Here is a 72,089-nt window from a genome sequence, read left to right as displayed (position 1 = left end):
CAAGGGTAGGAGAAAAGTCAGGGTTTTTTTGTATGGTTTCATAATACAAACCATTAATTACAGACAGTATTGCTTCGCACAATACCAGAGAGGAATTTTATTATATTTCACCTGCATATTTAAAGTACTGCACCATAACAATCCTGCATGAAACCATTGTTTCTATTAGCCATGAATTATAACTTGGCAAATTTGTAAAGCAAACAATTAATGATCTTAAAAATGTCCTTTTTGTGAAAAAACACCCTACAGATAATGGGGAAGGAAATACTTTTCTTGAACCAACTGCTGTTGTAAGAGAGTCAAGCTTTCGACCCACATACAGCTCTTCTTCAGGTCAAGAAGAGCTGTGTGTGACTCGAAAGCTTGTCTCTCTCACCAACAGAAGTTGGTCCAAGAAAATATATTATTTCACCTCCCTTGTCTCTAATATCTTGGGACTGACATGGCTACAATTACACTGCATACTGCAAATAAGGGATCATTTTTGAGGCCTCCGTGACAGAAATATGAAAGCAATTAGTCTTTTTGGTTTGTTTTATATCAACTGATATAAAACTTTACTTTGAGAGTGCTTGTGCTGTGAAAAAAAAGTCCCCTTTAAATTGTGTATGTATTTACAAAGGGAATATTAGAGATTCCAGGAAATAAAATGAAGCATCACTCACAGTAAACAATTAAAACAAATATAAAAGCAAGACTCTATCAACAATTACTCTTGATAAACCTTATCTAGCTGTTGAAATTACATTTTAAAACAGTACACTTTAACGAACTACAGTACTTGAAAAAATGAATTGGTCTCTGATGGCTACAAGTATCAGTGTTAATTTTAAGGTTACTTACTATTCTTGGTTTGCTTCTTCATAACCATGCTCTTAATTCATATTGCTTGTTTGTGTTGTATTTATGTATTAAGCATATCAGTATTGAAAAATAGGTATTCACTTTGTTTTGATATTGTGTTTGTTTCTAAAGCAAATAAATAGTTCAACAGTGAGTCACCATGGTCATTTTTAAGTCGGTAACAAGTGGCGACACAATGCAGTGTAGATGCATAACTAAACCAATGCAAATATTTTTTAAAAAATATTAAAAATACGCAATTTCTTTGAGCATAGTGCCATACTAAATATCTGATTAGAACAATGAAAACAGTAATGCAGGGATCATCAGATGAAACTGACAAATCAGTTGTGTCATATCTAGGACCCCACCAAATTCATGGTCCATTTTGGTCAATTTCACAGTCACAGGATTTTAAAAATCGTAAATTTCATGATTTCATCTATTTAAATCTGAAATTTCAGGATGCTGTAATTGCAGGGGTCCTGACCCAAAAAGGAGTTGGAGGGGGAGGTTTCGAAAGGTAATTGTGGGGTGCAGGTTGTGGTACTGCTCCCCTTACTTCTGCGCTGCTGCAGGTGGTGGCACTGGCTTCAGAGCTGGGCAGTTGGACTGTTTGTTTTAAATCTGTTGCCTATTAATTTCATTGGGTGATCCCTGCTTCCTGTGTTCTGTGAAGGGGTGAATAACACTTCCCTGTTCGCCATCTCCATTCATGACTTTATAGACCTCTATCATACCCTCCCTTAGTCGTCTCTTTTCCAAGCTCAAGTGTCCCAGTCATATGGAAACTGTTCCCTACCCTTCATCATTTTTGTTGCCCTTCTCTGTACCTTTTCCAATTAAAATATAGCTTTTTAGAGATGGTGACCAGAACTGTACATCGTATTCAAAGTGTGGGCATACCATGGATGTATATAGTGGCATTATGGTATTTTCTGTCTTATCTATCCCTTTCTAATGGTTCCTAATATTTTGTTAGCTTTTTTTGACTGCTGCTGCATGTTGAGCAGATGTTTTTTTAGAAAACTATCCACAATGACTCCAAAATCTTTCTTGTGTGGTAACAGCTAATCTAGACCCCATCATTTTGTATGTGTAGTTGAGATTGTTTTTCAATGTTCATTGGTTTGCACTTATCAATATTGAATTTCATCTGCAATTTTGTTGCCTACTCACACAGTTATTTAGATCCCTTTCGCAAAAAGAAAAGGAGGACTTGTGGCACCTTCAGTCACCTTTGGACTTATCTTGAGTAATTTTGTATCATCTGCAAACATTGCCACCACACCGTTTACCACCTCTCCAGATCATTTATGAATATGTTCAGCAACACAGATTCCAGTTCAAATCCTTGAGGGACCCTGCTGCTTACCTCTCTCCTTTGTGAAAACTGACCATTTACTCCGACCCTTTGTTTCCTGTCTTTTAACTGTTACTGATACACGAGAGAACCTTCCCTCTTATCCCATGACTGTTTACTTGCTTAAAAGGCTTTGTGAAAATCTCAACTATGTCTCATAGACTTGAAGTTCAGAAAGGACCATCGTGATCATCTAGTCTGACCTCTTGCACATTTCAGGCTACAGAACCTTACCTTGAAATAGACCTCCTAACCTCTGGTTGAGCTACTGAAGTCCTCCACACATGGTTTAAAGACTTCAAATTACAGAGAATTCACCATTTACACTAGTTGAAACCAGCAAGTAACTCATGCTACAGAGGAAGATGAACCCGCCCACCCAAGGTCTCTGCTAATCTGACCCAGGGGTAAATTCCTTCATGACCCCAAATATGGTGATCAGTTAAACTCTAAGCTTGTAGGCAAGACCTGCCAGGCAGATACCTGGTAAAGAATTGTTTATAGTAACCCAGAGCCCTCCCCATTTAGTGTCCCATTTCTGGCCACTGGGGATTTTTGCTACTTGCAGTCGCCAGTGGACCAAATGCCATTCTACGTGGTCCCATCATAACATCCCCTCCATAAAATTATCAAGATCAGTCTCAAAGCCAGTTAGATTTTTTGCCCCCACTGCTCCCCTTGCAAGTCTGTTCCAGAACTTCACTCTGATGGTTAGAAACCTTCACCTAATTTCAAGCATAATTTGTTAATGGCCAGATTATATCCATTTGATCTTGTTTCCACATTGGTGTTTTACTTAAATAACTCCTCTCCCTCCCTGGTATTTATCCCTCTGATGTGTTTATAAAGAGCAATCATATCCCCCCTCAGCCTTCTTTTGGTTAGGTTAAACAAACCAAGCTCTTTGAGTCTCTTGTCATAAGGTTGTTTTTTCATTCTTCGGAGCATCATAATAGCCCTTCTCTGCCCCTGTTACAATCTGATTTCATCTTTCTTAAACATGGGAGACCAGAATTGTGCACAGTATTCCAGATGAGGGCTCACCAGTGCCTTGTATCATGGTACTAACACTTCCCTGTCTCGACTGACAATACCTCATCTGATGCATCCTGGGACTGCAATACCTTTTTTCATGGCCGCATCACACTGATGGCTTGGAGTCATCTTGTGATCAACCAAAACACCCAAGTCTTTCTCCTCCTCTGTTGCTTCAAACTGATAAGTCCTCAGCTTACAGCAAAAATTCTTGTTGTACGTCCCTAAATGCATGATCTTGCACTTTGAACTATTAAATTTCATCCCATTTCTCTTACTCCAGTTCACAAGGTCATCCTGATCTTCTTGTATGACATTCAGTTCCTCCTCCAATTTGGCTATCCCTCCCAACTTTCATCTGCAAATTTTATTAGCACATTCTCACTTTTTGTGCCATGATCCATAATAAAAATGTTAAATAAAATTGGTCCCAGGACTGATTCCTGGGGTACTCCACTAGTAACCTTCGTGCAGCCTGACAGTTCAACTTCCAGTATGACCCATTTTAGTCTCCCTTTAACCAATTCCTTATCCACCTTTCAGTTCTCATATTAATCCCCATCTTCTCCAATTTAACTAATGATTTTCAATGTGGAACTGTATCAAATGCCTTTCCGAAATCTAGGTAGATTAGATCTACTGCATTTCCTTTCTCTAAAAAAATCAGTTTTCTTCTCAAAAAAGGTCAGATTCATCTGGCACGATCTACCTTTTGTAAAAGCATGTTGTATTTTCTTCCAATTACCATTCACCTTTGTCTTTAACTACTTTCTCTTTCAAAATTTATTCCAAAACTTTGAATACAACGGAAGTCAAACTAACAGGCCAGTAGATTTCTGGATCACTTTCCCCCCTTTTCTTAAAAATAGGAACTATATTAGTAATTCTCCAGTCATAGGGTACAACCCTCCAGTTTAGAGATTTATTAAAAATCCTTGCTATTGGACTTGCAATTTTATGCCACTTCCTTTAGTATTACTGGATGGAGGATATCTAAGCAACCTGATTTAGTCCCATTAAACTATTTGAGTTTGACTTCTACCTCGGATGTGGTAATTTCTCCCTCCATATCCTCATTGCCATTAGCCACCCTGTCCCTCCCCCTCCCCTTAAACTCTTCATTAGCCTTATTAAAAACTGAGGCAAAGTATTTGTTTAGATGTTACGCCATGCCTAGATAATCTTTAATCTCCACCCCATTCTCGGTGCTTAGCGATCCACCTTCTCCTTTCCTTGTTTTCTTTTTATTGATATGTCTGTAGAACCTTTCACTATTGGTTTTAATTCCCTTTGCAAGGTCCAGCTCTGCTTGGCTTTTGGCAGTTCTCACTTTATCCTTACACTTTGTGACCCCTAAGAGGTAGCTTTCCTTGCTGATCCCTTCCATCTTCCATTCCTTCTAGGCTTCTTTCTGCTTTCTCTTAATCACCTGTTTGAAATGCTTGCTCATCCAGCTTGGTCTGTGACCCTTCCCTTATATCAAATGGATTACATTTGTCCACATTCTTGTTGACTCCCTCAAAGAATTCTAACTGATTGGTGAGGCATGATTTCCCTTTACAAAAGCCACATTGACTCTTCCCAACATATCTTGCTCTTCTGTTGGGGAAGAGTTAACATGGCTTTCAGATGCATGGATCTCAGTTTTCTTGGATTTTTTTCAGCTTGACAATTTTCATTGAGTTAGGTGTAACTAAAGTAGAAAGGAGACTTGCTTAGGTGTGACAGTCCTTCACACTAGAGCAAATTTGAAGGGGGTCCAAATTATACAAATGAAATTTACTTGGCCAATGTTTCTAATACAGATTTTCGCTGTTGAATATAAGCTTTTCCTGTCATAGCTCACTTTCTCCTACTGCATTGAAGTTCTGGGGCCAAAATCACTGATATAAATGGTTGTGTAAACCGAGCAGAAAACAAGGCATCAGTGTTGGGGTGTAACTTACATGGAAGGGTAAAGAGTGGAAGAATCAGTTCTGCAAGCTCCAAGGCCCCAATTCATCAGAACACTTAAGCATATGCTTAAATCCATTCCTATTCAACACAGCAGCCAAATGTGTTTAAATCCCATTATCTTCAGTGGGACATAAACATATGCTTACACGCTTTGCTGGATCAGGAGTGTGATTTTTAGCTCAGTACCAATGTGGACACAAGAACAAATGGATATAAACTGGCCATCAGGAAGTTTAGACCTGAAATTAGATGAAGGTTTCTAGCCATCAGAGGAGTGAAGTTCTGTAACAGCCTTCCAAGGGGAGCAGGGGGGCCAAAGACATATCTGGCTTCAAGACAAAGCTTGATAAGTTTATGGAGGTGATGGTATGATGGGATAGCCTAATTTTGGCAATTAATTGATCTTTGACTATTAGCGGTAGATATGCCCAATGGCCTGTGATGGGATGTTAGATGGGGTGGGATCTGAGTTACTACAGAGAATTCTTTCCTGGGTGTCTGGCTGGTGAGTCTTGCCCACATGCTCAGGGTTTAACTGATTGCCATATTTGGGGTCGGAAAGGAATTTTCCTCCAGGGCAGATTGGCAGAGGCCCTGAGGGTTGTTCACCTTCCTCTGCAGGGCACAGGTCACTTGCTGGAGGATTCTCTGCACCTTCAAGTCTTTAAACCATGATTTGAGGATTTCAGTAGCTGAGACATAGGTTAGGGGGTTGTTACAGGAGTGGGTGGGTGAGATTCTGTGGCCTGCCTTGTGCAGAGTAGACGATCATAATGGTCCCTTCTGACCTTAAAGTCTATGACTCTATGATTTTTGAATTGGGGCCTAAATCCAGCTCAGAAACATACCTTTAGATAGCTGGGGAGGTGGCTCGGGGGAATGCTAACCTGCGTTCATCTCCGCTGCTTGGCCCACATATACAGCAGAAAATAGTTAGCTGACTAAGTCTAAAGCTTATTACTAATTAAATCAAAGCTGTAGCTCTGACTCTTCTTCTTCTATAGTATTACTCCTATTAAAACCTATATTCAACTTGTTAAAATGAAATTTTCCATATTCAAAAAATACTTTCAAATGTTCCAGTTGTAGTATATTAACACCATCCCCCCCCCCCCCCAAAAAAAACCCTACTGTAGGTATTGAATTACTTTTTATTAGATTTTTTACATATTATTTTTCAATGTGAGATATACAGCTGAAAATATATGGACAGCCCATGTGAATGACAATTCATTTCCCATCTATTGGCTCACTCGAGTACTGGATGATTGCATTCAGTAGCATCAGGCCCTAGGGTCAGGTTGTTAGCCTTCTGGAAAAAAAAATTGTCTGTTGATTCTCCCCCTCCCCCTCAATCTGTTTACATTTGCATTGCATTTTTCTTTTGATGACAGCCTTTCACCGAGAGTATTTTTCTTTTCTTTGAAAACACCCTGGTCTTGTAGGCTTGAAATGATCCACTTTTATGGAAATGAAATATCATAATTTTTAATCATTCTGAGTTGCCTCTGGGGACTGTCTTATGAAAGAGCATGCAAGGTACAGCGAGGATAACAAAAAAGCAATTATAAAGTAATGGATTATATTTTTAAGGGATGAAACTTAGACCTCTAATGTTCACTTGGTCTACATTTTTGACACTTTGGACTCCATTTCCTAAAAGCATTCTCTCAATGAGGGTGAGGACTCACAGTTCCATCCTCAGCAGTAAGTATGACTGCTAATCAGCTGTAAATTAGTTCTATTCATTAGCACACATTAGAAAGTCCTCATTATGTAAAATATAACCTTTATAAAAAGGCTACCCTGCTTAGGGAACTTTAACTTGACCAGCAAAAGCTAACTGCTATGGACTCTATCCTGCAACGTGCTGAACAAATCTCTCCTGGGAGGTGCTAGAAACATTCCACTCCAAGGCCAAGATTTTCAAAAGTGACTAATGATCTTTAGGTGCCTGTGAAAGTTCTTGGGGTATCCAGGACTGTGAAACATCTTGCTACTCCTGCCTCCAGCATGAGGGAATCTTGCGTGTGCTTAACTGGGTGTCAGCTGCCTGACACCACCAGTATGTTAGCCATTCTCACACTCTCCTCAGGGCTATACCAGCCCTTGCTTTGCTCTTCAGGTTAACAAGAGGTGCACCCCAGTCTCTGAGCCCCTTTGAGGCATTCCCCTGTAGTGTCTAGCTCCTTATCTAGTGCATGCTTACAGAAATACTGGGTCTGCTGTCTCCAAAGGAACAGTGCACACTCCAACTTGTATGATTCAATTCAGGATAAGCATCAACTTAATATCACAGCACTTAGAGATATTTATAGTGGAAACCATTACAGGTTTATAATACAAGATTCGAGTGATAGTGAATAACAATACTGGGAACAAAAGGTTACTGTGAGCTGGTGTCAGTGCAACAGTGCCCCATCTGCCCAGGTGGAGTATTGCACCTGAGTCCACTCCGCCTGGTGGGTCTGACAGTCAAGTTCTGGTGTCTAGAGGTATGAAACCCCCCTCTGTTCTTAAGTCCCTCAGGAGATTGGTAGGAGAACCCAGGCCCACTCTTTCCTCTGGGTTCCAGCTCAGAGACCTTAAGCAAGACCAGCTGAATCAGGATTCGACAACTCCGGCCATGCCCTAAGCTTGTTCCTGCTTTCCCTTGGTTTCTGTAGGCTCTTCAGCCTGCTGGTCTAGTCATATCCTCCTGTCTCTGAGCAGTTTTTCAGCAGCTTGCTGGCAGGAGTTCACTTCTCCAGCCAGCTCACTCTTCTGCTAGCTGCTCTGCCTCTCTGTTTCCTAGTCCTTTTCCTCCCCTCCCAGCTGCTGGGAGGCTGCCAATCAACATTGGCTGGAAGTGCCTGCTTTAACCCTTGATTGCTGGTCCAGCATGGGGTACATACACCCCTGAAAGTTACATATAAAACAAAATCATAACACACTTCCCAGAATCTAAATTTGTCTTAACAGGTTAACCTCTTATCTAAAGAAGTTTTAACTCACCCAATGTCTGTTTCAGTGTTTCAACCAAGGTTGGTTGAAATCCTGTTTTCATGAACATAAACACAATGCCTAGTAAATTCCTGGTGCAGGATCAGGGAATGTCTTCTTTGCCTTTTACTTATGGTCCCCAAAGTTCATCATCTGTACTCAGACATCAAAACCACCCAGGGCTTGTTTTTACTGTGTGCTCCTTCCCTGTTGACTTCACATCTTTCCGTTGACTTCATAGCTAAATGGGTATCCATTGTGTTAGCCTGCAATGCTTAATTTACCTCCATCAGAGAACAAAGTAAATAAACATCTCTTATCTGACAAAGAGCTTTTTCTGTTGGTGATTCACACCTTGATACAAATCTAAGAATGTATTTTTAGTATATATACACATCACTCCTTTCATAGTGTCTGTACGTACATTTCACAATGATATTAATGACCACAGTGTGACCCCAGCTTTCATTTAAGATGTCACATGCCTTCCGTTGTTGAACCAAAATGTACACATCAGAATCAGGACATTCCTGTAACCCGCTTGCCAGTTGGCATTAAGAGGTTCTTGGGTCACGGTGCCCAATCTGAGACACCTTAAAAGGGCCTGATCATCACAAAGTGCTGAGCAATTACCCCCTGAAAATCAGGCCCCTTTAAATTTTCTCAAGTTGGTCACTCAAAGTGAGGCACCCAAAAATCACAGGTCACTTTTTAAAACTTGGACAAGTGACCTAACTTTTTTATGCATCACTCAATGTGCTACAGTATTAGAGTCCATCTATGTGTCATGAAGCTACTCTGCTTTGAGAGAAGGGATTATAGCCCAGATTTTCTAAGGAGTGCTTATTTTATTGTTTCTTACAATGTGCTAATCGTGATGGCATCCGAATGTCTTCCAGGGAGTAGTTAAGCAATCTGACAAACATCTGTAATGAGATTCCTTCCACATTCCTCTCCCTAGAGGGGAAAGTGGTGTGGGTTTTCTGTTTGTTTTCAAATGTGGGGTTTTATTAGTGAAGGGCAAGTCCCCCACCCACCCCCCGATTCCATTTTGAACTTAGACTGGAAAGCTCAGCATTTAAATCCATATTTAGGCCCCTAAACAAACTTATTCTGATTTTGAGTTGAAGAGTACCCACATCTCCTACTAGCTTCAAGGGAAGTTTCTGTTATTCAACACAGTTGAATTCAGGCCATTTTTATTTCTTTAGGTTTCTAGCCTTAAATACAGAAAATATTAGCCTATATGCATAGTGCTGGGATTCATATTCAGTCAGCATGTTTCACTGGTAGCCTTGACACAGGACATGTTTGGCGAATGTGTCTGTTTTGAACTATAATTGCTACTTATTATAGTTTTTGTATAGATTACAAAGAGTTGTTTCAATTCCGTAGTTTTGTAAATTCATTGTACTTATTTATGCAAAGACCTCCAACACTTTACAAACACTGATTTAAGAATTGAGGTAAGGAAGACCATAATATTCATTTTATAAATAAAATAGACTAACTCAGGCACAAAAAAGATTATGACTTCCCAATATTACACAGTGAGTCAGTAGCAGAGCAAGAATAACATCCCAGGCCTCTGCTCTTTAGCTGCTAGATCACACTCCTGTCTTTTCTGGTTAAAGTAATTGAGATGGCCTTATGAAGGTACAACTCCTCTTCAATAACTGACCTTATTTTTTTCCCCTACTTCTCTGTCTGAAAAGTAAGAATTTCAGCTTGATTCAGTTTAGCTCCATATGCTTAAATGACCTGGACTTTGATCTGTGGCATGTAAACTGTCTTAGTGACGGATAACCATATCATGAGAGTTTCTAAGCATACCAATCCATTAAAAGTATCTTTCACCTATAATGAGAACAGATATTAACATTTATAAATGAAAATTCTTGCAGCTCAACCGTTCTCTGAATGCAATAACATTTTCGTTGGAATGACATGCAATAACTGTGAGTGATACTGAAATCTGTAGCATTGTGGAATATTAATCTGCCAATAAGAAATGTTTAGGAAATGCCTACTGCATATAGTAGCAGTAAGATTTTAAAAAGGAAAGAAAATGCTCTTCCTGTGACAAATAGCTTACCAGTCTGCCCACGTTAATGCACATGTGAAAAGGTCAGCAATTGAAACACCAGTATTCCACAGACAGGGATGGACCCTTAACCAAATATGAAAAGCAGGAATGATTCAAACATTACTATTTAATGTGTTACTTGCCGCTGTGTTTGGAGTAGTGATATCTGGGTTTAGAGGAAAGTTACAATAAAATCTTACTCTCTGAAGAGATCTAATTAATTTACACAAACAAGGGAGAATATCTTCTAGGAGCTGGAGAGAGAACTAATTTTCAGTTCCAGAGAAATTTCAACTCCCCTAACAAAATATCAGTGATGTCTCCAGAATAGCTCTTATTGCCCTCAGGAGCAAAGCACATTGTGACCTTACAATTTCTGTGGGATACTCATTTTCTCCTGGATGTCGCGTACCTACACTGGCAGCATCTTTGGGCCAGATTCAGAAAAACTTGTCAATTGGCTGTACTGTCACTAGTATCTTAGACAAATTGATATTTTTAGAAGTCTATATAGATTTCTACATAGGCTGGACAAGGCTGGTATTTTGTCACATGGTCAGTGGGGAGCCACAAATACAGTGATTTCTCAAGCTTGCCTCTGGAGTTGATACAAAACTCAATGTGCTCGATCATTAGCAACTGATAAAATGTTCTGTAAGATATAGTGCAGTGCTTCAGTTTGAGAATTTCTCTACCCCCACCTTTTCCTTGAATTGACAATTTGAATCGCCAGTTGCTGTTACATGATCATAGAATCATAGGACTGGAAGGGACCTTGCGAGGTCATCTAGTCCAGTCCCCTGCACTCATGGCAGCACTAAGTATTATCTAGACCATCTCTGACAGGTGTTTGTCTAAACCTGCTCTTAAAAATCTCCAATGATGGAGATTCCACAACCTCCCTGGGCAATTTGTTCCAGTGCTTAACCACCCTGACAGGAAGTTTTTCCTGATGTCCAACCTACACCTCACTTGCTGCAATTTAAGCCCATTGCTTCTTGTCCTATCCTCAGAGGTTAAGAAAAACAAATTTTCTCCCTCCTCCTTGTAATATCATTTTACCTACTTGAAAACTGTTATTATGTCCCGTGTCAGTCTTTTCTCCTCCAGATTAAACAAACCCAATTTTTTTCAATCTTCCCTCATAGGTCATGTTTTCTAGACCTTTAATCATTTTTGTCGCTCTTCTCTGGACTCGCTCCAATTTGTCCACATCCTTCCTGAAACGTGGTGCCCACAACTAGACACAATACTCCAGTTGAGGCCTAATCAATGCGGAATAGAGTGGAAGAATTACTTCTCATGTCTTGCTTACAACACTCCTGCTAATACATGCCAGAATGATGTTTGCTTTTTCTTCCAGCAGTGTTACACTGTTGACTCATATTTAGCTTATGATCCACAATGATCCCCAGATCCCTTTCCTCAGTACTCCTTTCTAGGCAGTCATTTTCCATTGTGTATGTGTGCAAGTGATTGTTCCTTCCTAAATGGAGTACTTTGAATGTGTCCTTATTGAATTTAATCCTATTTACTTCAGACCATTTCTCAAGTTTGTCCAGATCATTTTGAATTTTAATCCTATTCTCCAAAGCACTTGCAACCCCTCCCAGCTTGGTATCACCTGCAAACTTACCAGTGCACTCTCTATACCATTATCTAAATAATTGATGAAGATTGAACAGAACCAGACCCAGAACTGATTCCTGCAGGACCCCACTCATTATGTCCTTCCAACATGACTGTGAACCACTTATAACTACTCTCTGGGAATGGTTTTCCAACCAGTTTTGCACCCATCTTATAGTAGCTCCATCTAAGTTGCATGTCCCTAGTTTGTTTATGAGAAGGTCATGTGAGACAGTATCAAAAGCTTTACTAAAGTCAAGATATACCTCGTCTACTGCTTCCCCCACTATCCACAAGGCTTGTTACCCTGTCAAAGAAAGCTATCAGGTTGGTATGGCACGATTTGTTCTTGACAAATCTATGCTGTCGGTTATTTATCACCTTATTATCTTCTAGGTGTTTGCAAATTGATTGCTTAATTATTTGCTCCATTATCTTTCCTGGTACAGAAGTTAAGACAATTGATCTGTAATTCCTTGGGTTGTCCTTATTTCCCTTTTTATAGATAGGCACTATATTTGCCCTTTTCCAGTCTTCTGGAATCTCTCCCATCATCCATGACTTTTCAAAGATAATCGCTAATGGCTCATATATCTCCTCGGCCAGCTCCTTGAGTATTCTAGGATGCATTTCATCAGGCCCTGGGGACTTGAAGACATCTCATTTGTCTAAGTATTTTTTAACTTGCGCTTTTCCTATTTTAGCCTCTTCTGGTCCTATCTTATTTTCAGTGGTATTCACTTTGTTAGACGTCCAATCACCACCAATTTTCTTGGTGAAAACTGAAACAAAGAAGTAATTACGCACCTCTGCCATTTCCACATTTTCTGTTACTGTTTTTCCCCCTATGGTTGAGTAATGGGCCTACCCTATCCTTGGTCTTCCTCTTGCTTTTAATGTATTTGTAGAAAGTTTTCTTGTTACCCTTTATGTCTCTAGCTAGTTTGATCTTGTTTTGTGCCTTGGCCTTTCTAATTTTGTCCCTACATCCCTGTGTTATTTGTTCATATAGAGGCAGGATGGCTTCTGTTATGTACATCTAGTCAGGAAGTTGCAACCATTTATTGTGGATGCAGGCCTTGCTACTGTAGTCCACTCTACCTGGGCTATACCTTAAATAAGTTCAAAGAAAAAAGGAGAAATTTAAGTGCTGGTCTTAACCTAAAATACCCTAAATGGAACCTACCTACTTTAAATCTCTCTCTTTTCCTGCACCATCTTCGATCATAGCTGTGGTCTGCAGAGGAACTTGAGTTGGAGCTCCCTCAGTTTGAAAGAGAGGGAGCTGCTGTGTCAGGGTTCCCTCCCCACTCTGAACTCTAGGGTACAGACGTGGGGACCCGCATGAAATACCCCCTAAGCTTATTTCTACCGGCTTAGGTTAAAAAAATTCCCCAAGGCACAAATCTCTATTTGTCCTTGGACTGAGGTATGCTGCCACCACCAAGTGATTTTTCAAATAACCAGGGAAAAGGACCACTTGGAGTTCCTCTTCCCCCAGCAATCCCCCCAAGCCCTTACACCCCCTTTCCTGGGCAGGCTTGAGAATAATATCCTAACCAACTGGTTACAACATCGTTTCTCAAACTGTGTTCCGTGGAACACTGGTGTTCCGCACGATGTGAATAGGTGTTCTGTGAAAGAATCGTAATTAAAAAAAAGGGTCTTGCACTTGATTTTTGTACTACTTCATACGTGCTTTCCAGTTAGAAATGGTTAGTTTAAGTTATTTTAAATTTGTATTTTTGCTTTGTTTTATAAAACAAAATATATTTGAGCATAAATAACACAATTTTTTATTTGAAAATGACTACAAAATAATATTAGAAGTGTTCCGGAAATATATACCAGGTGTTCCATGGCCAAAAAAGTTTGGGAAATGCTCGGTTACAAAATGATCAAAGACCCAAACCCCTGGGTCTTGGAACAATGGACAAATCAATCAGGTTCTTAAAAGAAAGATTTTATTTAAAAAAAAAAAAAAGAAAGGTAAAAATCATCTCTGTAAAATCAGGATGGAAAATACTTTATAGGATATTCAGATTCAAAACACAGAGGATTCCCCTCTGGGCAAAACCTTAAAGTAACAGAAAACAGGAATAAACCTCCCTCTTAGCACAGGGAAAATTCACATTAGAAAAAACAGGAATAAACCTCCCTCTTAGCACAGGGAAAATTCACAAGCAAAACAAAAGATAAACTAATCTGTGTTGCCTGGCTTACCTTGCAATATTGGAGACTTGGGTTAGGATAGGTTGGAGAAGGTAGATTTCTGTCTGGATTTCAGTCCCGAGAGAATAGCTGCAGAAACAAAGAACCCAAAACAAACCCTCTTCCACCCCCCGAGATTTGAAAGTATCTTTTGTCCCCATTAAGAAAAGGAGGACTTGTGGCACCTTAGAGACTAACCAATTTATTAGAGCATAAGCTTTCGTGAGCTACAGCTCACTTCTTCAGATGCATATCGTGGAAACTGCAGCAGGCTTTATATATACACAGAGAATATGAAACAATACCTATTCCCACCCCACTGTCCTGCTGGTAATAGCTTATCTAAAGTGATTTCCAGCACAAATCCAGGTTTTCTCACCCTCCACCCCCCCACACAAATTCACTCTCCTGCTGGTGATAGCCCATCCAAAGTGATAACTCTTTACACAATGTGCATGACAATTAAGCTGGGCTATTTCCTGCATAAATCCAGGTTCTCACATCCCCCCCACCCCCATACACACACAAACTCACTCTCCTGCTGGTAATAGCTCATCCAAACTGACCACTCTTCAAGTTAAAATCCAAGTTAAACCAGAACATCTGGGGGGGGGGTAGGAAAAAACAAGAGGAAACAGGCTACCTTGCATAATGACTTAGCCACTCCAAGTCTCTATTTAAGCCTAAATTAATAGTATCCAATTTGCAAATGAATTCCAATTCAGCAGTTTCTCGCTGGAGTCTGGATTTGAAGTTTTTTTGTTTTAAGATAGCGACCAATAGTCCCCATTGGTTCCTTTGGTCAGGTGCCAACCAGGTTATTTGAGCTTCTTAACCCCTTACAGGTAAGGAGGAATTTTAGGCTACCCTTACGGTTATGACATACTGTCAGACTGTTTTCTGTAAGGGGCCCGAGACTTTGGAAAACATTTCCTCCACACGTACTTAGTTCAAATCAACCCACATGTGTTGATTTTAGGATACAATCCAAAGCCCATCTCTGTATTAAGTTTTTAGGGAGGGTGGTGAATGCAGAGAGATGGGATATGGGCAAAGGCAAAAAACTACACCTGGAAAAGGGCTTTTTGTGATCACACTTTCTATTGAGCCCATTGCTAAAGAGCTTATGAGGGGTGATGCGTGATGATTTAATGTTTTAATAGGCAGCTAATCAATTCTTACAGATAGTTTAGAGTGTAACAGGTTAATGAGTTACTTATAACTATGGCTTAGAATGAGGGTTAGGTGACATTTTTCTTTTTTTCCCCTCCACTTGTGTTAGGGTCAGGCAAGAATCTGATCCACAAGTAGGACTCTTTAAACTAATACATATGGCAGTGCCTTTATCTGGAGGAAACTATGTTTAAATAATGAATACTAGCACACTCTCTTTCCACACTCAAGTCATCTTTCTCTGAATATACCAGCAATATGTAAACCACAACAGTCTCACCTTTACTGACCAGTTTGCCATCTGGCCTCTAGTCTGGGGAAAAAGCCCTTTTGGTGCCACCAGGAAGTATCTTTGCAACCAATGCATCCACTCCTCCTTTAGATGTTTTCTAAGTCCAAAGCTGTTCTCACACCTGGTCTCTCCACCACCAGAGCATAGTTGATGGATAACGTATTTTTAGCTCTATGCCAGCTCCAGCCCATTTAGCTGAATAATCTCTTCAGAGATTACTATAGAATTTGTGATGGTCACCACTCAGACAACCTCTGCTAAAACTCTATCTCCTCCTGGGTTTGCATTACTGTTACCAAGTACATTAAACTGTTTCACTTGCAACAAGAACAAAAATGTCTTTTGATCAGAGCTGGTCAGAAATTTTCTTATGGAATATTTTTCCATGGAAAAATCCCAATTGGTTGAAAGCAATACATTTCTGCAAAATGTTTAGTTTTGGGCAAAATTTTGCTTTGAAGAAAAATTGAACAGAGCTTGCCAATATTTCCTTTTTTTAATTTCAAAATGAATTTCCATTTCAATGTTTTATATTAGGAAATATATATTTTTTAAAGTCAACACAGGAATTAAACTTTTGAAACAAAATGTTTCAATGAACCCAAAATTATTTATTTTATTTTTGGAATTTCATTTTGTGAGAAATTTTAAAAAAAAATGTTTTGTTTAATTCCACAACAGGAAAAAAAATCATGGAATTTCCTATAACATGGAAAATCTGGTTCCCACAACTAGAGCAACTTCTGTGTTCTACGATTTGGGTCTTCTTTCAGAAGCAAAAATATAGTGTGTCCTCTGAACTAGCCTACAAGTAAGCAAATATATTATTAATGAAGAGGATAATACAATGTCTCTTGAACTTTGGGATACAATGATGAATTAGCAACAAAACCTTACTAGGACCTTTTGAACTTTTTTATTTTACTTCCCCAATTAAGCTGTCCAGGACACAGACTGCAATAACGGTGCACATCTACTCAAAATCAATGTATCCCCTGATGAAGGATAGGACTGTGCATTAACCATTTTTATTTCAGTGTGTCTGTTCTAACTTTTTATGAGAAACTTTAAAAAAAAACATCTTTGCTTGAACTCTTAAATATTTTCACAATGATCTGAGAGTGCACAAAGTGACATTTCCCACACCTTATAAAAATAAAACTCCATATTAGAAGGCACCCTATTGGCAAGAAGTGGGATTTTTGTCACTAAATCATGCTATATGCAATAGCTTATGAACATTACACAATCCACAAGAGGAATAGAGCCTGTCAACCTGCCTAAATTGGCCCTTAAACTTCAGGAACACACATATACTTGCCAATTTAATTGGCCTCTGGCACCAGGAAAGCAATGTGACTGAGGATTATGGAGAAAGTAAATAGACACGGTTTTAATTACTTCAAAAAAGCTTATCTGCTTCTTGAACATAGACTTGGTCAGAGACCTTTGAATGCATTGAGAGACATGCTGAACCCCATGCCACTGTATTGTAAGGAGAATCTGAACTGATGGCTTTCAAGGAAATACTTTGTCAAACTCTGGTAAATTGGGTATGACAGCATCAGCCCATGTTGGTGCTTTGAAAATTTAATGTAAATTCTGGAAATACTGCCTTGAGACTCCATAGTTTTTTTCAGAGAGAGAGCAGAGAGAAAGGAGAATCATGAGTTCTTTGCAGAACCAGTGGTACAATGTAGGAATAGGCTGTGAAAGACACAGGTCACTCAGCATATAGGGTTGTAGTGTAAGTAGGAGTAATTGGATGAAGCTAAGTAAATGAAAATTTAGGTGGAGTAGCATGAATTCGCCTGTGAATGTGCCCTATAAAAGGAATAATGAAATGGTGCAAATGTTGAGCTCAAAACCTATCTGGAGTTGCTTAGCTATCTGAATGCAAAGTGAGTATGGTCACAGTATGGTTCAATGGCTGCAGAGCTGCTTCACTGAGACCATGTCATTCTCAAGAACAAAGTAATTGCCTTGGCTGTCTGAATCCAGTCCCTCCCCATCAAACATATAGTGGTGAAGGGAGGGAGAATCTGCATAGTGTGGATTCTGATGGAACAAGGCTGTATCCCACTCAAAGAATGCACACACCTATACATCCCCACACCCCAAGGCCCTTTGAGCAGCAGAATGACACCAGTTCCCCTGCTGAGGGACTTCTACAGCTATGGAGGAAAGGGCTGAATTTGTTTCTTAATGTCACACACAAAGTGTTGGCAACTCCATCACTTGGAACCTGATCTAGTTCCCATTGAAGTCTCCAGTAGCCATTTAAAACTTGATTGGACAAAACAGTAGAAAAATACATTGTGGGGGAAATCCTGCATTGGCAGGGGAATGGACTAAATGACCAAGCAGATCTCTTCTATCACTAACTCCTCTGATTTTCTAAGACACTCAAGTTCCTTGTTTATAATTGACCCTTTAAAGATTGTTTGTCCTTTTTGATTTGCTTCAGTTCCAGGCACAGAAAGTGCGGTCATGTTGCAAAGGAGTGGGGGAGCTTGGGTTAGGCGTGAAAAATGCAATGATATTTTGAAATGGACTTATTTAATATCAGACTGTGAAGACAGTTTTTTTCAAGTGCTATTTTGTGACTTGTATTTTATTTCCAAGACAAATCAAAGATCTGTTTTCCTTGCTGTCATAACTAATTTATGTTTATATTTGGATAAGCATATTTATTATTTTCCTACTGATGTTAATTAAGCTTTCCGGGAATGCAGAAGAACTTTTATTAATCATCATCATTATTTTAGACTAATAACTTGCTTGTTACACGGGGAGCTTTAGGGTGTTTCCTTGTTTGAAGAGTGCTCTGCAAATTTTGTTTCATTGGCCTTTCTCACAGTCAGTCAGGTCTAATTATCAAATAAAATAATTGAGGTTACCGTCTAGAAGTCTATGCATTTCAGTAGACCAGATGCCATAGCCTGATTAGTTACAAAGATATTCTAATCACCATCTGTACCATTGTAACTTATTCTTTTTAGTACCACATCATAGAGCTTCCATATGGTTTCAGCACATGTTCATTGCTGCCTGTGGTCCTGACACCTACCACAATATGGTAGCCCAGTATATATTACAGTTAATATAATGGGCATGCGTATGTACAGTGTAAATGGATGGCTCAGATATTACTGCCTATAGTTAAGGTTGTCCAGCACTTTCCATTATAAGATCTTGTTTTCAGTTGCTTATAACTTTGCCAGACTTTGACTGGGTGAGCTGAAATTTTCCAGGCCAGGTGTCTGCCTCAGCTTGATTTAAAAAAAAATAAAAAATAAAATCAACTAAAATGGATCAGCTATTTCCAAGAATAAGGTTAGGGAAACGTGTTATTTTTCCCATATTAAAAATGTCCTACAACTGTTTCATTGAGAAGTTCTAGCAGCTCCATGGTTTGGAACAAGGACTTGAAATTTAGAAGGGGCAGTTGTCCTGGTGCCAGGCACATGTCTTTTGTAATCATTATGAAAATGTATCCAAATATGGCCAAGTTATACACTTCTGAAAAAGCTGAGTTTGCACATGACCAGGAGAGACTTGTTAGAGTTTGATAGAAGATTCCATCTGCACAAGGTGGTCCAGCCCCCTCACAGCTGCTATGTGTGACCTGACTGAAAATGTACCATCCCCTCTGCATGATGTGGAGCTGCAAAAAATGAGAGGGACTTTCCTATCAATTGCTCCTCCCGGCTCCTAGGTGTTACTAACTCAGGTAAAAAGAAAAAAAAAAAAGCAATAAAAAGCGGCAAGTCACCTCTTCACTTAGGTTAGGGGCTTAAGTTCATCCCCACATACTCCAATAGGCTTTAATTTGAACTGCTGAGTTAAGAACATGGCTTTCTTTGCAGGGTAGACACACCCACAGGCAGAGATGTCATTAGAGCATGTAGTAGCACTTCCGATTTTCTTTCTAGTTCGAGCACACTCTATTCTATTAAACCTAAATATATGGGAGAGCAATACAGCGGTGCATAGACAATCCAGGAAGTTTTTTGGAAAGCGTAGGGGACAATTTCCTGGTGCAAGTGGTGGAGGAGCCAACTAGGGGGGGAGCTTTTCTTGACCTGCTGCTCGCAAACCGGGAAGAATTAGTCGGGGAAGCAAAAGTGGATGGGAATCTGGGAGGCAGTGACCATGAGTTGGTCGAGTTCAGGATCCTGACATGGGGAAGAAAGGTAAGTAGCAGAATACAGACCCTGGACTTCAGGAAAGCAGACTTTGACTCCCTCGGGGAACGGATGGGTAGGATCCCCTGGGGGAATAACATGAAGGGGAAAGGAGTCCAGGAGAGCTGGCTGTATTCCAAGGAATCCCTATTGAGGTTACAGGGACAAACCATCCCAATGTGTCAAAAGAATAGTAAATATGGCAGGCGACCAGCTTGGCTTAACGGTGAAATCCTTGCGGATCTTAAACATAAAAAAGAAGCTTACAAGAAGTGGAAGATTGGACAAATGACCAGGGAAGAGTATAAAAATATTGCTCGGGCATGTAGGAATGAAATCAGGAGGGCCAAATCGCACCTGGAGTTGCAGCTAGCAAGAGATGTTAAGAGTAACCAGAAGGGTTTCCTCAGGTATGTTGGCAACAAGAAGAAAGCCAAGGAAAGTGTGGGCCCCTTACTGAATGAGGGAGGCAACCTAGTGACAGAGGATGTGGAAAAAGCTAATGTACTCAATGCTTTCTTTGCCTCTGTCTTCACGAACAAGGTCAGCTCCCAGACTGCTGCGCTGGGCATCACAGCATGGGGAGGAGATGACCAGCCCTCTGTGGAGAAAGAGATGGTTAGAGACTATTTAGAAAAGCTGGACGTGCACAAGTCCATGGGGCCGGATGTGCTGCATCCGAGAGTGCTAAAGGAATTGGCGGCTGTGATTGCAGAGCCATTGGCCATTATCTTTGAAAACTCATAGCCGAACGGGGGAAGTCCCGGATGACTGGAAAAAGGCTAATGTAGTGCCAATCTTTAAAAAAGGGAAGAAGGAGGATCCTGGGAACTACAGGCCAGTCAGCCTCACCTCAGTCCCCGGAAAAATCATGGAGCAGGTTCTCAAGGAATCTATCCTGAAGCACTTACACGAGAGGAAAGTGACCAGGAACAGTCAGCATGGATTCACCAACGGAAGGTCATGACTGACTAATCTAATTGCCTTCTATGATGAGATTACTGGTTCTGTGGATGAAGGGAAAGCATTGGATATATTGTTTCTTGACTTTAGCAAAGCTTTTGACATGGTCTCCCACAGTATTCTTGTCAGCAAGTTAAAGAAGTATGGGCTGGATGAATGCACTATAAGGTGGGTAGAAAGTTGGCTAGATTGTCGGGCTCAACGAGTAGTGATCAATGGCTCCATGTCTAGTTGGCAGCCGGTATCAAGTGGAGTGCCCCAAGGGTCGGTCCTGGGGATGGTTTTGTTCAATATCTTCATAAATGATCTGGAGGATGGTGTGGATTGCATTCTCAGCAAATTTGCGGATGATACTAAACTAGGAGGAGTGGTAGATACGGTGGCAGGTAGGGATAGGATACAGAGGGACCTAGACAAATTGGAGGATTGGGCCAAAAGAAATCTGATGAGGTTCAACAAGTATAAGTGCAGGGTCCTGCACTTAGGATGGAAGAATCCAATGCACCGCTACAGACTAGGTACCGAGTGGCTAGGCAGCAGTTCTGCGGAAAAGGACCTAGGGGTGACAGTGGACGAGAAGCTGGATATGAGTCAACAGTGTGCCCTTGTTGCCAAGAAGGCCAATGGCATTTTGGGATGTATAAGTAGGGGCATAGCCAGCAGATCAAGGGACGTGATCGTTCCCCTCTATTCGACATCGGTGAGGCCTCATCTGGAGTACTGTGTCCAGTTTTGGGCCCCACACTACAAGAAGGATGTGGATAAATTGGAGAGAGTCCAGTGAAGGGCAACGAAAATGATTAGGGGTCTGGAGCACATGACTTATGAGGAGAGGCTGAGGGAACTGGGATTGTTTAGTCTGCAGAAGAGAAGAATGAGGGGGGATTTGATAGCTGCTTTCAACAACCTGAGAGGTGGTTCCAAAGAGGATGGTTCTAGACTATTCTCAGTGGTAGAAGAGGACAGGACAAGGCGTAATGGTCTCAAGTTGCAGTGGGGGAGGTTTAGATTGGATATTAGGAAAAACTTTTTCACTAGGAGGGTGGTGAAACACTGGAATGCGTTACCTAGGGAGGTGGTTGAATCTCCTTCCTTAGAAGTTTTTAAGGCCAGGTGTGGCAAAGCTCTGGCTGGGATGATTTAATTGGGGATTGGTCCTGCTTTGAGCAGGGGGTTGGACTAGATGACCTCCTGAGGTCCCTTCCAACCCTGATATTCTATGATTCTATGATACTGTGATCTGTTGAAGATCTTGGATCACTATTTGTGGAAGTATTTCATTTCACATTTAAGGTTTCTACATTATTATGCTCATTAGTTTTGTGGTGGTGTTGTTTTTTTAGATGACCCAGTCTTGTAAAATGACATTCCATACATATATACTGTAATAGTTTGTTTTCTTTTTGCAATTTTAGCATCTTCTGAGAAATAAGGCTGTCTTGTTTCTTAAGATTGTATTAAAATGCTTTAAATCATTCACAATTAACCATTCAGGATTTACTCACAGAAGAACATTTATTAGATCCTGTTTTAGTTTCATTTTTCATGGTCCATAGCTATTTAGTTCTGATGTTGTTTTGTTACCTAAATACGGAAGATAGATGGAGAAAGGTGTGCTTATTTTGTAGTCTGTCCTGAGATGTTAATGAATTGGCTCAGTCTCCCACCTTGACCCAGCGCTCTAATCTTCAGCAGGACCCACTTAGATTTGGGAGGAGTTCTCCATAAAAGTCCAATAAGCCACCTTTTTGTCCTCCTTCATATCCTTTCTTAAAATTCACCTCTGCCTTACTGCTTACAAAGCACTTTACCTAGGCTAAGCAGTTGCTGAGCTGAGATACTACTTATAGTAAACATAATCATTTCAGGTTACCTTATTTCCTGTCTTTAGTCACACTATTTGTTGTCTCTTGTGACATGCTAGGACTGTAAGTGTCTTTAAACCTTTATTACATGTGTATTTGGTGACTAGTGGCCCTGTTCCACTACTGCAATGCAAATAAATAACAATAGTAATAACAAAATGAATAAAAATGGCAGAATCTGGCCAAAAATGTCTTATGAATTCTTCCTCTTATGATACAATTGTAGGAGATGTCTATGGCTTTTAGTCCTGCAATGAAGATATTATTAATAGGGGCTTAAATAACAGAACATAAAAGTTTGACAGTTTGTTGTGTTAACTAACATGGGACTCTCATAAAACTCTTCTTTTTCTATCTATGAAGTCCAAAATGTGATTTTTAAGCAGTGTGTCAAGTATCAGCCTTTTCATCTTTGCCTGTAGAAATGAGGAGAAACAAACCACTTTGACTCTAGACAGCAGGGGGTATTCTGTGTTGTGTGTTAATGTGCTGAGAAGTTACTATATCAGATAAACAGCATTGTTCTCACTGTATTCCTCAGAGATTTGGGAGAACAAAACAACGAATTTGAAGGGGTTAGATTTTTTTTTTATTCCTCTCACTTATTGCCAGGAAATTTCAGTATCGCCTTAAGGATTGCAAACAGCTGCCTATCGTTTTCCCATTAATCTCCACCAGAACTGAGGCATTTTGCCATTCTTGGAGATTATGTTTAACTTTGCTGTGGGCCTGCATAGATCAGAGAGTTCACTGCAAGTTTAGGCATTTCATATCTCCCTGAGTTCTTATTTGCTAAATAACACAATAGTGGAATTCAGACTCACAAATTACGTAACATACAAAATTTCTGTCTCCCCCCCTCCACATACTGGTAAGTTCATCCCATAAAAACAATATTAACAAAACAAATCTGTTAGAAAATAAAGCCAGAGAATCCTAAATAATGGCCTTAAAACACAAAACACACTAGTTAAAGCATCCACCGGTCAGGGACATCCTTAAGTGTGAACTTCTTTCTTTAGCTGATTTTATGTGTCTTTCTTTAATCATCCAGGAATAATCTGCCTCTAATTCAAAATATTTCTGCAGTGTTTTTATAGGTCAGAGAAAACACAATGTGTATGTCTGATTTTGCATTACAATATGGAGAGACATAGATTTTGGTATGAAATTTAGGAAACTGAGTAAGACTTGATCCTTGCTAGACTTCAATAGAAAATAAGGTGCTCAGAAGGCCTAATTCTGCTCCCTTCTCTCATTGAGAGTTAGCAACTTACTCTAGGAGAACACCCATTGGACCAGATTCCAACACCTGCAGTTGTGTTGAAAAACACCTTCCTCCATGGACAGAATCGATGAAGGCAGTGGGGTAAGGTGCTATCTGTATGAGCAAAGGTAGCAGAATCACAATGTTAAATTGTGTTCAAGTTGTTGTTCATTTGTGACAAGCTTGTGCCCTCAAGGCACCAGTCTGTGTAAGGGGTGGTGGATAGCCTCAGGCGATCACTGGAAGATCATTGACTCAGTAGATCCCTTTTTGCTTTGGCAACTGGGGCATGGACATAGATGTGGAGAAATAATTGTGACCACTTTATGGTGTGCAGAATACTCTTCCTGCATGGTGTACAGCCACCTGCAACAGCTAGTGCATAAGGGGTAGAGCCATGATTCTGTCTACTCCCCACACTTCTCCTTCTACTTGCTCCAGGGTGGGGAGGAAGAGCATCTGCAGAGCAGCCCATGTGTTCTCCCTAGCATGCAAAGCTGCAATTTGGGAACCATTAATGGAGACCATGCAAAGTGGGGGTTCCTACATCTTACCATAACCCTGCATGGCCACAAAAAGCCCAGGACACCATCTGGCCCCTAATATGAAAATCTGAATGTATTTTCCAATGGGAAAGCTCTTCTATTGCTAATTTGGGGGCAGATTTTGCCACCTTAATCACACTGAGTAGTATCTTACTCCACAAGTAGCCCCACTGAATACTTGTAGGGTAAGGTACTATGCAGTGTAAGTAAAGGTGGTAAAATATGGCCCTTAAAGCATATAAAATCCAATCAGTGTTAAATGAAAATTATATAGTCCGTCTGATACCTTTCTCATATTGAATAGTGCCTTACCCCATAAGTAGTCCCATTTGGCCCACAAAGGCACAATATTGTCCCTTGAATGTTTTTCTGCTGTTTTCTGCAGCAAATTTCCATTGAATAATATTGAGCCCATTTTAAAAAAAAAGACATGCTGCAAGACACAAGGAAGTATAAAGGGCCAGGTCTGGAATGAGTTTAAATTTATAAAGGCTGTTAACTCCTTTTTTATTTTGATGCAATTACAGATTAATGTTTAAAACAAAACATTCTAAACATTTCACATGGAAAGAGAATCAAGGTAGGAACCCATAGTTCATAACATGGTGTTTATTTATCCATCTGTATCATCTTCCTTCTCTGTTCAGAGATTAAGGCACATGCACGTGCTAAAATAGACATCCTAGAGAAACAGTTGCAGACTGCTCTTTTTGTGAGCTTTATCTGTTTCCTTTTCCTATTATTAAAATAATTAAGAATCTGTGCCAGTGATGTTCTGAATTGATGACAAATAAATGAGCTGTAGCCCACAAAAAGCTGTGTTCCACTGCCTACAAATGTTTAGGGAGACTTATGGGATTTGTATTGTATTTGTACTCATTGCTGCAAATGGCACTAATCTGATTGGGCAACGGGACAGGAATATGAGGTCATACTGGACCACTGAGATTAGTTAGGGTCCATAGAGTAGGAGAGAGGATGGAAAACACATCTTGGAAGTCAATTGAATGTGTGTCTGACTACTCTTTTAAATTATTTTTGCAATGTGGGAAAGTAATGTCTTGAGTCCCGAAGACCTGTTAGGATTCACATACACCTAACCCTAACCAATATAAGCAGTGAAAGCAGAGTTGAGGGTATGTGATGTGACTAGTGAATACACAGTTTGGAAGTCTGATGCTATTTGCAAGTTTATCTACACTTACCAGAACTTTTTGAAGTTCCCTTCCTGCAGGTCTCCTAGCTTCCTCCAATACCTGGACACCTCCCAGCATCTCACAAACTGTTCTGCCTTCTCACACCGTCCCATGCACACACAGAGTATCACTGTAACTTTCCTTCCAAATATACTGCACTGCAAGGTGGCCTACTTTGCAGCCAAAGCTTCAGCGTGCACGTCAGCTGCTATGGTGGCCTCTTTGCTGAGCTCTTCCAGCCTACCTGAATGGAAAAGTCTCCTCTCTGGTATGATGTCTAGACAATAATCAGGTTGGAGGAAAGGGGATGATACTGCTGGAGTTAGAAGTAGAGAGGATGTAGGGAGTCCAAAGAGAGGAACAGGGGTGATGTTCTCACAGATCCCTCTCATTTTCCCCCAAGAAAATTATCATCCATGTTGTGTTGAAGTGGGAAATCAATCACATTCAAATCCAGTATCCCCATCAGTAAATCCTTCAGATGAGAAAGCCATCATTGGGGCAAGCTGGTGAATAAAACTTTCTTCTTTAACTAAGTGCATACCAGTTATGTACAAATTATGACCATTTGAGCACATAGGATCAAATCCTTATCCCATTGGAGTCAATGGCTGAAGTTCCATTGACTTCAGTTGGATGAGGATTTGACAATGCAGAAAATTTAATGTTGTGTCTATTAGATAGAGTGGCCCTAATTCTCATTTACACTAAGTTCCATTCAACCTAAATACTGTTATGCCCACTTTACAGTTCCAGGCCAGGAGAGTATAAATGAGAATCAGGCCTAGTAGGTATGTGCATTTGGTTATATACCCATTTGTAGGTGTAAGGCCCATGCATAATCCCATACAGCAACTATTTATATAATAGTGACCTCAAGGATGAACACAGAAATATCTTTTGGGGGTTTTTGGATTTTTTGCTGAAGATCAGGCAATTTCAGACCCCCAGATACAGACTCTTGGAGAGTTAAGCACCTTACTCCTCCTTAACCCACAACCGAATTTAAATTAAGTGTTGGTAATGCTGTTAGAACTTTCAGATGTGCTTCTCATGTAAATACTACTTTTAACAGCAATGTCATCCTAGACATTACCTGGTATAACCATTAAGCTAAAATTGTTCTACGTTAAATCTAACTTTAACTCATAAAGTTCTGTCTATTAAAAGAAACACATTGTTTTTTTCTTTCTGTTGAAATCTATAATTTTATTAGGAGAACATTTCCCTTTTATAAACTCACTAAGCTTGGCTTCTGGTACAGTTCAGTTTCCATTTGAATTCTGACAGACTATCATCATTATATTGGAAAAAGCTCTTGCATTCATGCACCCTAGGGAATATGTTGCAACAAGCCAAGTTTACCTTGGATTTATGAATTAGAAACCTGTCAGTTCTGGTGATGTTCAGTGTAGATTTTTTTTAATAAAATATGGGTCACGCAGCAATGTAGAATTATGATTCCACTTGCAAGTGTCAATAAATGGATTGCCCCAGAGGGGAATAAAAAAAACAGCTGTTTTTCAGCTCAGGTTTAATAATACTGCTGGTGTGTGTACACGCATGCATGCACCCAGTGAGCAGTGGATAGAAAAGGTAAGCATCTCAAATTATAATCCATTATTAGTCAAATCAAGGTACCATCTCATAGATAGTAAATAACTGGTGGTGGAATCTGTGGGGCAAGTCCGTATTTATAAGTAGAATTTCATTTGACTGTGGAAAGTTCTGTACGTAGAAGACTGAGTGTTAAAGTGGTAGTGTAAAGATCCAACACTTTTTTAGGTGTCCCAATACTCTAGAGTCCTTTGAGGGGATGAATCAAGGGGCTGATGGTGATATCATTCCAAATGTAGTTAGAATGAAACAGACAGTATTGCCCTCTGATCTTAAAAGCATCCTTTTATGTAAGACGTAAGAAAAAAAAAACTTCAAATCCAGACTCCAGCGAGAAACTGCTGAATTGGAATTCATTTGCAAATTGGATACTATTAATTTAGGCTTAAATAGAGACTGGGAGTGGCTAAGTCATTATGCAAGGTAGCCTGTTTCCTCTTGTTTTTTCCTACCCCCCCCCAGATGTTCTGGTTTAACTTGGATTTAAACTTGAAGAGTGGTCAGTTTGGATGAGCTATTACCAGCAGGAAAGTGAGTTTGTGTGTGTATGGGGGTGGGGGGGATGTGAGAAAACCTGGATTTGTGCAGGAAATAGCCCAACTTGATTGTCATGCACATTGTGTAAAGAGTTGTCACTTTGGATGGGCTATCACCAGCAGGAGAGTGAATTTGTGTGGGGGGGTGGAGGGTGAGAAAACCTGGATTTGTGCTGGAAATGGCCCACCTGATGATCACTTTAGATAAGCTATTACCAGCAGGACAGTGGGGTGGGAGGAGGTATTGTTTCATATTCTCTGTGTATATATAAAGCCTGCTGCAGTTTCCACGATATGCATCTGAGGAAGTGAGCTGTAGCTCACGAAAGCTTATGCTCTAATAAATTGGTTAGTCTCTAAGGTGCCACAAGTACTCCTTTTCTTTTTGCGAATACAGACTAACACGGCTGTTACTCTAAAAAGGCACTTTTTGTTTGCTTTGGATTGTTTGTTGTTTTCCAAAGCTACTGAAGTACTACAGGCTACAGTATTTTGGGGTGAGCATAAGAGTGATTGATGAGCAGTGTAGCCCAGCATATTATATTGCATGCCATTTTAAAGTCAAGATATATACTTTGCCTAACCAGTAGGGTTTACATTTTAATTTTTAAAGGAATAATAATTAATAATAAAAGATCAGCATCTATAGCAGGTAGGCTCTTTATTTCATGCTACTCGCTACTGTGAAGGCTAAACTTTGACCAACTGCTTCCAGAGGAAAGAAATGATGGAGAGTGGCTGTCACCGATAACTGAAGATTTTTTTCAAACAAGAGGCAAAAAGAAATGTCTAGAATTTATTCCCTTGAGAAAAAGTTTGATTATTCGTACTAGAGATAAAGTAATGTCACAGGGTCACCTTTTATCTCAGAGTGAGCATAAGAGGGATGCAATGGGGGATAGATTAAAACAAAGCTGCATAATGAATCCTTCCATCTCTGTTTGTGAGCTATGTATCTACGTAACAAAATATTTTTAAATGCAGTCAAAGCAAAGCTACCAATACAGTTTACTGGATGCCTGATTAGCACATAATCACGCATTTTGTAAGCGATGAGTTACGCATCTGATTATTTAACCTTGATTATAATACAGTTCCCCCAGCACTCTCCCCAATCATCATTTTTTTTTCATTTGGGGGGGAAAAGATGAGTTATTATGAAAGCTTGCTTGAAATTAGCAAAGGGTAATTAGTTTCAAATAGATAAAACTCCATAAATGCTCCAAAATCTATGTTTGAGTAATATTCATTACAAGTTTTTTTTAAGAGAGAATTTCACCAAAAGCTTCACTCACATCTGTTCAGTTCACAGAAATCTGATGATGCCATTTAATGCCACTCACATTAAATATTAACTCTTACTTGCAGCCAAATTAAAACTAGGACTACATCTAACAAGGGCATTTTGTAAATTATTTAGAATTGTCACAGCAAACTCATATATTACATAAAAACACAGATGTATAATGAGGGAAATGGAAACAAAGATATTTCGGTATCTGATTTGAAAGGGCTTCTGTCTCTTTTTTTCTGTCACTGTGGATTTTGAAGAGAAGGCTGTATTTTATATCCAATTTCATCTTTACTATAGTCAGTGTGTTCCTTTTTTTAAAATTGTCAACTGTTTTTTATAAATGACCTGGTTTTCAAGTATGAATGATTTAAAAGACTTCAGGACTGAAAAGGATTGAAATGTACTTGCTTTTGCTTTGCTTTGCTTTCTGTTCCTGATCTCTGATAACTGCCTGATCCTACTTCCTTGCCTCTTCCTTGTCTTGGTTCTGCTAAGCCTTTCTCACATAAGTATTCCCACTTTTGTCCGTTCAGCTGCTGACGCGGAGTATGTGTTTCAGGATTGGCTCCAACAACCGTATTATCCCTGTCCAAATGAGCTGGTGACTCCCTTGCAGTGAGACTGTGCTGAGCTTTGTGGATGTAGAATGTCATGTACACCTCTGGCATGCTTTATAAGCATTAAAGCATTATCCACCAAAACGGCACCCCACAGGCAGCACCACTGAAAGCTTTCTCAAGTTGCCTTAACAATGTGCCTTAAAGTTATTGAGAATGGGTCTCCATTAGTTGTGAGAGAGGGGAGTCAGTCTGCAAGTCTATTGATACCTCAAACTCTGTTCTTACTGTCAAAAAGGGTATCAATTGGTGTGAATTACAGTGGTATTTTTAAAAGAATGGTCAAAATTAGGCCCCTATTCACTAGGAATTGGACTGAAGACTAGCAGACAGCAGTTTTCAAAGGGACCTAAGGGAGTTAAGTTCCTAAATCCAAATGACTTTCAATGAGTGTTTGGTTCCTAACTTAAATCCCTTACAGATTTGGGTGAAATTTGCAACCAAAACCTTTTTTCAGCAAAAAATTGCAGATTCGGTGACACCAAAATGTTTCAGGAATTTATGTTGATTTTTGTAACAATAAAGACATTGTTTTGGTTCCTTCCCCCCCCAAATATAAAAATATTACAAAAAAGTAAAAATTTATTTTGACCTTTTTGAAATGAAACAGTCTGATTTTTTATTTGAAACAACTTGCACTTTATACATTTCCCTTAATTTTATATTTTGTAATTAAAAAGCATTTTAAAAAATGCTCAAAACTGAAACATTTCATTTAACCCAGAATGTTTTTTTAAAACTGTTTTGGAATTGCCAGTAAACAGAAAATTCCATTATTCACCCACTCCAGCAGGTTCCTTTGAATATCTTAACTGTGCCCCATTTCACCCAAGCCACAGAATAGTCATCAGAGGGAAACCCATTACTGTTGCTTGTGAGAGTCCGCCTGGATAAATTTGAACCTGTAGCCTAGATTTAGACCCAATGTCCCATCACCAGACTTTGACCCATCCCCAGGTCTCTTCTGACAATACCTTTTTAGCCTGCTCCTTTGTCTAGTATATGCAAAACACAAGCATTCAACAACACCCATGCAGTATTACTCTGCAGTAATACAATCACCAGCAAACAATGTAGTGTTACAAAAATAAAACATTGACATGCTGTTTACCACTAAGTCCTTTAGCTCATTTTCTCCCATGGAACAATGACGATAATACGGTTTGAATTGTACCCAGGATTATAAAGCATTCGTGTCAAACTCTGAAGCTCCTTAAATGTATCTGTCACTAACTTAGTGTGAAAACTAGACCACCAAAAACAGGCTAGATAGTCCATTAAAATGTATGTAGCTTTTTTTTTTTCCAGTGGGGTTCAGAATAGAAACTCCTCACAAAGCAGCAATGGAAAATAATTCACTGCAAATTACCATTGGTTGAGCAAGCATTATTAATGGGACTTGATAACTTGTTCTAGGAACCTGGCTTGAGTGGGAGGGCGTGCAACCTGAGCTGTGGTAGCTGGAGGCATCCTGCCTCCACAATGCTAAGTAGGGCATGGGCTCAAAGTTTGCAAAAGTGGCCACTGAATTTCTGAGTGCTTCTGTTTCTGAGTTGGAGGGGCAACCGTGTTAGTCTGTGTCAGCAAAAATAATGAGAAATCCTTGTGGCACCTTAGAGACTAACACATTTATTTGGGCATAAGCTTTCTTGGGCTAAAACTCACTTCATCAGACGCGTTGAGTGAAAAATACAGTAAGCTTATGAAAAGATGGAGTTGCCTTACCAAGAGGCGGGTCAGTGCTAACAAGACCAATTCAATTAAGGTGGAAGCGTCAACTATTGAGAATAGGCCAAGAAGTTGTAAGTGTGTAAGGTGCCACAAGGATGCCTCATAATTTTTTTCTTCAGTTTCTGAGTGTTATCATAATAATCCTTGGGCCTGTTCATCAGAGATGCTAATTTACAGAGATTCTCCGGCAGCTCCAGTTGAAGTCAGTGGGATACACGAATGCTCAGTACCTCTGAAAAGCAGGCACAAGGTGACCTCAGTGGATTTACCGCTGATTTACATCAGCATGAGAGGAGCATTAGGCCTAATGTCTGTGCTGTAGTCAGTGTTTCCCTATTTTTCTAACAAAATTTAAAACAGTTCCCGAGATCAAGAATGAAATTGTGGCCCCTTTATAGTCAGTGGGAATTTTGCCATTGACGTTAGTGGAACCAGGATGTCACCCCAGATCAGCAATACAGCTTGCCCTTGATCATTGATAGGGCTACGATGTAGTCACGTGTATTTTTAGTGAAAGTCATGGAGAGGTCACAGGCAATAAACAAAAAGTCCCGGCCCGTGACTTGTCCGTGACTTTTACAAAAAATACCCCTAACTAAATCTTAGATGCTAGGGAGGGGAGCTCCCACGGCTCCTACTCCTGGGGGGGTGGGCACTCTTGGGCCCCGTCGCTGCTGCTGCGGGCGGAGGGGCAGCGCCCTGGGGCCCCACCGCCGCTGCCGGTCTGGGCAGGGGGCGGCGCCCTGGGGCCTCGTTGCCATTGATGCTCCCACGGCTGCTACTCTGGGTGGGGCTCGGGACCCTGGCTCTGCTGCTGAGGGTGGGCAGCCCAGGGCGCCACTGCTGATCCCGGACCACTGCTCATGGTGGGGTCATCCGCACCAGCTTCTCACAAAAAACAAGACACTTCTCACAAAAAATTCATTTATCTGAAAACCCAGTTTTCCATAGAAAAATAAATCTTTACTGAGTTTCCAGAAAATCTCAGGTTTCAGAGTAGCAGCCGTGTTAGTCTGTATTCGCAAAAAGAAAAGGAGTACTTGTGGCACCTTAGAGACTAACCAATTTATTTGAGCATAAGCTTTCGTGAGCTACAGCTCACTTCATCGGATGCATTCAGTGGAAAATACAGTGAGGAGATTTATATACACATGGAACATGAGAAAATGGGTGTTATCATTTCAAACACTGTAAGGAGAGTGAGCACTTAAGATGAGCTATTACCAGCAGGAGAGTGGCGGGGGGAGAAAACCTTTTGTAGTGATAATCAAGGTGGGCCGTTTCCAGCAGTTAACAGGAACCGCCGAGGAGCAGTGGGGGGTGGGGAAAATAAACATGAGGAAATAGTTTTACTTTGTGTAATGACACATCCACTCCCAGTAGTTAACAGGAACGTCTGAGGAGCAGTGGGGGATGGGGGAAATCTCAGATCATGTTAAATTAATATTTATTTCTTATTTACACATGCTTTGGCATTATCTGGTTCTAGCCAGGTCCAGCAGCAAACATGCTGAAATACACTTCTGAATGAAAGGCTATCCTGGCAGCACTTGCAATCTCAGCAGGACCAAAAATTTCATAAAGAAGGTTATTCTCCTGAATTGCCTGATTCTGCAGAGACAGGATTTTTTAGATACTTGACCAATCCAAAGTCTCAAACCATGTGAGGTTCACTCAGATGTACCCACCTTTCACTGCATGTGCATATAGTACAGCTGCTCAGAAAAGAATATGTATTTTCCAGAAAAATAAATAAAAAATGTCAAGGGAATGTAAGGGGAAAATCATTAGTTTATTAATTTTTTATGGAAAGTTTTCAGTTTTTCAATGAAAAAAAACCAAAATATTTTCAAGGAACAAAATCATTTTTTTGTTTAAAAAAAGTCACTTGTACATTTAGTAAATAGGCCACTTTTCATCAAAAAATAAAATAAATATTTCAACCAGCTATACTATCTAGCAAGAAGACACCTGGCTGTTCTGAACGTCAATGTGCTACTTGTGAGCAGCATAATGATTATGATTAAATATTTATATTACAGCAGCACTCATAAGCCTCAGTCTGGATCAGAGACCCATTGTTTCACTGCTTTAGGTACTATTCAAACACATGAGATAACATGGTCCCTGTCCAAGGAATTGCAAGCTAAAGCCCAGATCTTGCAGTGACCTGCATGCAGATGGACCCTTGTGCCTCAGTTGAGTCACTGAAGTCAACAGGGCTCTACGTGAGCACTGGATTATGCAGGAGCCCATCTAATTGCAGGATCATTGCCTAAGAAAGAAAGTGACATACAAATCTAGAATGGGATTTTCAAGGGACCTAAGGGAGTTAGGCACACAATTCCTATTGAAAAATCCATGTTAGGTGCTTACCTGTCATTTGTGCCTTTGAAAAATCTCTCCCCTAATCTATGTACATTTTTAACATACATATATACCTTTGAGCTATAGCCATAGATCCCCATGGGCTCCTTCTTGCCTTTTCATTAATACATCACAAGTCATTCAGACTGAAAGTATGGGGGTTCTCTTTCTGTACAGAAACAGCATAACTCTGGTTTGTACACTACCTACATTATATTTTTGCCAGTCTCTGTTTAGTAAGCAGAATAATTTACTTGCTCTGTTTCTATTCATCTGCTACAATATACAATATATATATATATATATATATATATATACATATACATACATATACAATATAAAAAAGTGTATCTCCTACAGATTTGGAAGAGTATGTATTAATTTGTGGACTGGGTGGATATACCCTCTGCTAGACTGCATCATTGTTATTCAGAGCAACAGTTTGTATGATACTGTGTCTAGGGGTCAAAAATATGAGAGAAGTAGATATGCTTCACAGGCCAAAACTGTAAGCCTTTCTATGCATGCAAAGCTCTCTTTGTTCTCACAGGATGAAAAAGAACTAGTTTTTGGTGTTTATATCTGATTTTTTAGATTGTTTGTTTGATAATTCCCAAATGGACTCGATCACTGGGACTGCTGCTTTACCATATGGCAGTGTTCACCCAACTCAGACTTTAGAATAATAGAATTTACAAAACATAAGAAACATGGTGAGAAATCCATCTATATTACTCTCCTCTGTTACTGAAGCTTTGCAGAAAGCACACTCTATTTTAAAGGTAGGAGAACTTAGGGTTTTGAAGGAAATTGCATTACTTTTTCTTGCTTGCTACGTAAGAATTTTTGCTCAGCTAAATTTAAATTACTATAATGTTCATTTGTGTCTTTGCAGGTAATTTAGCAATGTATATGTTATTTCAATAAATACATTAATTAGTTAAATAAAACAGGCATGTTAGTATGACTACGTTATATAGATTCCCCCACTCTTAGATAGTTGTGACTGTCAAAAGATAATTATCGGAGATGTACACAGTACTTTTCACCCTGAAAAATTTCAGTATGCTCTGTTCAATTTTTGTATAGAATTATGCTGCCCTTTTTGGCCCAAGTGGTTAGCCACGGTTCAGAGCCTTGAAGTGTTGTTTCTGTTAAGATGAGAAATGGGTGATACAAGTGAGGTATAGTCTTGCTTATTCTGCTTGCTTTGCTAATCCTGATTGTTTTTTTAAAATACGCTCTGCTCTGCTTCTCTGAACGCACTAGAAACAAACAAATGGCAAGTAGTTTCCTTGTTCAAAATCCCCAAGTCTACCACCGCAGGGAGTTGTGTGCCTGATAAGTTCTGTTTCTCTGCTTTCTCCTGAGATATGCCTACACTGCAGCTGGGAGCTGTGATTTCCAACTCCCGTAGAGAGAGACATGCTAACTCTTCTTCAGCTAGCATACTAAAAATAGCGGTGTAGCTGCAGGGGAATGGGCAGAAGCTTGGGCTAGCCCTCTGAGTGTGCACCGAGGGTGATGGAAATAATTGTACTCGGGTGGCTAGCCCAAGCTGCTGCTCATGCCACTGCAGACCCACTGCTATCTTTACTGCTCTTGCCTGTGTGTGCATATGTATGTCTACCCAAGCCAGCAATCAAATCGCCTAGTTGCTGTCTAGTTGCTGAGGGAGCTGGGATTGTTTAGCCTGCAGAAGAGAAGAATGAGGGGGGATTTGATAGCTGCTTTCAACTACCTGAAAGGGGGTTCCAAAGAGGATGGCTCTAGACTGTTCTCAATGGTAGCAGATGACAGAACGAGGAGTAATGGTCTCAAGTTGCAGTGGGGGAGGTTTAGATTGGATATTAGGAAAAACTTTTTCACTAAGAGGGTGGTGAAACACTGGAATGCGTTACCTAGGGAGGTGGTAGAATCTCCTTCCTTAGAGGTTTTTAAGGTCAGGCTTGACAAAGCCCTGGCTGGGATGATTTAACTGGGAATTGGTCCTGCTTCGAGCAGGGGGTTGGACTAGATGACCTTCTGGGGTCCCTTCCAACCCTGATATTCTATGATTCTATGATACATGTATCCTTAGGGTCATGCACACAACTCCTCTGGCTTTCTGGCTCTAACACATACACAGCCAGAAGGCAATCTCCTAGGCCCTCAGGGACTCCTCCATTAATCAGCCTGGGTTAGCTCTGGCCTATTACCACATGACCTATTACCTTGGGAGTCTGCAGCTGTTTGTACTACACAAAGGGGCTTGAATACTCATTGTGTTGAGCCTGAAGGATATTGCTTGGTACACCCATGGGCTTTAATGAGGTTGGTGATTGTCTTAGGATCTAAGACTGTCCTGATGGCAGCCTTCGCACACCATTAAAGAGCAGACTAGAGCTGGTTGAAATTTTTCTATTTGTTTTTTTTTTCTAGTTGTCAAAAAATGGGGTTTTGATTACAACGAATTTCTGTGGAAATTTTTTGTCAACACTGTCTTTTTATAATTTTTTTTTTCAAATTTATAAGGAAAATTTCACATTTTAAAAAAATGCCACAACTTTTTCTCTACCTTTTTTTCCAGTGACAAATAGTCAAAAAGTGAGGGGGGGGGAGAAACTAATTTCCACCACGTTAGTGCAGGCATTGCTGAGGAAAACACTACATATGTTAAACTACGCATACTTAAGAAAGGAAGCGAGAAAGAATGCTTTATCCAAATGGAAATTTAGAAGGAATCTGGGAAGGAAAAATATAATTATCCAAATGGCAATATGGTCAGGACACTAAAGTTAAAGTCCCTGCTCATGAGGGTAATGCCAGATATATCATGATTACATGCTCAGAACCTATCACCCCTGAAAGGCAGAACGTTTCACAGCCTTCTGGAAAATTGATTCACTACTTAACTGAGACCTTGTCTACATGAGTCAGTTGCAGGAGTTTCATCTACAATGGTTTATAAATCAATTTAGTTAAAATGATGCAAATTCCTGTGTGGACCCCCTTATTTCAGCTTCCACAATTTATTTTGTTTTAGCTTAAATTTATTCCCGGTTAACTCAAGCTCAACTAAAATAAAATGGTTTAAACCAAGCTATGAGGATTTGCATTCGTTTCACTAAATCAGTTTAAAATCACATCTTTAGGGTACGTCTACACTATAGCCACTACACCGCTGCACCTGTGCTACTGTGGTGCCATAGTGTAGATATTTCCTACATTGACAAAAGGGTTTTTTCAATCAATATAATTAATCCACTTGTCCAAGATATGATAGCTAGATTGATGGAAGAATTCTTCTGTCAACCTAGCCATGTCTACAGTGACCTCACCACAGGGCTCAGGGCATGAAATCTGCCATGGTCCTGAGCAACACAACTAGATCAAACTAATTTTTAAGTGTAGACCAGGTCTAAGTTGAACTGATGCAACTTTTTCATGTAGCCTGGCCCTGAGAGTAAATTTTGTTCTTTGTGAGAGTGTTTTTTTTTTTCTTCAAAATTGACTTGATTTCAATGGAAGCATTTAGCTCTGCAATGGAAATTTAACCATTGACTTCAGTAGACTAGAGATAAGCCAATGGTAAGCCTGTGTGAAAGTCTCCCTCCTGAATCACTAACATAAATTTAGCATCTGAGTTTTCCTTGTCTTAAAATTTAACAAGTGGACAAGAGGCGGGGGGGAGGGGAGGGGCTGGCATCATGGGCCAGTTGGAGGTGGGAGTTGAACTTCCAATAATGAATAAGAGCTGATAAGTAAGGTGGGCGTAGGTTGTGGTGAAGGGCCTTGAAAGTGAAAATAAGTAGCTGTGTTTGTACAATAAAGAGCCAGTGGAGGGATGCAAGAAGAGGGGTGACACAGTCAAAGTTATGGGAAAGGAAGGTGATCTTCGCAGCACCATTTGGAATGGATATAAATGGGGCAAAATTGCATTTGTCAGGGCCATTGAAAAGGATGTTGCAGTAATTGAGATATGAGATGAGAGCCTGGATGAGAGTTTTGGCTATGTGGCTGAATACAAAAGGCTGTATCTAAGAGATGCTATGCAGAACTAATCTCCAAGCCTGGATGTGAGGACCCAGAGAGAGGTCTGAGTTGACAATAACACCCAGGTTATGGGAATGAGTGCAAGGAAACCTGAGAAGCTCAGAACATGATGGTATGGCTTTAAGCAAATGTGGGTATCCTTCATGCCCCTAAGCTTACTTGAGTATGCAGGTCCCAGTATTTGAGTTCCTGTTCTGGACACATCCAGTTAATACCACATGCATTATTTATGGCAAGCCTTTAAAATGAGAATTTCTATTTGCTGTGTGAAAATAACATTTTCTTCCATATACTTAATCAAACAAAATAGCCAAGACAGCTATATCTGGTTTTACACCTTGTCACAAGTGCTGTTCATGGAATTCAGAATTAAAGCTAGTTTTAGAAACCAAGCTGTGCGCCGTGTATGAGGTACGTTATGCATAATGCATCTAGATAGAAATATCCTAATTAGGTCGATTTAATGAGCAGTCCTCTCAGGACATAGGAAAGGACTCACTGCAACCTTTGAAACCAAGTTCTAACATTTTACGTGAACTTTACTGCTTATTTATAATGCTGTTAGGTACTATGTGGTACAGATTTAGTCCTTTGTAAAATTAAGTATTAGACCAAAATAAGTCTTTTCACCTTTACAGTGTTATTGCCATGTGCATGAACAGAGGTCTGTCATTTGCAGACATTTATAAGATGGCTACCTATTAATCTACCCTTAAATGAGGGGTGGAAGGTGGGGAAAGATCGCAAGAAAACATTTAAGGGTAGTTTGTGATACTCCTACACACACTGAGAAATATCTTACACCTCAGGCAGTCCTGTTGATTTCAATGGGACTGCCTGAACAGTACCCTTGTAAGGATATCATAATCCTCAGGTCCTTAATTCCTGTGCCTCTATCAGGAAAGGATATGACCCCTTTTCTCATTGAATTATAACATGACTCAGGGGTTTGATCATAGGCAAATACCCTCACTTCTGCAGGTTACTAGATTTCACACTTGACCTGTGCTGAACTGGAGATAGCTCTTCTCCTTCCTAACTACTGAGGTGACTATAATAGCAGCACAAAAAGCCCTGCTATAAAAGAGAAACTACGGAAGCTGAGTAAATGCTGAAAATAAGTATTTTGCAAGTATTCACTTATTTTTTTTAATGAATTTGTTTTTGTCATGTTAATATCCCTTCTGAATCCCCTTTTCATGAGCATCCGTGTGATGTTTTCACATTTTGCCAATGTTTATGGAAAGTGAATTCTAAAATTGTATGTAGAACTGCTGCAGAAACCAAATTTGAAATTTTAATACCCTAATATTGATGCCAAATGTATTTGCATGCTCATCCAATCAAAGAATGAAAAAAAGCCATATGTCTTATTTGGCCAATCATAACAAAGCGATATAAATCAAATTTCAAAACTCAGCTGTGTACTTTCCTATTTTCGGGTGCTATATTTGGACCCAGCGGGGATTGCGATAGACACAGACACAGAGGGAGCTGATAGAAACACAGCTGGCTGCTGCAGAGACTTTAATGTTTGGGCTACAAAACAGAAACTGACCTGAAAGTGAGGCTTTTGCTAGGGAGGGCGGAATGCTCAAATATTTTAAATGAGAAGAATCACATTCCTCAACCCTATTTTAAAAAACTTTCCAAATATATATACACATTATCATTTACATGACTAACATAAAATGTTATATAACCTAACTAAAAGTTGTGGGTCCACTAATGCAGACTCTTAAATTGCAAGGGATTATTCTATTCTGGATTAGAATTAGATTGATCAGCAACTCATTAACTAAACAATTTATACATTCAAGAGCACAACTGGTGTTCACATTTTTTGGGGGGTTACATGGTGATGGAGGTGTGGCAGTGTCCCCAACTATAGGAACAGTTGATGGTAAGGAATCTATTTCATCTGATATGGAATCAACTGGATCTGGTGCCAAATTTTCTTCCACCAAGTCATCAAAATTAGGAGTTGTAATGGAAGGAGGTTCCATTCGACGAACAGAAAGCACTACCGGAATATCCCTGGACTTGGTACTTGTTGAGGCTACAGCTGGTCCATATATTATTTCCATAAAATACTATTGGATAGTTTTACAATGAACAAAACAGGCCCCATTCATTTTACAATTTCTCCAGCTATCCATTAGTTGTGAGCCCACACTAAGTCTTTGACTTTAAAAGAAAGATGACTGATCTCACAGGGATCAATTTTCATAGCCTGGGATTTGGCTTCACATGAGGCAACATGAGGCCATAGCAGGTCCCAATAGCTCCACAAAGATTGCTTCAAGAAAAGAGTTGCAGGTAACTCCTAGGTATTAGCATGTGGTGTGTTTCTGTAGACATGCAAGAAATTGTCCAGTTTCTGTTGGTGACTCAAAATAGCTCTTAAGGCGTTCTTAAATGTCTGTGCAAAGTGTTCCGCTAATCCATTTGTAGCAGGGTGTTAAGGAGCAGAATGTATGTGCTGCTGAATTCAATTTGAAACTAAGAACTTTTGAAATTCTTTTAAACAGAATTGAAGTCCATTGTCACTCACCAACTGTAAACTAAATTGGCTAAACAAGGTATGAAGATGTTCAATGGTCACGGTAGCTGTAATAGAAGTCATTCTGAAAACTTCTGGCCTTTTTGAATGGGCATCAACTATGACCAAAAACATATAACCTTCTAAAGGTCTGGCAAAGTCCTCATGAATACATGTAAGGAGTTTGAGGTCATGACCAAGGATGTAGACAAGCTGTGCCTGGATCTTGCTGAATTTGGTGACACATACTACAGCACTTAGCCTTCATCTCAATGTCTTTGTAGATCCCTGACAACCAGACAACTGCAGGCAGTGGCCTTGATCCATACAATGCCAAACTGATCTTCCTGAAGAGCTTCCAAAAAGTGATAATGAAGTAATTTTGGAATGATCACTCACATTCCCAATAAGATGTTAACTTAAGTCACTGATAACTCGGGTTAATATGACACAAATGATGTACACTTGGGTTTCTTATGATCCAACACTGTACCTTGTAGTACCAGTCCCTTCACAAGAGAAAGCACACCAGCATCAATGGTTTCTTTGATGTATGTGCTAATGATGGGTAACCTATCCATCAAACTGAGATAAAACACTGCATCCAAAGTTTCTTTGGGTTGACAGGTGCTTGTACATGGCACACCTGATAACCCATCAGCACTGACATGCTGAGTCCCTTTACAGAATAGAATAGAATAGAATAGCTATGTCCATCATTGCATTCTGTTCAGTCCTTCAGAATTTCATCCTTAGGTTTCTAGAAAAGTGCAAGTGCCGATGTGGTACCAAAAGGCAACATGCTGTAACAAAATAAGCCTTTCTGTATGTTGATTTTGAGATATTTGTGAAATGCTAGGTCAGTCTCCATTTGTAGGTTTGTATTGAGCAAATCCAATTTACTGAAACACTGTCCTGCACAAAGAGTAGCAAACAAATCTTCAGCACAAGATAGTGGATACTGGTCTACACATATAACGGATTCAATGTCATTTTGAAATCTCCACAAACTCTGATGTAGCCATCCTTTTTTATCACTGGTAGATTGGGTGCATCCCGCTCACTGTGTGAAACTGGCGAGAAGACTCCACTATTCTCTAACTGGTCCAAATCAGCTGCTACCAGAGGCTTTAGAGTATAAGCAACATCTGGGCTTGCAGTATTTTGGCGGGCTGTCAGACTTAACAGTGAGCTTCACTGACACATTGATCAACTGTCAAAGTTCTTTTGCAATATTAGGTTGGTAGGACTTTGGAAAAATGTGGCATATGGATATCTAATTAAACTTCTAGACACCTGGCTGTTGAAAATTGAGTTGGAGTCATTGATACGATCTAGCTACTTTGAGCCGCTCGTGCAACCAGTTAAACTAAGTTAACAACTGCTTTGGGCCACCAATGGTGCAAAGTCACCACAGCATAGTGGAGAATCTAGACCAATGTATTTAAATGGAAGATGGATCAGTTTTATATTGAAAAGAGCATACAGAAGATACTTGCAAGAAGAATGAGAATAGAGATTCTGGCAGAATTGTGGTATTCAAATCATCAAACCAAAAAGATAAATGCCAAAAGCTGCTCAAAAACATGAACAAAAAGTATAAATCCTGGCGAGTTATTTCCTTTCCAAATCTGAATCCTTGTGTGCAAGCAAGGAAGCAAACCATGGTGCCGGTGAAAAATGCAATATTGAAAGAAGTGGTAGAAGCTGCAATTTTGTATTCCACAAAGATAAAATTGAAGCATAATGGGAAAGCAAATATTTTGGGGGAAAATGGAAGAAAGGTGGAAAGATTGCTAAATCAACCTGCACCTAGGCGCAAGGACTGAGACAGAAAGGACAAATGAAAGACAATAATAATAGAAACTATTCTCCACTACCACAATGACCTTAGTTTTGGAAGGTGCTGCAAAGTTGTAAAAATGCAGAAGAACCAGCCAATAATATTTGATGCTACCAGTGTTAAATACATATCTAATGTAGGATTCAGCAAGTAAGAACCTTACTATAGAAATTGGATTTAGGATTAATCCATTCCTTACAGTATTATTTATGATAATGTAAGTATACTTTAGAGTGGTTAACATCCTTGACTGCTATTGATGTTATGGAACAATGCACTCTCCACAAAACCCAGTGCAGGTTTGTTGCAGAGTTAGGATGGAGTTCTGCAGTATAGCTCATAGAGTGATGGTTTATGTCTTCACAGAAAATATGAGCTATGACTGCAGCATGTGTAGATATACCGAACTACTTTTGATCAAGCTAGTTCACTAAAAACAGCAGTGTACCTGCAACAGCAGGGGCTAGTCACCCAGAGTACAATCCCATCCAGGACTCCAGGTACCTACTCAGGTCTAATATGTAGTCTAATGTACCATGCCGCTGGGGTACACTGCTGGTTTTTTGCAAGCTTGTTTGATGAAAGCTAGGTTGGGTGTGTGCCTATATGTGCTGCAATCTTGCCTCCCAATTGGAGTGTGGTCATATGTATAGAGTTTAAGGCCAGAAGGGACCACCAGATCATCTTGTCTTACCTCCCCTATATTACAGGCCACTTACCCCCAGCCAATTACCTCTGCCTTGAGCCCATTAACTGGGATTAGACTAAAGTAGTACAGTCCTCAGGAGATGACACTATGCCCTGCATCCCTGCGCTGCTACCAGTATCTGTGATATAAAGGGAGAGTTTTGTATTTTGTTGTCTACCTTTGGAAGCTATGGATGAAACCTAAAGCTCTGTGCAAAACTTCCAATGATGTAGTGGAGCCAAGATTTCACCCTGCAGATGTACTGTCCTTATGTCAGCTGTTTTGCCTGAGGACACTCGGACCTCCATCTACAAAACAGTTTCCTCTATATTAGAAAACCATTTGTAAATATGGGGTGAATGGGCAGAAGAGATTTTCAAAGGAACAAATGAGGATTGGCCACTTAACTGCCATTGGTGCCTGTGAGAATCTCCCCCAACGTCTTTAAACATTCTTTCTGCAGCAGGCTGTCTCAACTGATGCAGACAGGCCTCACCTAGTTTGGAGAAGTTTGAGGTTTCCCTTGTCTTTGTCTTGGCTTCGTTACAGTAACTCCAAATTTACCCTGGTGAGCAGAATGTGGTTTACCAGTAATCCTGGGCAAAATGTTTTAGGCAAATAGTAAATTCACCAGAAAACGCATTTCTAGGGCACCCACAACTATTTGCAAATTCAGGCTGAGTTCAATTAATAGTTCTGTTGGGATGGTGGGAGACGGGGAAAAGGAATTTTTTTTTTGGTTGAAATATTGTTTTGTTTCAGCTACTTTGAAACAAAACATGTTGACTTTTCATTTTAAAATGGAGTTTCATTTCAAAATTTTGCTTATTAAAAAAAAAAAAGGAAAGAGAGAGACACCCAAAAATGATGTCAAACAAACCAAAATGAAAAATATGTTGCCAGAACATTTAGTTGTTGTTTTTTAATTGGGGGGAGGGGGAGAAATGAGAAAAATCTGTTTAAATTCAAACAGAACAGATTAGATTTTTTTTATTCAGCCCCTGTCACAGGGCAACACAGGTTTCCTTCCCCTTGTCCCTGTGCTTGCGCTGGCCAAAGAAAGGGTCTCAGACGCCTCTTGCAGGTGCTTCACCCCTGTTCTTTTATTTACAGTGGCTGTACAGTCCCAATTCCCCCAACACCTGTCCCCGTTCCAACCCCTCACTGGGTCCTCTGGCCTTTGAGGCTTGCGTCCACCAGCAGAGACAGAACCTCAACCCTCCTATCTTCCTGCCTGGCTCACCCCCATCCTGAGCTCTTCCCTGGTTTTATATGCCTTCCCAGTCATCAACCCAGCTGGTTCCACTAGGTTCAGCAGATCACACTGAGCCTGCCCTCATTAGGGCCTGCAGCTGGGCTCCCTGCTAAGGGCCCTGGCCCATACACCCAGTCACCCTACAGGGAAGCCGGGGGAAGTCGGCTCTTTAGCAGGGCGCCCAAAGGTTTTATACCTCTGCTCTGCGACAGCCCGCCCCCCACCAAAAAAAGTCAGGTCTACTCATCAGACCAGCCAATATCCCTACCTATGATCTGCTCCTTGACATTCCTGTGTTCCCTCTCAGTGCATTATCAACATTACTGTGTCAGATTCCTATTTTGTTTATATGTAAAGTAGTTTCTGATGGGATGGTGCTTTGCAGTTGTCCCTTATGATTTCTCCATTTCCTGTTACTCTTTTATTTTTTGCTGTTATAATTAATCTTAGTTGTGTGTGTAGGTTTGTGGGGGGGTGGGTAGTTTCCATTTTTCCTGATTTTTATCTGAAGCCCCTCTGGACCTCCTCAAATTGAAACCTCTAAAATAAGAAAGTATTGTGTTATTTCTGATTGGCACAAACTGATGGTCTATTCATTTTCTCCACTTTCAATGTACTCCATTGTCAAACAGGAATAAGGATAAGGTTAAGATGTCTCTTGCTAAAAAGGTTTAAAACCATGGTTCCCATTTATATAAATCAACTGCCTGTTGGGCAGAAGGTGGAGTTAAACAAAACAAGATTTTATAAGGTCTGATATAACAAGGATGAGAATATGTCCTTAAAGATTCCATCGAGTTAAACAGCTGCAGTAGCTAAGAGGTGTAAGACTAAAAAGAAAAGGAGTACTTGTGGCACCTTAGAGACTAACTAATTTATTTGAGCATAAGCTTTCGTGAGCTACAGCTCACTTCATCGGTGTAAGACTGAATCCTGAGCTGTGATCTAACCCCCTTGCAATGCCCTGGCATAGGAATCATGTTAGAGGTAAAGAGGAGGTGTGGCCAGAGTGCCAACGGTATTGAGTAGCCCCTGGGTGGTCACCACCAGCCTGTGTACTATAGCAGCCTTGTGGGGGGATGTAGGCCAGCTCCAAATTGAGCCAATAGTAACACTAAATTTGCAACAAAACTCTTCCAGCAAGTTATAATTATCCTAGTTGCAAATATAAGCACACGTGGATTGTGAAGGCTATCCTTGGACCATCAACAACTTTCCAAGGAGCAGATAAACAGTGGAAAGGGAAAACCAGGCTGATTTTCATACCTTAGTTAGAAAATAACTAAGCTAATATTTATCATTGTTTCCAAATAAATCAGAAACAGGGAAATATGCATTTAAGACTGAAGGGAATATTGCTATTAAATATAAATTAGACTGAGATGACCAGACTTTCCATGAGGTTCATTTAGACCAACTGTCATACTAAACGAATACTTTAATGGATTGCAGATGCAGTAGCTCTATCTGAATACTTAAGAGAGATTGGATCAATATACTCAGCGGAAAGGGGGATGCTGATCTTCAATGTTTAACGGGGAAAGAATGATAAATTCATAAATCATGATTGCCCAACTGGAATGTAACATTTTGAACTTTTGCAGAATGAAAATCATGCATCATTGCTGTCAGTAAATGCTTTCCCCGACCCAAAATTGTTCTGAAATTAACTCATTTTACATTGCAAATCAAACCTGTTTTCTCAAATTCCTTTTTCCTCACAATGGAAACTGGCCAAACTAGTTTGGGGAAAATCTGGTGCTTCTAGTTATAGAGATTCCCAGTCCGACACTTCACATGATATGCAGAGCTGGTAGCACAGGCAACCTCGATTCTGGCATTTCTCAAATTTTGAGTGCTTGACTTTGCAACCTTAATAATAGACAGGTAAGGTGGGTGAGGTAATATCTTTTATTGGACCAGCTTTTGTTGGTCAGAGAGACAAGCTTTCGAGCCATAGAGAGCTCATCTTCAGGTCTGGTACAGGTACACCGAGCATCACAGTTAAATGTGAAGTGGAACAGTTGTTTAGCATTTCTCTCTGACCAACATAAGTTAAAATAAATGAAAAGTTAAAAGATAATAACAAAAGATGTTGCCTCACCCACTTTGTCTCTCTAATATCCTGGGACTAACACAGCTACACTGACACTGCGAACAACCTTAATAATGTCTTTTTAGCATAGTGTTTGTGTATATAACTTCTAAACAGAATGTAAGGCTTAAAGTGGTCTTGGTGATCTTGCTGGTGCAGAGGTAGAGAAAAAAGGAAAAGGACCTTGGGGTGATTCAGTTCCTAGTAAAGGGAGTTCATAAATGTATTAAACTCTCAAAGTCGCAAACTATTGCTACAAAACTAAGACCCCAATCCTGCAGTCACTTACACATGTGAGTAGCCCAACTGAATTCAGTGGGACTACTTGTGTGTAAAGTCACTTGTGTGTGTTTGCAAGATGGTGGCCTCAGAATATTACACTGCTGGGAAATGACTTTTATTTTTTATTTTTTCTCACTTATTTTTTTCTTGAATCAGGTCATTAATCTTCTGTTCATGTTCTTCCACCACACTTACAAAAAAGTCTGCATGTGGAAATCGGATGGGTTAGCTCTGTCTCAATGTATAGGGTGTGCACTCTACTTTGCTTGGGTGCAACTGAGAATCTGGCCCAGTGTATCTCAACGCTGATGCATTGGCCTTCACCACATTCATACATTTAAAGTCCACATGGGATTATTTGGAAAATCTAGCTGTGCTGCTGTGTGAATGAGAATTTGCTGCATAGCTCCTGCTTTCCTTTCATGTGTCCTGTACTCTCTAGCCACTATAACTGGTCCTTTAGTCATTCCCAGGAAGGGGGTACCATGACATATTGAAGTTGTAGTCTTTCCTGTATATTCAGGAGGCAAGGTCATTTCTGATAAGTGGCTGTGGCTTTCATAACGAGGGTCTGGGATCCCTAGCTGCATGTAGACCTTTTAGAGACACAGGTTCATATTCTCTACTGTGCTACATCTACTTTGGACCAATGCAAAGTGGATGAAAATTGGTCATAAATGGCCTCCTTGCACTGGGGACAGATCCACTGCCATGAAGTTGGTGGAGGTGGCCTAGCTGATGCATTGACCTTCACCACATTCATAGATTTGGAGTCCACAAGGGACTATTATGATGATCTAGCCTAAACTCCTGTATAACACATGCCAAAAAAAGTCACTTAGTAATTTCTGCATGAAGCCCATACCTTGTGGTTGAGCTAGACTGTAATTTTTAGAACGATACCCTATCTTTATTTAAAGACTTCAAGTGATGGAGTTGCCTTGGTAAGTTGTTCCAGTAGTTGATTGTCAACACTGTAAGAAATATACATCTTGTTAGCCTGAATTTGTCTAGTGTCACCTTCCAGCCCGTGGGGTTTGTTATGCCTTTTTCTGACAGATTAAAGAGCCATTACTATCAGAAATCATCTTCCCATGTAGGTACTTATATCCTATGATCAAGTTATTTCCTAATCTTCTTTTCGATAAGCTACGTAGAATTTCCTAAACTGTTTGGTATAAGACAGGGTTTTAATACATGAATTATTCTTGTACCTCTTTTCTGAATCCTTTCCAATGTTTCACCCATGTCCATAGAACTAACTTTGGTTCTAATATGTCCTTTCCTCTTTTGGATCGGTCACACTTATATTTGCCTAGTGGAAAGAGTCTTATAAAACTTAATAGAAAATGATCACCTTTCTAACGGTTTTTCAAACTATCCTTTACAAGTCCATCTCTGTAAAAGAAAGTGGGTCCCATTCAATGAACACTTTTGTTTTGAAAAAGAGTAACAATATCTTCTTTAGCATTTCCTACATGGCTGTCAAATACTTAAACAATATGGTCAAATTAAATATGTTACCTTGTCCTGGAAGTAGAATAAGATGAAAATTACAATTCAGAAATCTGGAAAGCAGTTTCCAACAAACTCTGCTACATGGGTGTAACAGAGTAATGGGCAACAACAGCTGAACTAACGTTTTAGTCACTGCATCTCTAAATAGTTGTAAACTATAATAGTTCCTAAACTGGGCGTAAACCTCACAATGATAGCTGTGCCTAATTGATAAGACTGGGGTTGGCTAGAGAGAGCTACAAGGCTAATTATAACCCATTAGCCCAGAAAGTAGGAAAGGCACAGGAAGGAAGGCCCATGGGGAAGAGAGGATCAGAGAACGTTAGAATTTCAGAGTTAGTCCTGGGAGAGATTTCTTACCTCTTCTATCCTTGATTTAGGCGGCCATTGTTAAGGTGCTACATAATGCTGTAAAGCTGAGGGGGGGCACTCTGTAAATAAACCACACTGTGGTGTTTACAAGCAGGAAGTCTTCAAGTAGTCAGTGTGTACAGAGGAAGACAGGTGTGAAGGGTGTGCCCTGTTGTAGTGGGTAACAGAGATCAGTCTGCCCTTTTGAGTGTTTGTCAGCTTCAGGTGTTTGGTCTGATGCCGCTACATTTACCATCACAATATCACACACATCTGGGAAATATGAGGAGTTCTGAATAGAATATGCCCAAGGAACTTTGAATATTATTGTTTTCACTGTTTGCTATCTGTTTTTACTGACACTAAGTTGGCCTTGGCAAGAATTTGACAATGTATGATTTATTTAGTTCTGTTTCTGTTTTGTCAGTAAGGACCTTTTCTTTGTGCTGTTAATTAAAATGCAATATAAAGGGAGAAGGATTCAATCTGCCTTTGTTGAATAAGGAGTATTTGTGACATTAGTATGGTTGCATTGGCAGAAAGATCAGTCATGGAAATTTAGAGACTATTAAGCAGATTTTTTTAAAATGGCCTTTTCTGCAGTATCAGTATTACTACAGATTGCTAAAACTGGGAGAGGGGAATGGTACAAGTTAACTCGTTTCCTCATTGACGCTGCTTGGTTTTATTTTTGCTTTCATTTCATTTGAACAAAGAAAGTACGCTGATTATTAGTTTCACGTTCTGTTTATGTTCTTATTCTGGTTTTCATGGAAGCAATGCTGCTTTTAGGTTTCCAGTCACAACCTGCCAACACCCGAATGTGTGACAAAGACCCATAACAGACAATATGACAGTGAGAAATACTTTTATCACGTTGCTGTATAAAACATTCATTAAGCTAAACAGAATTTCTCTTCTGCTGAACTGGGTGGGTGAAATCCTATTCTAATTTCGCCAAAGGGGCCAGGAGAAAGAGAGTGGTAGCAGCTAAGTGTTGGAAAAGGAGCAGTTTACACATTGCATGTGGTCGGGGGTCCTCAGGGCAATACAGAGTGTGGTGACTTTTTTTCTTTACAAAAGCCTGATCCACATGTATGCACACATACTGTGTGACTCTGCAGCACCTTAACCAAGCAAAGGTCCCTGCATTTTTACTCTGTCAAAATGATTCCTACTCTTAGAGAAATAGAAGCTGAGATTTTCAATGCTGCCTAAAGGATTTGAACACCATGGGGACCAGGTGCCCAAATCAAGTAGGTAGCTTTGAAAACCCAGCACAGAAAGTGAAAGAAGCATGCAAATGTGGTTGGAGTCAGGCACAGTACAGGTACAAATTCACACCAGCTTTGTAGTGCTATGCATGCATGTGTTTGTTTGGGTTTTTTTTTTTCCAGCAGTGTCATTTTCCCACATTAGCAGGAATTTTATTCTTCATGAGGGGAAAATAAATGAGTGAATTAAATGACAAATATTGACCTGATGTAAAAGCCAATTTGCAATTGAAAATATAGCATACAACTGTCTGGCTAATGCCTATTGTAATCTTGTACTGTAGTCTGAAAAGCTTCTGTAGTTTGGAAGCCTAAGGCTGCAGTTATTGATTTTTTACAGACAGGGCATGTCTCTCCCTGGTAATTTCATCCTGACAGAGATTATGAATGGTTGGTTTATCAAATCTATATCTATGAAATACCCTTTCTTCAGTGAGGTTGAGAAATGACTGTCTGATGTGATGTCCTTTCTGGAAACAGAGGAGAATCTCCTCTTCTAGAGTCCTTCGTGTCCAGCACATTTATCTGATCGAATGGAGGAAGCAGTGTGTGGCCCTTTAAGTGTCAACACAAAAAGTGGTATTTTAGATCCTGGATTAGTTGATTGGTATGCTGTTGCTCCAAACAGGCAGGCAACATTCTGAGACAAGCCATTGTTTGTGATTTATGGACTGGAGCTACAAAAAGGAAAGAAGCATGTTACCCAGTGGCTGCAGAAGTCAACAGGACATACAAGTTAAGTATGTTCTTAAATGCTGCCATGAACAGGGATGGCTTAAGCATATGTTTAAATATTTTCCTCAGGTAAAGCCTTAGAGAATAGCTGAAACCATAAAGTAGAACCAAGAGCTTTGTTAAAGAAGAAGAAAACATGTGAACCCTAGATCAAGGAGAATTATTGATTTTGTTTTTTAAAAGGCTCCATGAAGAACATTAATGGTTTTGTTCAATTTCTTTATTCTAGACCTTTTTCTCTTCATTAATTTTCCATAAATAGGATACAGTGAAAAGGAGAAAGTGCCTAGAAAATGAAGCAGGCCAAAAGATCATGTTTAGCACTAATGTATATAGAAAGAAGTGAATAAGTACCACTCCGTTACTTTCCATATGATTTGATTTTTCCTCTGGGTTAGTTTCGGAATCAGTGGGCCTGAAGTGTCTCAACCTGTACTACGAGATGAATAAGTGATCTCCCATCCCTTGTGTCTTTTTGGAGGAGCCAGGGACAGTTGATTTGGAAGGTGGAGGGATGCATGTCTCCCAAGGCCCATGTCATCATCACCAACTTCACAAAAGTGTTTGGGTGAGCGCTTTCACAAAGTAACTATAAAAAAGACATGTTTGCATATATGTAGATAGCCCAGTAATAGGTTACTGTTCACTGACACACAACAGTATATAGCATTGACTACAAGTTAGCAGGTTCATGTCTTATTGAATCCAAAAACAACAGGCATTGCATGCAAGATATTTACATGTCTTGTTGTATGAAATGCCTGTTGTGTTTGGATTTAATAAGACATGATGTCAAGCAAAAAACTCAAGTGAAATTTTGTTTAAGTAAGAAAATAAATATTTAATATAATATACTATATAGAATACAGAAATATAAGTATACTTTACCAAACCCTCTGACAGTGGAAGAGAAAGCAGCTTGTTTCACTTCCAACTAACTTTCCAAAACACATCCCTTATATACCAGTTTAGGATAAAGACAATTCCTTCGTGGGAAAGAACTTTTCCTTTCCCACAATTGATCCCACTGTGTTCTCTTTCAGTATCTGTTTCCCTAATTACTTACGACATTTCTTTTGTGGTGTCTCGGTTCACATGACTGATAAGCTAAAGGAATTTCTAAACTAGTCATTATTACTAATAGCATCTGTGGCAACAAGCAATTCCTAATGAGTTAAAAACGTCTTTCAATGGGTCATTATTTCAATAAATCACTGAAAACATTGGCAATAACAAATACCCCTTATCAGTCAGAGAACATATTTAGATTAGAAGTCACCTTCATCATTTACACCAACTTATTCATTACAACACATGCTTATAATAACAGGCATCCTTTATTAATTGCTAAGGGTCCCTTCCTAGATATCTGGTGATAGGTCAAGGGAGTGAAGATAAGTAAATTGTTGTCTATGCACTTCAGCATTTGGGGGACACACTAAGGTTCAAACTAAGTACAAAGAACTTTTTAGTCTGATAGGTTCAGAGTACTAGATTTGTAAATAGAAAACACTTTAGTATATACACTAAAGGGACTTTAGTTAATATATATATAAAAGAATTAAAGGGTTTTTAATATCCACTAACACTCCTAATGGGAAGTGTACTAACTTCACCATCACTCTCTGCCTGGGCCATTTGATTTAGCCCAATGAAGCTCAGGTCTCAAAACCCTTGGTCTGGCCCTTAACTTTATTGCTTTTATTGCTAAAATTAATTGTCTTTTAAATTATGTAGAGATGGGGCTGGACCAATCACCTGGCTAGGAGCCTACTTGAAATGTGGCAGGCGGGAGGATGGAATCTGAACACAAATTAGATATGGCTGCTTTGAGTGGCTCATAGTTGTATAATTGCCCACACCAAACCCTCTGCAAACTCTGGGAAGTTAAGCATTTAGCTAGTTAGAAACCTGGATTCAAGCTTTGCAAGTTGAGCCCTGCTGGGAGGCTAAATTAGGAAGTCCTGAACATTTGACTATTCTGTGTTGAAGAGTTTATTTCATGCAAAAATATGCCACATACCATAGGATATACCTTTAAAACAATCAAAACCATTACATTGTAAATCAATGCTTTTACTAAGCCAATCAGCCTCTGGGGAAGAACAATGCCTCTGTAGACAAAACCCCTGTGAAGTAAAATGCCCCTGAAAAATGTTTCTGGAGAATGCCACTCTTCACAAAAACCCTATTAGCTCTATATCTGTGAGCTCCAAAATAGAGGTTTCTTTCATTTCAGGTAAAGCTGAAAACAGGCCTCAGATGTGAAACAAGTCTTCCTGTTATTCCTTCCCAATTCAAAACAAAAATTCCCATATACAGCTGATCCCAGCTACTCTTTTGCTCCCTCTGGCTCAGAGCTGATTCATTTGTCATAAGTCCATCAATCATTTCATACATCTGTGTTCTCTTCAGAGTTGGGTGAATAATGCCAAATAAATGAATAAATAAATAATCCACAAATGTTCAGTTAATAATTTTTAGCCAGCTTATTTCCATCTCCATAAGCATGGTTTTGTTTTGTTTTGTTTTTAAGGGAAAGGACCAGAACTGCCTTTTGTTTAACTTGGGTATAAAAGTGGTTTTGATTCTCTGCCATTAACTACAGGGGAAATGTGCTTGTGTGGTAATGCTTAAGGATGTGCTTAAAGATAAGAATGCTTTCTGATGCTTTCCTGAATAAGGGTGCATCTGACTATTAATAACTTTTGTCATATCATATAAGAATCAATGGGACCTAAGCATGTCATGGAAAAATTAACCACGCATTGTGTTTGGATCAGAACAAGCCTGAGGCTCCTTTACTGATTACAAGTGCAGGAGGATAACAGCTCTAAGTAGCTGCCCCCAGCGTATACAGAAAATAGAGGAGCTTATATTGCTGAAAACCACAATTTGTTAAACCCACTTCCTTTAACAGCATTTTCCTTATTTGGTGTCATAAATATAAAGGGAAGGGTAAACCCCTTTGAAATCCCTCCTGGCCAGGGGAAAGCTCCTCTCACCTGTAAAGGGTTAAGAAGCTAAAGGTAACCTCGCTGGCACCTGACCAAAATGACCAATGAGGAGACAAGATACTTTCAAAAGCTGGGAGGAGGGAGAGAAACAAAGGGTCTGTGTCTGTCTGTATGCTGGGTCTTTGCCGGGGATAGACCAGGAATGGAGTCTTAGAACTTTTAGTAAGTAATCTAGCTAGGTATGTGTTAGATTATGATTTCTTTAAATGGCTGAGAAAAGAATTGTGCTGAATAGAATAACTATTTCTGTCTGTGGATCTTTTTTGTAACTTAAGGTTTTGCCTAGAGGGGTTCTCTATGTTTTTGAATCTAATTACCCTGTAAGATATCTACCATCCTGATTTTACAGGAGGGATTTCTTTATTTCTATTTACTTCTATTTTTTATTAAAAGTCTTCTTGTAAAAAACTGAATGCTTTTTCATTGTTCTCAGATCCAAGGGTTTGGGTCTGTGGTCACCTATGCAAATTGGTGAGGCTTTTTATCCAACATTTCCCAGGAAAGGGGGGGTGCAAGTGTTGGGAGGATTGTTCATTGTTCTTAAGATCCAAGGGTCTGGGTCTGTAGTCACCTAGGCAAATTGGTGAGGCTTTTTACCAAACCTTGTCCAGGAAGTGGGGTGCAAGGTTTTGGGAAGTATTTTGGGGGGAAGGACGCGTCCAAACAGCTCTTCCCCAGTAACCAGTATTAGTTTGGTGGTGGTAGCAGCCAGTCCAAGGACAACGGGTGGAATATTTTGTCCCTTGGGGAAGTTTTGACCTAAGCTGGTAAAGATAAGCTTAGGAGGTTTTCCATGCAGGTCCCCACATCTGTACCCTAGAGTTCAGAGTGGGGGAGGAACCTTGACATTTGGCATCACTCTTTTCTTATGCTTTATATACACAGTTAGCTTGATCAAAGTTTTAGGCCTACTTGGGAAATATAGGCCTACTTGGGTCCACTGAATTTTTCCTCTACAAACACCTGCTTGATGTGAGTTGCAGTGGCTTAAGCACACCCTTAAATGTTTTCCAGAACGGAGGCCATAGTGAATAGCATTCACAGAGTAGCCAAATATCTGAGTATTTTTCAGTAACAACTTCAGTAACATTGAAAAAGTCTGCTGCCAGAATTCTGCAACCAGAGAGATAAGCTAATTTAATTACTTATATCATTCACTGGGAATTACAGTTCTAGTTCTCTTGTCTGGGACTGGCCTCTCCACTTACCAATTAAGTCTTACCTGTATGTGGTTATGCAACCGTGACTTCACCAATTCCTTCATCTAACAATCCAATGGTGTACCACACACTAAACATCATCCTACACAGAGGTGGGAGTCCATAACTAGCCAATAAGAAGAAGGATTATCAAACACCAAACTGTGGAGGAGGCAATGTAGCCTAGTGAGGAAGGCATCTCAAGACTCAGGGGATCTGGCTTCTACTGCCAGCTCTGCCACTCATCTACTTAATGACCTTAGCAAGTCACTTCACCTATCTGCCCGTTTCCTCTCCCATCCTTTGTCTGTCTTTTCTATTTATGTTGCAATTTTTTAGGGCAGGATCTATTTCTTACTTTGTGTTTGTATAGCACCTAGCACAATGGGGCCCTAATCACAACTGGGGCTTCTAGGAGCTAGCATAATGCAAATAATAAAGAAAATGACGGGGGAGCCATACATAGGATGGTGCAATGCTTTGAATATCTACTTCTATATCTCCATATAAAACCCTGGTGTATGTTTTATCATAAAGGAATTGCAAATATGCACTTGCATGTCATTAGTGTCTTTGTTCTGGTTAGTAGTCTGGAGAGCTGATAAATTGGTCTTTGTTTTTTCTTTAATATGAGAGTTGCCAGCATCCAAAGATAATTATTGACTTGCTTTTGTCTTTTTCTCTATGTAACAAGGGTATTCCAAGATGCTTCTCTACCTGCCCCAGGCTCTCTGCAGGTTTCTAGTCTTCTCCCTGGGCACTGTCAATGCAAAGACATCAGACTGTTCACATGTGCTGCCTACAAATAAAATATCGAGTTGGCTTCTCTTTAACTATGTTGGCTGCTTTTACTGGTTCACAACCTGATAGATTCTGCCTCTGTAACCATGTGGAATTTGAAATGGGATTACTAGTCAATAGCACTGAGCAATAAAAATAATTAACCTTTAACAACGTAGTTACTGAATCAGATTGAGAGATCATTTTATTTTATTATGAGGTAAAATGCAGAGGCCATGTCCCGGAATGGTGATATTAACAAAAAGTACTCAGCATTGGTGTACCCTTACTCCTACGAAATCAACAGGAGCTTTACTATTGACTATTGGCACAGAATCTGGCCGGTGCTGAGTACTTTTTCACCTTGCGAGCGAAAGCTTCAGACTGGGACTTTCACAGTGTAAGGGGCTTGTCTTCACTAGGGTAGCAGGTGCATTTTTGATGTGTTGGCTAAGACGTCTTTACCAAACATGTTTTAGGGGCGGATGGTAAAAAGTGCCTAAGTGACTTATGGACACAAATCCCAGTCACTTCAAGCGGGATTTGTGCTTTGACGGCACTTCTGAAAATTCCAGCCTAAAATCCCTTGTGTGAACAAGGCAAGTTATATTTTAACACTTGTTATCCGGTGCCGGTGAATGCTGCCAACTCTTAGATTTTTTAAAAAAAACGTAACTCTCCGCACTAGATTTTTAAATTGCTAAAGCGTGTTAGCTAACGCATTTAGAAAATTCCCCTTTTGTCCTAGTCTAGTCAAGCCCTAGCAAGTTAGGTCCAACTCCCACTGAAATTCCACTGGGGCCTGGACACTTTGCTCCTTGAGGCGACTTTGAAAATCCTTCTTTTTTCTCAAAAAGAAAAGGAGTACTTGTGGCACCTTAGAGACTAACCAATTTATTTGAGCATGAGCTTTCGTGAGCTACAGCTCACTTCATCGGATGCATCGGATGGAAGTGAGCTGTAGCTCACGAAAGCTCATGCTCAAATAAATTGGTTAGTCTCTAAGGTGCCACAAGTACTCCTTTTCTTTTTGCGAATACAGACTAACACGGCTGTTACTCTGAAACCCTTCTTTTTTCTAAAAGGAAACGTACTCGGGACAATAATATTTAGAAAAACTCACAGCAGTCAAGAGAAGTTTGGTTCCCTTCTTGGAAACAAAATTGCATTGAGTTAAACAGTTAACACATCTATTGTCATATTCATTTTAGTTATAGGGTGTGCGTGCGGGCATGGGTGCACACAAACACACAAGAAGGAGATCAGATACAACACTATATTACCAGCAAATCTGCAAATTTTGGCATCAATACTTTGGAGTGATGCTACCCACATTTTCTTCTGCAAAATGTAAAGGTATCTGTTGTGGGGGGAAATGTGAATAAAAAAATGTCTTGGGGCTTGTCACACAGGAAAAATTGTGTTAAAAGAACATTCAGCTTGCACAGTCAAGCACTCAGAAGTTAGGAAGTGCCTGATCCAGTTGGATGCAATTTCAATTCTGGATACAGTTTCAGTTGGATACAGCATTCTTCCTGTTCTGTCCTGAGGTGTTGTGCCCAGTTGACGTGGGCCTCATTAAACAATACTGCATTTCCCCCTGCCGATACCTGCATTTCAAACCATGATGAAAATGATCTCTGTCTATAGTTTGCATGTCAGTTTATAAAGCACTTTCTACCAGTTCGCCATTAGTTCAAGTGGTAGTGGTCTGGGCTGTGGATCTAAGTTGTTTCAACCCAGCTGATGAACTATGGTGGGTGTCAGTCTGATGCCAGATGATGGAACTGCTGGTTTGTTTTTTTTCTTCTTCCAGTTCACTTTTTTAAAAAAGCTAGGAAATTACACATACACGAAACCTGTTCTCTGTCTCAAACTTTTCAGTTTCTGCAACAAATGAGGCAGGCATCCTACAGACAACAGCCTCCTAAACTACACAACCCTGATACATTCCCCGAGCAGGTCCATCTTGTGAACTGAATGAGGCAGAGTTCCTGTGGAAAAAACAGTAGGTGATTATGCAATTAAAGACTGTATCATAATGGTTGTGCATAAAGGGGGTGAATTAATGTTGCACTGGTAACCTTAATCTAGCATTCCCTAACTTTTAAGTGCTTGATATCGCAACCATAGTGGTAATCTTTCAATCTTTCAATGAATATAAAGGGTGAAATTTTGGCCCCATTGAAGTCAATGGCAAAACTCTCATTGACTTTAATGGGACCAGGATTTCACACAAAATATTTCACCCCAGATTTGTGACACAACAGAGAGAAGTGTTTTGCAATTAACCCCACTTTCCTTAAAAAAAAAAAAAAAAAAAAAGACACATAATAGAAGAAGACTAGAAGCCAGAATTCCTTGGATCTTAAAAACACAGGCACCTAGTGGGATTTGCAAAAGCACTTAAGGAGGTTAAACGCTGTTGAAAATCTCACTAGAAGCCTGTCTGAATTTTTAGGTGACTTAAATGACTTTGTAAATCTGGGTTTAGGCCAAATTCTGCTCTCAGTACAGGTTACTCCCACTGCCATCACAGAATTTCCATTGAGGTCAACGAGGGTGTTGCTTGCAGAACAAGAGTAACATAAGGGCCTTAGTCTGAACTCACGCAGTGATCCCACCTGTGCTGTCTTTCATATCTCTTTGATATCCACCTGAGGCACATCGTGCATACGCTAAGAAGTGTGGTAGGCAGCCATGTGGGAATCTCAGTCTGTTTCTCTTGCTTGTTAGATTGTGCCCAGATACATGTGAATGCACCAGAGGGACAGAGAACAGGAAGAGATTCCCTCATATTTGTGCACCTTGACGCTGAAGCCAGGCACAATTCCTGGAGACAAGGAGAGATGAGGTAACTCTATGAATATGGTGCAGTGGCTGGATGCAGTTTGAGTAGCACATTGAACAGATCACATGGGGGGCAGAGCTGACACTGAGTTAGCCAGAATTTCTCCCTGGGGTCTTCCATTGTGGCTTGATTCCTCCTACCTTGCATCCCACTGTGCATCATACCTCAGGCAGTAAGGGCCATAATGTAGCCCTATATCTTATCTCATTAACCTGACTACATAAATATTTAGAAAAACTGCTTATTCATATTCCTGTATTGCCACCTGCATTCATTACATTTAAAAGAAATGCTAAGTAAACCTCCACTCCTGGTCACGTGGATATTGAAAACCTAATTAAATGAGACAATTGCAATGATTTATATCCATGTGTGCATAAATTATATCTATTCAAAGTCAAATTGGCAAAAGCCTCTGGAATATTGATATAATATGAGTGGAGGGAGAATAAAGGAGACCATGTTGAAGGATTATTTTTTCTTCCAAAGTGACACACAAAACCATCACCTTGGTCCAAATCTACTCTGAGATACATTAATGTATCTCCCACGGAATTCAATAGGAATGTTGAATGCTTCTCTCAAAGCAGAATGTAGGTTCCTTTCTCTACTTGCATAAGTAAATTTGGAAGGGAAAACAGGATATTTGATAAAGAAACATGCTTTCATGGAAGGAGCCAAGTGACTGCATAAAATAAGGTTTGTGACTCAGCCAGATAGTTAACAAAAGGCAACTATTTTATTCTTGGAGGAGACAGATGAAGCAAAGCAATACACAGCAAGCCGTGAATATCTAACAAAAAAACCCATATCTGGCAGCAGGATTCCAAAGCTAAACCTACCCTCAGTGGTGTTTTTCCTTTTTGAATGCACCTCACTAACCCTCACATGGTCAGACAACTCTGCTAGCTAGTGTGGTGATAGATGTGAGGATGGGGATGGGGATCTGTGTCTTCCCTGCCCCCTTTCAGGCACTGATTAGAGAAGGAATAGTCTCTGACTTCTCTATGGGGTTGCAGTTTGGGTTTGCCTTACATGGGGCAAGCAATGGACCATGGTATCGTATCACTAAGAGAGGAAGGGTGGTCCAGAGGTTAGAGCAGTAGCCTAGGACTCAAGGGTCCAGGCTCAACTCTCTGCTCCACTGCAGACTTCCTGTGTGACCTGGGGCAAGTCACTTATCCTCTCTGTACCTCAGTTCCTCATCTGTAAAATGGGGCAGTAGTACTGCCCTACCTCTCAGGGAGGTTGTGAGGATAAATATATTAAAAATGTTGAGGTGTTCAGATATTGTGGTAATGGGGGCCATGCAAGTACCTAATATAGGTAGATTCCCTCTCCTCCCCACTTATATATCCACATATCAATCAGGCACAAGCTGTCCCTAAATAATTTGTATCAGACTTACCCTTATGATACTGCCTTTTGCAGAGTTGGCCCATGAGGATCCTTTGCACAAAGGGGAAAATTCCTAATCTGTTCAACATGTTAATAGTCAGATGTTCTGAGCAACCCCTTCAGGAAACATTTCACATTTTCTCTGTAGCCCTCCCCTCCCATTCACTGAGAGATTGACCAAACCAAAGAAACATTAATCAAGGGTGGTAAGATGCATTATCCCCTTCTAACGTGTGACGTGGGCTATCTATCAAACCCTATATAAACCATGTTAGACAGTTTTACTATGAAAACCTTGAGCTTGACAGAATGTCATTCATCACCTTTTCAAAAATAGCTCTCTGGAAAAAACGGGTTTGGTTTTGTTGGTTATCCCTCTCTCCTGCTTCCAACTTGCTTATCAACTATGGTGATAAGCAAGTCTTTTAAGAGTCAATATTTCTGGCTGTACCAGCAAAACAGCCATGGCTGGCATTGAAACAGAGACCTGAGGGGATTGTTTTTCTGTACATTTAGCAAACATTTCCTCCTTATCCCCATGCACATTTTCAAATATATTTTTAAGTAAGTAAGTTTCATTAAGTGGCAGCTTTTATTCAATGCACTGGGAGCATTTTAATTTGATCAAGGAAGGAAGAGGATAACTCATGTACATCTTTGGGTGGGTCTAAAAGTTCCCATACAGTGGAATGAGCCACACGAGTTATATCTGGTTGTTTGTGAAGGGTTCACTGCAGTTCATTTCTCTTTAATTTAATAATAGGTCTAGGCCTGTTTGAAACAAAACAATTCAAGGAAGGAGCAACTGTTTTTGCAGAATTTATTTTCCATTAATGAAACTTAAAAAGGGAAAAGGCTGAATTTTTAAAAACAAAATATTTATCTGTGACTTTTGATGATTTTATGGGAATGTGAAGCTTGTAGTTTGACTCACTTGTAAAATGAAGTTCTCTACACACACACACACAGCAGGTGCACACCTAGAGAAGAAGCAGTGGCCTTGTTAGCCTCTACACCATCACCCGCTGAATTTGCCTCTACCCAAACCTTTACTTATTACCTCAAGCGGTTATAGGCTATTTCAACGTTCATGCTCTTTCCTTTGTTGGCCTCAATTGAAAGGGTAACTATGAAGTAGAAAATTGACCTGTAGGAATTTGACTGAGCTGTCAACTGATTTCTCATACACCATCAAACCCTCTCAGATGCTTTTGGTGCCCACCTATAACTGGTCTAAACTACTGCAATCTTCTCTTCCCAGCTCTTTGATATTACCCTTGTGCTGCCCTCCCTGTCCGTCTATCCTGAATGTTGCTACCAAAAGGATCTTTCTCATTTGTCACTTTAAACCATGTTCTGGATCCCTTCCCTTTCACCCCTCTTTCATCATTTCACTGGTCCCCTATTGCACTGAGCATCAAGTTTAAATTTGCTTTTAAGACTCTACTTTGCCTAAATCTCTAACACATTTTCCTTTCACTTTTTCTTTCCCCCTCACCCTGCATATGTGGGCATAAAATGGCATAATGTCTTAAGCACTGGCAATGATCCTAAGTTGCACTTTCAGGTAACAGGGTGAATTTGGGCTAGCAGGTAGAAAAGCACATTTTTAAAACGTATAAAATTAAGCAAAATTACTCAAACATTGAACTGAAAATCAATGGGGGGGCAATAAATATAGAAACCCCGATTCTCCTTTTACAGATTCACTTTTCCATGCTTAACCGCACTTCAAAATATTAGATGCGGACAGAAGATGCTGCAAACTGTTGTTTGCAGTTTTACTTTGGGGGCTCATTGTCCATTGAATGAGTCTTGTAACCCTTCCAGGGTCTGCAGGCTAGGTAACTATTCATCAAAATAACTACTACTGCTGTCATTGCAAATGGATATTTAAAAATGCAGTATGTAGCGTATCTGTAGGGATAATCGTAGTCTGTGGGTCCTTTTTGGAAATGTAGACTGGGTGGAGTGGATGAGGTAATGGGGTCTTGGCTCTAAGTGCAGGTGAGAGGGGATGTGGGGGTATAAAAGATGGTGTTGGAAACAGCATTAATTTGTTTAAACTCTTTCATAACCATTTGCGGGGGGGAGCAAGGGGTGTCTGGGTATTTCCCGAGGTTGTTTTTTTTTTTTTTTACATTGGGATTTTGTATTTCCTTCTCACACAACCAAAAATATGACAGAACAGCGTAACCCTGTAACCTTTGTGAGTGCCTTATTTTGTCAGTGATGCTCATGAAAGTTCAAAATTCTACCAACTAGTCTGGTAAAGTCTATAATTTTGATTTAAACTTTCAGTATGACTGCTCACCAGTGTTAAGAACTGTCTTTTCCATTAAGCTTTAAGTGTGGTTCTTGGGAGAGGGTTTGTGGCACAGGGGAGGGGGAAAGGAAGAAGTAGGTGTTACAGGTGTGTATCACTCAATAGCAAAACCATATCTGAGGGGGTCACGGAGTCCTTGATTCCAGGAAAGCCTTCATATTCAAGAAAGCACTTAAGCATGAGATTATTTGTAGGTATGCATTTAAGTGCTTTCCTGAATTGAGGCCTGAATTTTAAGCTTTACTGACATAGCATGCAGAGCTTGTAACCTCACAGGCTCCGCATTTCAGGCCTCATTCTAAACCTCCCTTGAATCACCCATGATACTTGCATTGGTTTTATGCTTCATTGGTATAGTGCGCAAGACTATTCTATCCAGGCCTCCAGGTATAATGTGATTATGTGGCCATGCAAATGACTGAATAATTTACCTTTTCAGCTAAAGTGCTGTATAAAGGTCTGTCTTTGCTGCATGAAACCACAAAAATAGCCATCTACCTACCATATTATGTGTCCTTCTGAAAATCAGTTTCCAGATGATATTTTGAAATATATGAAAACTTCCAGTCATGCTAAACTGAAAAAAACTATGCAATTCTCTCTATATTTTTAATTAATGTGAAAAAATTGCAAAAAAATGTGGCTATGTCACTCATTTTTTGCAAACTCAAAACCAGGGACATTTTGTCAAAGAAACTTTTCATAATAAATATTTCACCAAACTCTGTCAATAACAGTTATTATTCCTACTAAAAACTGGAAGCCAATGCATATATCTCGTAACTTTTATGAACACACAAGGAAAAGTTCTAGGGACTTAGACTGGGTCAGAGAAATATGGAGTCCTTTGTTGGAGAATGGGATTTTATTTGCTCTGAGGGTTAATGCAACAACTGTTTCTGCTGTATTTGATTTGCCTGGCTAATATGGCCATATTCCCTCCATCTCAGGAGAATGTCAGGTGAAATCTAGTGCTCTTTGAATTGCAGATGCTGATAGAATATTCCCCGGTGTTTCCTTCTCAAAGAGAGAAGAGAGCTAACCTTTTTTGACAGTTGCAAACAGAGGTTAAAGACTGTAAGAGAATAACAATTTTTAAAAAGGAATTATTTTGCTTTTGTATGAGGTATACAAGATTTTAAACAAACAGCTTCCAGATGGCATATAATAGATCTTGGGATGTGTCTGGAATATTTTGATACCTTCATCTCTCTCTGCTTGTGAGCAGTGCTTCTTTTATGTATAATTCTGAGCAGGGTCACTTTCAGAAGATGATAGCTCTAGAACTGACATTACAGCACTGGAAATGCTATTTCAGTAGATGTCGTATTTGCTGAGTCAGCTGGTTTGTGGGTATCTCTTTATCCCCTGTAGATGCAGCTTGCTGGTGATAAAATATTAATCTCCTCTCTCTTGCTCTGTGACTCTTAATTTTGAGTTCAGTGTTTCCTCAGGCTGGAAGCTATTAATGATGTTTCGGTCCTAGGGACAATGTTGTCCAATGGTTAGACCAGAAGGGTTGTGAATCAGGACTTCTGGGTTTTATTGCCTTCTCTGCCACAGACTTGCTATGTGACTTTGAGCAACTCATTTAACTTCTTCATGTATCTGTTTACCTACCAGTCAAATTAAGATATAGAGTAAAATTTGCCAGAATACTAAAATAATTTAGGAGCCCAAGTCCCATATTTAAAAGTGGCTTCGACTCTAAGGAGCCAAAATCTCCATGAAAGTCAAAGGGACTTGGGCTCTGAAGTCATTTACGCCCTTTTCAAATTTCAAAGGGAGAGAACTATAAGTACATAGGAAATGCCCTACTGGATTAGACCCGGGGTTAATCTAGTCTAGTATACTGTCTTCATCAGCAACCAGTATCAAATACTTCAGAAAAATAAAAGTGCTTCCTTGAAAGTCATGGGAGTTAGGCACCTAACTCACTTAAGCACTTTTCTAAATTCCATCATCTGCATATTTAGGCACCTAAATACCTTCATAAATCTGACCCTTTCTACCTTTTTTCCTCAGAATATGATGCCCATAATCTGGACCGGTAGCTTTATTACTCAATTCCTCCTCACAGGGGCTGTCTTTGTGTATGTTAGTACAATGCTTAGGAGTGCACAGTGGGGCCTTAATCTTGCATAGGTCATCTGGCATGATGGCAATATAAATGATAAGTAATTAAAAATAATGATACTTATATAAGGATATCTGCAGCAATAATTTAGTAGTATAATTGATATCGACTTGAATATCCTAGAGCGAGAGAGAGAGCCTTGAAAGCAGTTCCCATGCAGAGACTGATCCAAAGCCTGTTGAAGTGGTTAACTTCAATGGGATTGCTCAAACTCTTAACCCCTTGGATTACCCATCCTATTAATTCTTATGCTGTTGGTCCTCTAGGATTCCTCCACCTTCTGTGCTGCCATTCAAATTAATAAAAAGTCAGCCCATATCTGGCACATTCAGCTACAGATTACCTAGTTCCCTCCATCTGGATGTACCTAACAAGTGTAGGCAGAAATCCATTTGTTAAATTGGGCCAATTCTCAGAACTGAGATGGTGGATTTGGTGTCAGTGGGTTTATATTGCTTTTGGAAACTGCAATGTGTCACCTCGTCTCGTGTCATGGAATTCATATTTTATTCATTTATATGCTCAACATCCCCATTTCTCATCGGACCCACAAGATTGCAAATGCACTGGCACTAAAAGTGGGAAAACAAGGCTTTTTTGGAGGGATGTTCGGTAGAGAGAAACACTCTCAGGCGGAGGGTTTTTGCGGCCTCAGACTCATAACGGATTCAGTGAATAAAGTGTTCATACTATGGGATTAAATAGCAGACAGTCTTTCTGACACTTTCTCCTGATTGCCAAACCTCAGCTGCAAATTAGCACTGGTTACTTGGACAGATTGCAAGCTTTACTTCTCAAGTTTCTAGATCACGTCTTTCTGAGAAACAGTTAATAACTTGGCAGTTTTATGATTCAGGAGCACATAGGCATGCTGTACTCTGTGGCAATGTGAGCACTGTTCGTACTTAAGTGAGGAGTAGTTATTTCTTATGTATGTTTGCCCCAGGCTTGTGGTCCCCTCCCACCTTTCACTGCCTCCCTCCGCTCACACAAGGATGTCTGGATGAGTAAGTAAATAGACTGCAAGACATATCAATAGATAATGTTGCAAGAAATCTCTGTGGAACCCAGTTGGGCATAAAACACAAATATATAAACAGACCAAAGCATACACAGTAGCTTCTAAGGCTAATGGAATTATAAAGTATCAGTTGTGAGGCAAAGAAGGTGTTTGCTTTTCATGGGGAAATTCAGAGAGGGAGCATGTGCCCCAATGTCTTTCTCTTGCCACCACATGGCTTCCTGTCCTGGTGTCTCATAAACGTAGACCAAAGCTGAAGCAACTTCTTCAGCAGATGCTTGAATTTGGAGGTGGTTAGGGGTTGCAGGAACAATTAGAATGGATGTGAACCTTCTCCCAATCGCCAAGCCAAATGTCATCCATTTTAGAGTTCTGTGAAGTTCCCTGCACTGCCCATTTTGCCTCCCAACTACAGCTGGGCAAATTTTTCTGACTAAATAATTTTTCCCTGAAAAATGCATATTCAGTGACACTGAAATATTTTGTGAGTTCATATTGACTTCATTGAACTGTTTCACTTCAGAGGAAATAAAAACCTAAAAATTTCCCCAGAAAATTAAAACACAGTATTTTGATATTTCCTAGACTAAATGTTTTGATTTTTCAGTTCAAAATGACTTGCTCATGTTCAAGAAATAGATCTGCTTTTTAAATGCTGCCCTAAATATGCCCCAGAAGGTTTATGTTTAAGAAGCGGACTAGAAATTTATATGATGAACGTGTGGAACTTAAGCTGCTACAAGAGCAGAAGATGGCAGAGTTGTTCAAATGAGTGATGAAATACTTGGAATGAAACCACAGGATTGGGATATCATTCTGAACATGGTTTTTCTTTTTCCCTGTGTGGTATATACCAACTCAGGCTATTTATTCTTCCTCTATGAAGTTGTGTCAGATTCCCTGCAAGTTTAGATTTTGTTGACTTGTGTTCTGGAGCTCCTTTAAAAACAAGAATATGCACAGAGACTAATAAAAGCAAGTTTGAATTTGCTGTGGTCGCCCATTATGCTGGCATCAGTATTGAAGCCCCTTCTGTCACTCTCAGTAGGATAAATTAAAATGGATTATTCAAAAGCCTTCCAGCCCCAAGAGACTGAATGCTAGCCTTAGGTACATATCCCAGAAAATTTAATAGAAACTGATAATCTTTGTATCGATTGCTTTGAGCTATCCTATAGGATTAAATAAATAATTATAGCCCTGGTCTAGAATTAGTCTAAAAACCTAGTGAAAGGATATGGTTGGATATTAAATTTTATAATGTCTGTAGAATGCTATGATACCCTCTCAGTTTAATCCCTTTTGAATTCTATAGGATGCTTCCATAAAAATAATCTGCTTTCATAGGTGCAAGAATTACTTTCTGACTCAGTGACCATCCAGTTTTTCAGGACAGGAACCAAAATTATAGTGTTATTATTGACCACTTGTCTGCAGCAGAGAATAATAGGTGAGTGGCCCTGTCTCTGCCCACCACAGCCAGAGTCACAGGAAAAGCCTGGTGAGTAAAGATGGCATTTCTCCCTTTTATTCCCTGGGCCATCAAGTAAGGTGATGTATGCTAGATCATTACTGGAGGAGGAAACTTGGTACTGTGCTCTCCCTGCTTCTACGCCAGCTGCCAAAGGGAATGGATAGGCTGGCCTGTTCTCTCTCACCTCAGTGCAGGACCACAGGAGCCCTATGCTGTTTATTCTTAAGGCCAGTCCTCACAGTACTTTAATTAAAATGGAGCTGGGATTTGTTTGTCAGTCGCAAGTGCAAAATTCAAATCTGATATTTGAAAATGAGCTCCCAGAAATGTTCTGTCTTTTCTTTGTGATGGCTTGTGTAAGTTGCTCAGCTGCAAGTGAGTGTAGAGAATGTAAGGAATGCTGTTGAGGCAAGGCAAACTCTGCTGTACTTGGATCTCTGAGAGGTTCTGGAGGTGTCATTAGAAACATACATAAATATTCATGTGGTCTCTGGCATGTGTTCCGAACAGCCTTCATCCGTATTTCACTGAAAGCAGATCAATGAAATCCTGGACATTGATCAATGACTGAGTGGCTGCATTGCCACCCTAGTAGCGCAGTGACAAAGTTGCTGCTGAGTTGTGGCAAAAGTGTAGCTGATTAAAGAAATCTATAGGTGGTTAAGTTAATTAATTAATGCATCTTCAGCAAGGATCCTAGAGAAAGAGGATATTGATATAGCATAGGTATCTGAGAAGGATAGCAATTACATAGGACCGGATTGTGATATCTCCCTGACTAATACCTTACTCCTTGAAGTAGTCCCGTTGAAGTCAATAGGATTACTTATGTTAATAATTGATCACCAATATGATGAGGGGCACTCATATTCTGACTCTTTTAGGTACCAATTCTTCCACCTTTGCTCTCACTGAGTAATACATTACTGAAGAAATAATTCACTGATTTCATTCAGTTGATTTTAATGGGTCTAGTTATCTAATGTGGTAAATCAAAAGGTACAAATGGTCTACAAACCAAGAATGATGCACCTTTAGGTCAATACATTTTGCTCACATCGGGTCAGATTCTGTCAGTGTACTACTCATGTTTGCTATTGTATTGTCTGTATTGTGTTAGAAAATATGTTGCAGAGGTAGAACTAAAGGCAAATTATTTATTGTATGGAATCATTCTTACAGGTGCAGATTAATGCTGGATGAAATTTCAGCCAAACCTTTCTTTGAAATGTGACACTCTGAGTATGTTTCCCAGACATGAAGAAGAGCTCTGCATAAGCTCGAAAACTTGTCTCTCTCACCAACAGAAGCTGGTCCTATAAAAAACATTACTTCATTCACCTTTTCTCACAAAGTTGTGTCAGATTTGCTAAAATTGCTCATGTTAAAAAAAAAAAAGTCCAAATGTCATTTTGATTTTTCAGTTCAAAACAAATTTTGTTTCAAATTTCCTTTAATATAATTCTGTAAAAATTAAAATCACTTTTAAAATGATCAAAAATGATTTTTAAATGTTTTTTTGGATTTTATGAAATCTTCAACCAAAATGCTGAATTCAAATGATTTAAAACAAAAATTCAATTCACTGAAAATTCTAAAAATGTTTTGGTTTTGGTTCGACCTGCAACTATTTTATTTTATTTTATTATATTTCAGAATTGTCAGCAAACCAAAAAATCTATTATTCACTAAGCTCTAGTGATGATACTTATACCAGTCAGATTGTACGATTGGGGCCCAAGCTATCATTACAAATAATGCCACCAAGATTTCATAGGTTGCCTTCAATCTTTTTTATTTAAGGTTGTATTTGGCCACTATTGCACACTGATCCTGCAAAGCTTTTTATAGTGGCCTCATGCATTTCATTGGATGAGCAAGGGTGTGCCCTGAATTTATCAGAACATAGAAGTATTCTATCAACTTCATTTGGCAAATCAGTAAACAGCCATTGACAATTCCAGTGTTTCAGTGTAGTCTGGAAAGTACAGGGAGCTCTTTATTAGAGTGATACTATTTGATTTCCAGGCTTCATTTACAATTTCTTTCAAAATGTCATTGGTGGCAAAAGGATAGGACTGAGATGTGACCTGGCTATAAATTGCATTCCCCTAACAGATTTACATGATGAAAAAAAAACCATAATTTTTAAAAGTTCTTGCAGTGCCAAGATTTTAAACAAGAATACAAAAGAAGTACTTTAGCTGGCTTTGTTTGCTTGTTCTATACTATTATGTAGTCAGAAGCATGGGTTAACAGCCCTCCAATCAAACATATTATTATTTACTATTTGCCTTGCTCTTGCTGTGTCAAAGGATTTGAAACATTCTTATGTCCTCTGCAATAACTAGCAATCCGTTAGACCAGTGGTGGGCAACCTGCAGCCCATAAGGGTAATCCGCTGGTGGGCCGCGAGACAGTTTGTCTACATTGACTAGACAGGCACGGCCACCCGCAGCCAATGGGAGCTGCAGGAAGTGGCATGGGCCACAGGAACAGCAAACCGTGGCCACTGGTTGCTGCGGGTGGCCGTGCCTGCAGACAGTCAATGTAGACAAACTGTCTCATGGCCCGCCAGCGGATTATCCTGACTGGTAGTTCTGACTGCTGTGGATTGTCCTAGTGAAGTGGAAAGGATAAGGTTCTATGTTTAAGACTTCAGACATCGTTCAGCTTGTCACAGACACATTCTCAATGCAAAGGTTTTTCATGACATGGGACTCAGTCCCACTTCCATCACCCACTCCACTGCACACCTTAACCCTGAATGTTCTTAGATCTTTCTTTATGTTCTTGGTATAAGATTCTGGTGGGGACTTTCCACCACCTTTTCTCTCTGGTGTCTCAGAGGCACCTATTTGCTTGCTTGCTCTCTTCAGATGAGGGTGTAAGGAAGGATGAAAATATCTAGTACAGCAGGTACCCACTAAGGCAGTGCAAAATATTTATAATCCACATGGAATTCTGAAATATGAAGTTTTTGCATTTCATTGCAGTGTGTTGAAAGTGACCCCAGGTCATAAAACAACTTAGAAATTCCTAATTTTCAACTGGAATACATGCATTTTGGGAGGAGAGACCAAGGAGTAAAAAAAAAAAATCGATACATTTGAAATATCAATATTTAGATTTAACAACATACAGCAACATTTCATGATAGTAAATAAAGGAGAAGATTTTTACTATATCTGCATTAAGACTTGAATTTAGTTAAAAATCAATCAGAAAAAGGCTTTAACCAGTGCTCTGTGAAAACCAAGGTTCAAGTTTGGCGGTGTTGATAGCTCTTGTGATTTTATTTGTGTGGTTGCAATATTTGGATGGTTTCCTTAAAGCCCCAACTGCTGGAATCAGGTGATTACTTTAAAATCTCAGCTTTCATTTAAAACAAGTAAGCTCCTAGCCCTCATATTTTCAGGGAAACTTGAAACATGAACCCCAAAGGCTTAAAACCCAGAAGGCATATAAAAACAATCCAAAATTTTGTCTTTTTTTTTTTTTAAACTCTCATGATTTTGGGAGTGTTTCACTCATGATTTATCACTTTTGGTAGGAAGCATTGGTTTCATTACAGATTTGAAACTTGGACTATATTTATCCAAAGGTACCCTAAAGTTCCTTAGTCTCTCAGAGCAACCTGTGCTGATTTATAGTTCCAGTACAGCAAACCTGGCCAACTGTTTACATTTGGAAATAAAAAATAATACTTTCTCCTGTTGAAACTGTAGGGAAGTTCTAAAAGAGAGAATTACTTGTGTTGCATTGTGACCTACACATTAGAATTAACACCTTTAGTTCTGTGCAGAGCACCACAGCATTTTCAGGGTGAAATCTTCAGCTAGTACTAATTGGCATAGCTCCAGTAAAGTCAATGCAGCTGCCTAGTGTTTACCTACTTAAAAAAAGTCCACAAATTCATTTTTATTTCTCTTACAGTTATAGAAACCAGCAAAGGTTCAAACTGTTTAAGCTGTCTCTTGAGTAATTAGAAATCATGTTGTTTAGATGTTTCTAGATTCATGCTCCCTTTTAAAACAACATAGGAACATGTTTCTCAAGGTGTTTTAGAAACCCAAACACAGGAAGGTTTTTATAATGTTGATAGTAAGGATAGTAGGGATAGTCAAAAAAATTCCATTAAAACTGTATTTCAGTGGAAAATCGGGTTTTCGTTTAAACATATTTTTTCATGAAAGGTGTCTGCTTTCTGCAGAAAAAAATGAATGCTCAAATCCCAAAATATTTTGATTTGGCAATGTTGCCAAGGTGCCTCATGGGAGTTGTAGTTCATTTGCCTCATGTCCCCATTCTCTATGAGCTGGGCTTCTCAGCCAGACTTCATGTTCCATGGTGTACCAGGCCCAGGGACACTCATGATGCCCTGCTATGGCAGACGATAGTGCATCCTGGGAGATGTAGTCCAACCTGGGAGCCTGGAGGAGATGGGAACATGAAGTACCCAAATTACAACTCCCATGAGGCACCTTGGCAACATTGTCAAATCAAAATGATTTAGATTTTCTCCAGAATATTTTAGTATTTGGATTTCTACCAAAAAGATTCTTCCACAGGGAAAAACAATAATAATAATTTCAATCAACTCTAGAAGGAAGCAGAATGTCCCTCTACCTGAAAGGAAGCCCGCAGCAGCAGTAATCAGTCCAGTCCATTTTAATGAACTGATAGTGAGAAGAGTAAGAGAAAGGGAAGATTGCTTGCTAATGTGACCCACATTCAGTGTGTGTTTATGCATCCTGCTCTCACACAGGGCCTGATTCGGTGACTGAATCATAGAATATCAGGGTTGGAAGAGACCTCAGAAGGTCATCTAGTCCAACCCCCTGCTCAAAGCAGGACCAATCCTCTGACTTCAATGGGATACAAGCCATTCAGCTCCCTTCAGGATCAGTAAGTGTATCCATTGCTGATCCAGTCATCACCTCTGTAATTATATTGTGCTGAGAGCTATATGCCAACTTCTATCAACAGGAGTAGCACAAATGGAATAAAGGAAAATGAAGAAACTTTATATGCTGAAGGAGAGACCTCCTGATCCTAAAACTTTATTAACTAGCAGCCACCAGTGTAAGGAAAGGTTAGCTAGATGATTTGGGGTTGTTTTGTTTTTGATATAATCGGGAATTAAAATTCATTATTAATCTCTCCTTGTTCCGCCTTTTCCCTATGATCAAATACCAAAATATAGCACATCATGACTTATTCTGCAGTAGCAACCCATTGAGAGGGAAGAGATTATGAGATTTAGTAAAGTGCTGTGCTTATGCAAATTGTATTGTGTAGTTATATTTCAGATTAATCTGAAATTTGCTCTAAAGAGAATTTAAGAATTTAGCTCAGATTTTTTCTCCCCTCACGCTTTGCATTTGGGTTAGTTATACAAGAGAGAAAGAGAACACAAATTGTTGCTAAGTAGTTCATCAATTCTGTTCCTGCTTCAAATTGCTCAATTACTGCATTATGGTGCAATTACTTCCTAGCTGTAGATTAAT

The sequence above is a fragment of the Lepidochelys kempii genome, chromosome 5 (genome assembly GCF_965140265.1).
Source record: "Lepidochelys kempii isolate rLepKem1 chromosome 5, rLepKem1.hap2, whole genome shotgun sequence".
Lineage (NCBI taxonomy): Eukaryota > Metazoa > Chordata > Testudines > Cheloniidae > Lepidochelys > Lepidochelys kempii.
This window is presented reverse-complemented; position numbering follows the sequence as displayed.